The sequence below is a fragment of the Glycine max genome, chromosome 7 (assembly GCF_000004515.6).
Source record: "Glycine max cultivar Williams 82 chromosome 7, Glycine_max_v4.0, whole genome shotgun sequence".
NCBI classification, from domain to species: domain Eukaryota; kingdom Viridiplantae; phylum Streptophyta; class Magnoliopsida; order Fabales; family Fabaceae; genus Glycine; species Glycine max.
The window spans coordinates 31,943,974-32,016,062 of record NC_038243.2 but is presented as its reverse complement, the minus strand read 5'-3'; positions in this window follow the sequence as shown (position 1 = coordinate 32,016,062).

Here is a 72,089-nt window from a genome sequence, read left to right as displayed (position 1 = left end):
GACTGCGTGGCTATTTTGGTACGGGAAAGGAACAGGTTTGGCTACTAAGGGGTGTCCGGGCTTTTGCGAAGCTGCGCTTTTAGTGAAGTATATCACCAAGGGTTTGGGCTTCGCAACACTGCTCCCATCCGTGGACTGCATGCATATATGCTGCTCTTCTTTTCCTTCACTGCCAACTTCCAGTCGACCTTGATCTATCATCCGCTGTAACAATTCCTCCACTCCCAAACACGTTTCCATGTCATGCAGCTCGCCGGAATGCAGCAAACAGGAATCCTCCTTACACCCACTATGGGGAATCACACCTCCCTTTTGTAGGGCCTCAAAGATAAACCTCCTAGGGGTTGCCACATCCTTTAAAGGTTTAGACCTGCGCGGCCTATCGGACTCAACGGCGTTAATTGCTCCCCCTCCATGATTGGCGACCGGGTTGGTTCTCACATTGGGCCGATCCTCTTGGAAGGTCAGCCATCCAGCATCCATCAAATGTTGGACCTTGTATTTAAGGGCCAAGCATTTTTCAACGGAATGTCCTGGGACACCCCCATGGTATTTGCAAGTTGCATTAGGGTCATACCACTTTGGGAAAGGGGGTTGGAGGACCTTTCCGGGAGTTACTACGGCCAAATGGTTGGCGATGAGGGACGGCAAGAGGTCTTCGTACGTCATTGGGAGTGAGGTGAATTCTTGAAATGGCCTCGGAGGGAAGTTCCTTGTCGTGTTGGAATTACCGGCCGGGCGAGTCGTGTTCGGAGTTGGAACTTGGGGAGCTTCCCTCTGGGTGGGTGCCTTAGGCTGCACGGGTGCTGAAGTAGAGGCGTTCCCGGTATGAGCCGAGAAGCTCGGGTGATGTTGTGCGTACTGATGGGTACCATGAGGTGTCTGCGGGGGTTTGACCCACGCGGGCGTTGAAGAGACGGCATGGGCATCTCCTTCCTTCCTTTTTGCCCCTGTTGCCCCGATTCTTTTGGCATTCGCACTCATGGAGGAAACGTAATCGAACTTTCCTCTCTTCAATCCTACCTCGATTCTTTCCCCGGCGAATACTAGGTCCGCAAAGCTGGACGGCATGTAACCTACTAGCTTCTCGTAGTAGAACACTGGCAGAGTGTCTACCATCATGGTGATCATCTCTCTCTCAACCATGGGAGGAGCTACTTGTGCCGCCAAATCTCTCCACCGCTGCGCGTATTCTTTAAAGGTTTCGCCCTCTTTTTTGAACATATTCTGCAGTTGAGTGCGGTCGGGAGCCATATCGGAATTGTACTGATATTGCCTTAGGAAGGCAGTAATCAGATCCTTCCAAGTACGGATACGGGAAGCTTCCAAATTAGTGTACCACACTACCACGGCCCCGGCCAAGCTATCTTGAAAGAAGTGTATTAATAGCTTCTCATCCTTAGAGTGTGCGCCCATCTTGCGATAGTACATCTTGAGATGGTTTTTGGGACAGGTCGTCCCTTTATACTTGTCGAAGTCCGGCACTTTAAATTTCGGGGGGATAACAACATCGGGTACTAAGCAAAGATCCGTCATGTCTGCGAACGGATAGTCCCCAAATCCTTCCACAGCTCTCAATCTTTCCTCGAGGAGATTGAGCTTCCTTCTTTCTTCAGTTGCCGGGGGCGGTCCTTCCATGGACAAAACCATTGGTTGTGTCGTGATGTTGGGTTGAGGCAACGTGCTGGGTGCCGGCCCTTCAGGGATCGGGGGATAGAACTCGACATCCCTTCGAGCATAGTCTTGAGGGTTTTTGTGGGCTTCGTCGGGCTGTTGAGGAGGCTCTCTTTCAAGGATGGGAGAAGCAATATGGCCCGCATCGTCTTGCAAGACGGGTGGTGAGTAGTTGGGCGGCAATCCATAAGGGTAAGCCGCTCGGTTGTATCCTAGGTGAGGGTTGCCATCATGCCCCAGTGTGTCCCTTCCCCGTCCTACTATGTTTGAGGGAGGATGGTGCGCAGTTGCCAAGAGAGTTGGGTCTGCTTCGGCAGCCGAACTGACAGCGGCAGCGGTGGCCACATTTTTCTCCATGAGCTGCCTCATTCCTAACATGGCCTCCATCATGGAAGCCATCTGTTCTTTCAAAGCCGACATGTCGGCTTTCATTTGTTCCTGTGTCTCCTCTTGATCACCCATCGTTCTAGATTTGGATCTGGTGCGATAGGGATGCCTTGTGGCGCGTTTAGTTATGGTGTTTTTCCCTAAAAAACCAAACGTGAGGAGTGGGTAAAGAAAGAAAGAATGCATGCTAGAGATAAGATGCGGGAGTGATTCGATTTGCACAAGCTTTTTGGAGTAGAAACATGGGACCAACTCATTTTATTTCAAAAAGTTTGTATCTAGTCAAGGTCTGAGAGACCATACAAGTTTCCTAGCGATTTCTAATTATGTGGGCCATTAAGTCTATCATATGCTGACAATAACCGAGAAGCCCATGAATCTCTTCGGGGGCGGAGTAGGTGTCCGCCATCGCCTTGGCCTTGGCTAACAAGCGGGGAAGTTCTTGACTCCCGTTCAAGGTAAGAGCAAACCGATCCATCCACATGGTTGCCTCTTGGTGTAAAGAGTCGATCACCCTTCCTCTAGCCTCTTTTTCTGCGTATACTTGGGCATACTCATCTGCGATCCTATGCTCGTGGGTCGTGGCTAGACCTAACTCTTCTTGGTACTTGGCGATGATAGCTAGCATGTTGGTCTCCGTCTCGCATAAACGCTGAGACAAGCTTCTTTTGGACCTTGAACAGGCAACTAACTCCTCTTTCAAAACCATGCTATGTGCTCGCGACTGGTCCCTCTCTTCCCTTCGCAGCTTGAGTTCATTATTGCTACCCCATAGAGCTCCGCAAAATTTATTCCGGCCATACTCTTCCTTGCGAGCCCTCTTGGTCTCTTGTTCAAGGGCTCTCGCGGTAGTTGCATTCTCTTCCCGTAATCCGGCACACTCCTTCCGGATGTGTGTAGCGGCCAACTTGAACTTCTCCTTGGCAAGCTTCGCCTTTCCTAACTCGCTTTTGAGAGCTTGGACCTCTTCGTCCTCTTCCGGTGCTTCAAAACTCTCTTCGCTGACGACTTTTAACTTGGCGAGCCAATCTAAACCTCGTATATGAACTTTCAGCCATTCATGGTACCCACCAATGATGCCATTACGAATGCCCCTAAGTTCTTGATCTTTCCCTAACGGGGTTTCCCATGCCTTATGGATTCTTTGTATAGCCTCGAAATTCTGTGCGCCGAAATCCCTCACAAGGAAAGGAGACATGCTTTCTTCCGTCGGTGCTCCCCTCATGGGGTACCCTAGTTGTCTTATAGCGAGCGCGGGATTGTAGTTAATACAACCCCTCGTTCCTATTAGTGGAATGTTTGGGTATCCTCCACATGAGAAAAGGACTCCTTCTTTTCCTTCCTTCCATCGGGGGAACCAACTGATTGTTCTACCTCCTATCCCGGCCAAAAGCTGGTCCCAATCTATTCTCCTCTTTTCAGTACACGAGCGATGGCTAAGGAGCGGACATGGATGCCTTGTGTCTTGCTGGAACAAGTGCGAAACCAACCAAACACAGAGGGCGGGCAAGCAACAGATGATCCGTGCGCTACTCTTTTCGCACCTTCGGTCAAATGTGTCAAATAAATCTGCCAGAACAGCTACCACCGGACTTTCCTTGCTATGGTGGTATGCAAGGAAAGCGTCGATTGCTGCTAGGTCTACCAAACCATCCACGTTTGGAAAGAGGACGACCCCAAAAATTAGCAAAGCTAACACATCCATAAACGGGACCCAATCTCCTTGATTGGCCATACCCCTCGCCTTGTCTTCTAGGTACCTCCGTGGTAGGCTCGCTATGCCGTTCCGAGTCTGTTTTATGCGGTCCAAACCTCTTGCTGAATCCTTGACCACAGTTGCAATTCTGCTCAAAGAGGGGAGACACCAGGAGGAAAGATATGGTTTTCTTCCCCCGAGAGGACATCCTAGAATTTCCTCAAATTCTTCAATGGTTGGTACTAATTGGAAATCTCTGAACGTGAAGCATCTCAAAGGCTAGTCGTAGTATTGGGTGAGCGATGCAATGGCTTCTATGGATATCTCCGCTATGGTTAACTCTAAGATCTTTCCGTAAATCTTGCGGAAAGCTTGCATTTGGAGAGGTTCCATCAACCGCCCTAATTCCTTGATGCTGGTAGTATCTAGGCTTTTAACCTTGACTTGGTAAAACCTCTTGCCGGTTTGATTTGTCCCCATGCTTACTAAAGTGAGACAAAAAGCTGGTGCAAATCAAAACTCCGATATCTCATGGATGGAATGGATGAATGCATGAAGGAATGCATATGACACAGATGCAACTTAGGAATGCGGGGGCCCGAGGAATTGTCTCCTTCTTAGATACAACGTCTAGGGGTAGCAAAGTGCCCCAACGTATGTATTTAAAACGGTGACCCGGACCCTCCATTGGTTTGTCTATAGAGAGGATCCAGACAGAACCCCTATGCGATACATATGCAAAAGGCGCAACAGCATGACAATATTCACTGAACATAAGCCAAAGGGTATATGATATTTATGCATGGCAGTGTGAAAAATGGCACGCAGCGTGTTTGCTTCGTGCCCCTATTTAAGGGACCTATAAGGGAGAGAACTAACTAGGCTTTTAGCAATAATCCCCAAGGTAGTCATATCTCTCTTGATGGTTTCTAGAGGTACCATCCCCTTCGAAGAACATATTGCAGCAGTAGGGACTACTAGCAACAATAAGTTTTCAAAGAGAAAAGCTCTAGATGAGGGTTCACTGTAATCAAGCAAGTCGGAGACCTAGCATGATCACAGATTCACCTCCACTCCTTATGTTCCCATGAACCCGGGTATAGGGCCCTTTTTCACTCACAGTGTGTGCAAATAGTGTTGGTGTTTGTGTGCATCAAATGAATAAATATTTACTTCATGCATACATTTTAAAACGCACTAAAAGCAACAATGAGTTTATATACACAAGAACATAATGAAGGGAAACCAACAAAGGGGTAAATCACGGTAAAACATTGCACAAGATTAAATGGCCTAACTCTCTAAAAACAGTCCCCAGTGGAGTCGCCAACTGTCGCAACCTACCCTTCGGCGGGAGGGCGACGCGTGACTCGCGGGATGCGTGTTCCACGAAAGGAATACGCGCGGAGTCGCCACCAACGTTTATTTGAGGAAAACGTCGGAAAAACCGGAAAAGACGCGATCTACGAATTTTTAAGTGAAAGGTTCGGGAGTTGTATTTACGCACGGGGAAGGTATTAGCACCCCACACGTCCGTCCCAAGGGACGGCAGCCTTTAATCGAATGTGCAAACATGACTTTGATTTTTTTATGTTCCCTTTTTTATGTCTCTATATCCTTTATACCCTTTTTATATTTTTCTCTTTTTGTGGTCGACAAGGGTGTTTCCCTTTGCTCCTACGTATTCCTCAATTGCGATGAGGAAATCAGACCTACATAGTTCTTTCTTATCAAGTGATTCTTTTTTACTTAAGAGGTGATCATTTTAAGGCGTTGGACCTTGAAAATGATCCATTTTACTTAGTAAGAAATTTAAATGATAAAATTAAAAACCTATTTTTGTGGACGAGCTTGACTAGGCGAGTTGATTTTAGCCTTAGTTTCACCTTAGTTATTAGTCAATTCGATTAAGAATGAGAAATTCCGAAGAGAAAAACGTCCGATTGATGTTCCGCTTTATTTTACTAAAAGATATTTTTTTTATTTATATTATTATTTTACCTCTTTTTTTATTTCCAACGTGGTTACGGCACGACCGAACGATCGGAATTCATTTTAACCGAAGTTAACGGATAATACAATTCAAACGATCGGTGGAAATTTATTTTATTTTTAGTTTAAGCGAGAAATGACTTAAATAAAATGGCTTAAGCACGTCAAGAAGGGGTATAAATAGTAAATGAAACGAGAATAAAAATACACGAAACACAATGTGGACCACCACGGGTACATAGAATGAATCGAAAAGCTTAGTTCGAGGTACTTACCCGTTGAAGATCGAAGAACGATGAAGAACGAATGAAGAACGTCGAAGAACGGTCGAAACCTTCACGAAAACGTTTTGGAAGCGCCTCGGCTTAGATTTTCTTCACGGAAACAATTTTTCCAAGCAAATTCGAAAGAGAGAGAAGTGCCTAAGGGGCTGAACCCTTTTCCTTCTCACTTCCTCCCCTATTTATAGCAAAATAGGGGAGATGCTTGCCGCCCAGCTCGCCCAGGCGAGCAGGGTTGCTTCCTCCAGAAGCAACAGCCTTCTAGAGGAATCTTCTGGAGGGCCCAAGTGGGCCTGGTTGCTATTTGCACCCCCATTTTTACTAAATACACCCCCCTCTGCTTTTTTTTTGGTGATTCTTTTTTCTTAAAGTTACGGAAACTTACGAATTTCGTAACGATACTTGTTTTCTTTCTGTATTGTTATGGAACCTTGCGGATTACATAATCATCCCCTTTTTGACTTACGGAATGTTACGGAACCTCACTAATTATGCAACGATGCTTCCATTTGATTTCCGGGGTGTCACGGAACCTTTACGGATTGTGCATCAATATTTTCTTTTGTTTTTCGGCACATCCCGGAATTTCACAAATTGCCTAATGATGGGTGCCAAGCACCTTACAAGGACCAAACAAAAGTCGCATGTCATTAAGCAAAGGTCCCCGGACGAAATTAGGGTATGACAATGTGTTTATGGATGATTTCACTGTATATGGATCCTCTTTTGATGTTTGTTTGGATAGTCTGGAAAAGGTTTTGAATAGATGCACTGAAACTAACCTTGTTCTAAATTTTGAAAAATGTCATTTTATGGTTGAGCAAGGTATAGTTTTAGGCCGCATTATTTCCAATAAGGGCACTGAAGTAGATCCTGCAAAAATTTATGTTATTTCACAATTGCCTTACCCCTCTTGCGTGTGAGAGGTGCGATCTTTTCTTGGTCATGCAGGATTCTACAGGCGCTTTATAAGAGATTTTAGCAAAGTAGCCCTTCCACTGTCCAACTTGTTGCAAAAGGAGGTGGAGTTTGACTTTAATGATAAATGCAAAGAGGCTTTTGATTACTTCAAAAGAGCACTGACTACCACCCCCATCATTTAGGCACCTGACTGGACAGCCCCTTTTGAGCTTATGTGTGATCCCCAAACGAATTATACTACTACTGAGAAAGAGCTACTAGCCATAGTTTTTGCTCTTGAAAAATTTCGTTCTTATTTGGGATGACCCCTACTTGTGGAAATTGTGCAGTGATCAGGTCATTAGACGATGCATTCCAGATCATGAGACTGACTCAGTCCTACAGTTCTGTCATTCTTTCGCACCGGGAGGTCATCTGGGTGTTCAAAGGACAGCTCGCAAAGTGCTTGACTATGGCTTTTATTGACCCACCATCTTTAAAGATGCGTGGAAGATTTACATCACTTGTGAGCAGTGTCAGAGAGCAGGAAGTGCACTTACATGGCGACAACAAATGCCTCAACAACCTATGCTATTCTGTGAGGTGTTTGATGTCTGGGGCATAGATTTCATGGGCCCTTTTCCTGTCTCTTTTGGTTATGTTTACATTCTCCTTGCATTTGATTATGTTTCAAAATGGGTGGAAGCTAAGCCCAGTAGAACTAATGATGCTAAGGTTGTTGCAAATTTTGTCAGATCTAATCTGTTTTACAGGTTTGGAGTACCTAAAGCAATCGTTAGTGATCAAGGAACCCATTTTTGCAACAAATCAATGCATGCCTTGCTTAAAAAGTATGGGGTTGTACACAGGGTATCCACACCATACCACCCCCAAACCAATGGACAGACATAAATTTCTAACAGGGAGATCAAGAGAATTTTAGAGAAGATTGTGCAACCAAGCAGGAAAGATTGGAGTACCAAGCTTGATGATGCTCTTTGGGCACATCGGACTGCCTACAAAGCACCCATAGGAATGTCTCCTTATCGCGTTGTCTTTGGAAAGGCATGTCATCTTCCAGTGGAGATTGAGCACAAAGCATACTGGGCAGTGAAGACCTACAACTTCTCTATGGATCAAGCTGGTGAGGAAAGAAAGTTGCGACTGAGTGAGTTAGATGAGATCCGCCTAGAAGCGTATGCGAATGCCAAGTTCTACAAAGAAAAGACCAAGAAGTTCCATGATAGCATGATAATTAAGAAGGACTTCATGGTTGGGCGAAAAAGTGTTATTGTATAATTCTAGGCTTGGACTCATGAGTGGTAAGTTGAGGTCTAAGTGGATTGGTCCTTTTGTTGTTACTAATGTTTTTCCTTATGGTACAGTTGAGATCAAAAGTGACTCCACAAACAAGAGCTTCAAGGTCAATGGACACCGACTTAAGCCATTCCTCACAAACCCTTCTTTAGTGGACGTAGTGGTGGAAGAGACTTCCTTACTCCACCCTACTCTTCCTCCACCATGACTTAGGGAGTTTTTCTTTTCCTATCTCCTTCTTTACTTTTATTACATTTGTCCGATTCTATTTGATGGTTTAATTGCTTTTAAGTATGGGGGGAGTGTTCTTTGGTTTTGCTAGTTTTGCTAGTTTTGTTAATTTTGTTAGTTGTGTTAAATTTGTTAATTTTGTTAGTTTTGTTGGGTTTCTAGTTTAATATTTTAGGTCAATTCTATTTGCATGTACAACTTTGCATATTTTTCTTTGATTATTGGATATGTTCAAGTAATGGGTAATTGTTTTGAAAATAAAAGTCACTTGACATTTTGTGATTTGAAGTCCTTGTTTTTCCTCTGCATGTCATGATAGTTTTGAAAGCTCAATATGGAAGTGATAAGTTTACCTTTGTGAGAATTTGAGCCATCATCATAATCATTTGGTGTATTTTGCCCCATTGATTGCTTGCACAATAGCCTTGGCTTGATTCTTGTTGATGCTTCCTAATTTACATGCATATTTGGAAATGATTGAGGCAATTTAGTTCTTATAAGCTTCTAGCCAAATGGACTTACCTTGAATTAATTCCTTTGATAGCCCCTTTGAGCCTATGTTCCCCTTTTCTTTGTTTTGAAGCTCATTACAAGCCTTAAGGGAAAAACCATGATCTCACCTTAACCTTAAGGAATTTTGGAGCTTTGGAATTGTTTTGGGAATAAGTGTGGGGGGTTTTGTTGGATAACATATTTCGTTGGCTATGCTTCATGATGTATTTTGGGCCATACTTGATGTACATTGTATACTGGTTAAATGTTGGACATGCTGAATGATATGCTATTTCTCAAATGCTATAGTTAAAAAAAACAAAAAAGAATTTAGTTGAATCAATTCGAAAAAAAGAAAAAGAAAAGCAATAAAGTTGAGTGAATAAGATCTTAAATGGAAAAAGAATGATGAGACTCTTGGCTCTACTCTTTGCATTTAAATTTTATCTTTAGGTTTTCTTATTTTTTCTTAATATGCACTTATTCCCCATTGCTCCTCTATTCCTTTGGGATTTAGCTACTTATTCCATATTTTTCCCTACCTTGTCCTTGGCCCCATTACAACCTTAAAAGACCTTTCGATCCTCATGTGCTTGTGTTTATGGGTTGATTCTCAATTTTAGAATCTTGCCAAGTTTATGTGGTGTTGGTTTTCATGGGTGCTTCGAGAGTAAACAGTAGCCTAGACACTTGAGAGATAGAGTGTATATCTTGTGAGGCTTAATCACTTTTCATTCTTGAGCTAATTAACTATTTTGCCATGATTGGGTTGCTGGGATGATTTTCACGAATGTCTTGATACTTTGGATCTCTTCATGTTAGATGTTACCCATTCCTTTCATTCCTTGATGTTCATTGAGAAATATGTAAATGTTTTTGTTTGTCTCTCTTTGATATCCTTGGATTTTGTTCTATATTTCATTTTGCCCAGGAGTGCAAAAGGCTAAGTATGGGGGGTTTTGATGTGCCATTATTTTCTCCTATTTCTTAACCCTTTTTGCACCATTTTAATTACTGATTAGTCTTAATTATCAAATTAATTATGCAGTTTTATCATTTGGGCCTATTGCACTAATTTTGTGTTTTTAATTTAATTTTAGGAGAATTATAAGCAATTGGGCTTGAATCCAGAATTGGGCTTGGACTTGAAGAGAGCAGACAATTTTATCAAATCTTATCTTATCTAGATTTTATCTAATCTAGATATTATTTCTTCTAGATCTTATCTTATCTTATTTAGATCTTATCTTATCTCATCTAGATTTTATCTTATCTTATCTTGTCTAGATTTTATTTTATTTATGGGCTTGGACTTAAAACAGATTTGTAAGCTTTGGGGCTAAAAAACCATATAACAGCACCAAGGTTCTAGTTTAGGCTCTCTTCTCTCTCTCCTCTCCTCTCTTTCTTTTTTGTTTTAGTTTTAGAGTGCTACTCTCAATTCGTTTTAGTTTCTTATTCGTTTTGGAGAATAATTCTAGTTTTCTTCGTGTCTACTACAATTTCGTTTTCTATTGATTAATGGAAGGCTAAGTCTCCAGTGTTGTTTTCTCTTGAGGATCAAACACAGCTCTCTTTGAGGTTCTATTATTACTATTAAATTCTGATTTGTTTTTCCTCTTCATCAATTAATCTGTATTTGTTGCTATTAATTCATGCATGCTTAGTGCTTGATTAATTGTCTTTGCGCTTAATTTACGTTCATGCTTAATGATCCTTCATGATTGATTAGTGTATTGTTGCTTAATCACATAATGAATGCCTTATGTTAAATTTCGCTTAGTAATTTGATTTAGGATTGGATTAAGTGGTTGAACTGATAAAGGATAAACTCTCGTAACCTAGGATAAGAGACTTGTTTGTGAATCAAGGGGAAGCAACGTGTTTTAATTCTGATATTTTCTAATTCACATCTATTCGCTGTTTAATTTACAAAAGCTAACACCCCCCCCCCCCAATTTGTTACTATTTTCCTACTATCTGTTATGAACGTTTGGTTGACCATTGTTCATTGGGAGATGACCTAGGATCACTTCCTAGATACTACATTTTTAATGTTTATGTGATTCGGGTACGGCCTCGATCAGAAACCGAAAAAACAAAAGGACATTGAAGTCCTATAACACCAAACAGACGACCTTGAAGTCCTATAAAACATAAAATGGAGGACATTGGAGTCCTATCGAGCATAAATGTAGAGGACATTGACATTGAAGTCTTGTAAAGCGTAAAAATAGAAGACATTGAAGTCTTTGAAAAGCATAAAAGTAGAAGACATTGAAGCCTTTGAAAAGCATATAAGCAAAATACATTGAAGTCTTGTAAAGCATAAAACATAAGACATTGAAGTTTTTGAAAAGCATAAAAGCAAAAGATATTGAAATCTTTGAAAAGCATAAAAGCAGAAGACATTGAAGTCTTGTAAAGCGCAAAAGTAGGAGACATTGAAGTCTTGTAAAGCATAGAACAAAAGACATTGAAGTCTATGGAAACATAAAGACAGAGGACGTTGAGTCCTGTGGAAGATAAAGATAGTGGACATTGAGTCCTATGAAAACATAAAGACACAGAACGCTAAGTCCTATGAAAACATAAAGGCGGGGATGTTTAGTCCTATGGAAACATAAAGATAGAGGATGTTGAGTCCTATGAAAAATAAAGGCGCAAATGTTGAGTCCTATGAAAGCATAAATATAGAGGATGTTGAGTCCTGCGAAAAATAAAGAGAGAGGATGTTGAGTCCTATGAGAGCATAAAGGCGAGGACATTGAGTCCTATGAAAACACAAAGACAAAGGACATTGAGTCATGAAAAATAAAGGTGAGGACGTTGAATTCTATGAAAAATAAAGATGAAGGATGTTGAGTCCTATGGAAACATAAAGGCAGAGGACATTGAGTCCTATGAAACATAAAGGCGAGGACGTTGAGTCCTATGAAAGCATAAAGATGGAGGACGTTGAGTCCTACGAAAAATAAAGGCAGAGGACGTTGAGTCCTATGGAAGCATAAAGGCTAGGACGTTGAGTCCTATGAAAAATAAAGACGGAGGACATTAAGTCCTATGAAAACATAAATACAGAGGACATTAAATCCTATGAAAATTAAAGGCGAGGATGTTGAGTCCTATGAAAGCATAAAGACAGAGGACGTTGAGTCCTGTGAAAGAAGACAGAGGATGTTAAGTTCTGTGAAACTAAAAACAAAGGACGTTGAGTCCTATGAAACATGCCAATAGGTACTAGTACCTAATGGCTCAACCATATAAGAAAGCAAGAGGTTGACTCTTTAAAAGGGTCACTCATTCCAAACTCAAAACATAGGACATTGGATTTTGGGAACTGGTATAAAGAGAAATCTATGCACTTATAGCCCGATATGGAGCATGAGTTTTGGAATGCAGAGGCATGCAACCTTCATCTTGAAATGCAGTAAATGTGGACTTTGTATCTAGCAATGCAAAAGGTTTTGAATCATGAAAAATTGTGCAATGCTCATGACATTTTTTCCTCTTTTTGCGATTTTGATTTTTTTGTGTGTGTCAAGAAACACATATTGTCTGTCTCTTTCTAAAAGGCGTGATAACTCATGCAACCTCATCCTATCTTTTGCAAATCTCTTCGGGGACTCCCTCGAAGTGTATGTTTGTTTGATTTAGTCATTTGACAATTTTGGAGTGACGGCAGTGGAGCCGTTTGATATTTAATCAATCAAAGTTTTTTTTTAAAAAAAACTTTGATTATTCTGCACAACAAGAAAATATAAGGCTTTAGGACCAATCATATGCACCATTGAAGGATGGCAATGGACTGTTACACTTTGGTACATGACCAAGTGAAACTTTCCTGATTTAAGATCATAGAGTGATGCCAAGGGTGTGTCGATCCTGCTAAAACTTGATGACATGGGCTGATCCTGAAAGAATTTATATAACAAAGGCTACCCTTGGATTCGAAAGGAATCCTAAGGAGTTTGCATGAGCGATTAACATCAGGTGTACCCCACTATCACAATTGTCTTTGGGCATCTTCCACGAGCTCCTGGTCGAATAAGTTTGCTTCTCAAATGTGCAAGTGCAAACCTTGAGGCTTCTCCTTTTCTTTTCTTTTTTTAATCAGAAGCATGCAGGTTCTGTTCTAGAATCTAGACTCAAAAGCAAAATTAGTCATTCCTTGATCCACATGGGCGTTATTGGGCTTGTAACATGGTCAGGGGTAAGAAGGCTATGAAAGAAAGGATCAAAGAGGCTTAAAGAGTGTTTAAAGGTTATATTGAGTAAGAACCTCGAGACATCGGGGTACGGTAACCTAGTTTTTGTTATGTTATGTCTTAATGCGGTTTCGGTTAAGTTTAGTCCAACAAGAGGGATCTGAGGACAACACTTGATTAGGATTAGGCTAAACATGCATGAGACATCGGGGTTTAGTAGTCCAGGAGACAACATAGAACACATGAACATTGTTAGGCAGAGAATATCCTTAAATACACCAGTCACCTAGTAGGAAGACCAACATGTTGTCTATCTGTCTTCACACACCACTACACACGTGATTTGCTTTTGAATAGTTTAGTTTGCAAACTTGTCCATACCACACACCAAACTTTCATCCAAAGACACTTATCTACTGAACCAGAACTTACCCAAATAAAACAAGTTCCCCGAGAGTTCAATACTCGGTATTCACTTACCGTTTTATACTACTTGCGCGATCCGGTGCACTTGCCGACCATCGAACAAGTTTATGGTGCCGTTGCCGGGGAATTTCTTTCTATTTGGGAAGCTTAGTTCAGTTCTTTAAGTGTCTATTTCTTATTCTTTTATTACTTGTGAATACTTTTTTTGTTTACAGTTGTTTTCTTCTTGAATTGGATAACCGTTGTTTCTGTCAGTGTTTTGTATGCATAGATCTCCTTCAGGTAATTTAGTTCCTTTGGACTTGGAAACTGAAGCCACATTAAGAAGGAACAGAGTCGAAAGGAGAAGGAAATTGTTGCAAGACAGGATAGTAGCTTCCACTTTAGAAGAAGAAGCTCAATCCACTGACTCTACATCATCTTATTCATCGTCATCAAGGGAATCCACTGCATATTTACCAGAAGCCTCTGTCATGGCTGATGAACATCAACACAGGGTTACCTTGAGGATTATTCTAGTAGTTCAGTGCCATAATTCTTTACATGTATTGCAAGGCCAGAAGTCCTAGCACATAATATAAACTACCCTTATTCTTTGATTCATCTGATACAGTGGAACCTATTTCATGGATTACCAAACGAGGACCCCTATGCACACTTAGCAACATACATATTGATTTGTAACACTATGAAGATTACAGGAGTGCCAGACAATGCCATCTGGTTCAGTTTATTTTTATTTTCTTTGGCAGGAGAAGCCAAGAAATACTTCCCGAATAGGTTGAAGTTGTTGAGAAATTTTTGAAGAAATACTTCCCCGAATCAAAGGTTGAGAAATTTCTGAAGAAATACTTCCCCGAATCAAAGACTGCAGAAGGGAAAGCCAGTATTTCATCATTTCACCAGTTCCCTGATGAGTCCTTAAGTGAAGCATTGGAGAGGTTTCGGGGTTTGTTAAGAAAGACTCCCACACATGGATTCTCTGAGCCAATTCAATTAAAAATGTTTATAGATGGGCTAAGACCGCAAACCAAGCAGTTGTTAGATGCTTCAGCAGGAGGGAAGATAAAGTTGAAAACCCCTGAAACTCCTACCCCGCAAGGGCATTGGATAGAAGACTCCATGTAGATTGGGCCAGAGATCCAAGGGAAGGCCCTAGGGTTCTCATGAGCCTTAGGGTAGATTTTGAGCCCATGGGCTAAGTATGAGCCCGCTTATCTTTGTAAATATTAGAATAGGTTTTTTCCTTCGTTTAGGCCTTGTATTTTGGCCATTCTAGTAGTATAGGGTTTTAGCCTTGTATTTCGAGGCATTTTGAGTAGTCTTTGTAGTAGGGACTGTTTTTTGTATTTTCATGTATTTTGTCATGGGGGTGAGCATAGCTATTATAGGGGGTGTGTAGCTATGTTCTAGCTTCTCATCTCAAGGAGGTGAGCTTAGCTATTAGAGAGGTGTGTGTAGCTAAGCTCTAGCTTCTTTAGGAATCTTTTCAAGGAAGCTTCTCAAGGAGGTGAGCTTAGTTATTAGAGGGGTGTGTGTAGCTAAGCTCTAGCTTCTCAAGGAAGTTTTCTCAAAGAAGCTTCTCAAGGAAGTTTTCTCAAGAAAGCTTCTCAAGGAAGCTACCTAGTCTATAAATAGAAACATGTGTAACACTTGTTGTAACTTTGATGAATGAGAGTCTTGTGAGACACAACTCAAAGTTCAACTTCTATCCCCTTTTCTTCCTTCAATTTCGTGCTCCCCCCTCTCTCTTTCTCTCCCTCTTTCTTTTCCTCCATTGAAGCATCCTCTCCAAGCTTCTTATCCAAGGCTCATCTTGGTGGTAAAGCTCCTTCTTCCATGGCTTATTCCCTAGTGGACGGCGCCTCCTCTCACCTCTTCTCCTTTGTCTTCCGCTGCATCTCCATGGTGTAAAATCACCATTAAAGGACCTCATTGAAGCTCAAAGATCCAGCCTCCATAGAAGCCCCACAAGCAAGCTTCCATAAAAAAGCAAGAGAAAAGAGTAAAGAAATAGCTTCAGATGAGGGAAAAGAAGTGTCATACCCTTTGGTACCTTCCAAGAAAGATAAGGAACGCCACCTGGCGAGATTCCTAGATATTTTCAGGAAACTGGAAATAACTATGCCATTTGGAGAAGCTTTGCAACAAATGGCACTCTACTCAAAGTTTTTAAAAGACATGTTGACAAGGAAGCACAAGTACATTCACCAAGAAAATATAGTTGTGGAGGGTAATTGCAGTGCTGTGATTCAGAAAATTCTTCCACCAAAGCACAAAGACCCTGGGAGTGTGACCATTCCTTGCTCAATAGGTGAAGTCACAGTGGGAAAGGCTCTCATTGACTTGGGAGCCAGTATCAATCTGATGCCACTCTACATGTGCAGAAGACTGGGAGAGTTGGAAATCATGCCCACTAGAATGACTTTACAGTTGGCTAACCGCTCCATTACCAGACCATATGGAGTAATTGAAGATGTTTTGGTCAAAGTAAAACATTTTATGTTCCCAGCAGACTTTGTTGTAATGGATATCTATGAAGATAATGACATTCCCTTAATCTTGGGAAGACCAGTTATGTTAACTGCAAGTTGTGTAGTTGACATGGGAAGAAAGAAACTGGAAATGGGCTTTGAAGATCAAAGAATTGATTTTGATTTATTTGTAGAAGACAAGCCTGTGCAGAACAAAATGTTTGCTTGCAGGTAAGGGAGGTTGAACATGAGGTCCTGAAGGTGAGGGCCAAATTTGATATCACCCATTAAGGTATATATGTCAAGCTAATGACATTAAAAGAGCGCTTCCTGGGAGGAAACCCAGTTCTGATTCCTTTCATTGTGTTTTTCATGCATTGGATAAGTTCGAATTTGCTTTATGATAATTGAAAAGGGGTATATTAGCTTATACTGGGTTATAGATATTGGGGTTTGATTTACATGTTTTATGGAAGTGGACTGAAAATAACTAAAAAACATTTTCATGAAAATAGTCCACTCGCTAAGCGAGGCTAGCCTGCGCTAAGGGCTCAAATCTCTGCATCTCAAGCTGATTGGGCTCGCTAAGCTGGCCATGGGTGAGCTTAGCCCAATTCAATTCGATCTGAATTGGGCTAAGCGAGAGTACACTCGCTAAGCGTATTGTGTTTGTTGGCTAAGCATGATGTACCCGCGCTAAGCCCTATTCCTTGCGGGCAAATTACTAGGTTAGTTGAGCTAAGCGTGATGTACCCGCGCTAAGCCCAATTCCTTGCGACCTGAAATTGCGCTAAGCTAGCAACCACTCGCTAAGCGTATACCCCTTCGGTATGCAGGATGCAGTATATTCGCTAAGCCGACCTTGAGCCCGGCTTAGCGAGAGTTGTAGGTTTCCTTATCTGCACAATTCCCTTAGCGCGCTGCTTTGTGCTAAGCGACGTTAAAAAAAATATAATATAATAATTTGAATTTTAAATGGGCCCCGTATCGGCCTGCCAAGAGAGGAGGCGGAAAGCCAAACGTCACTCTCTCGCTTAGCGAGTTGACTCGCTAAGCGAGTTGGTCGAAAAATGGATAATTAAAGTGTAATCTCTCCCTTCTGAAATTCACGCATTGCATCTTCGAGCTTTAATCTTGCATTGTGCATCCTATCTTCATTGAGCATCTTCAATCCAAGTAAGTTCACAACTTCATTTATGCTTCGTCTTTTGTTAATACCTTAGGATAGAAGACATTAGGTTAGCAATTTGATTTTTAGGTTTAGATTGTAAGTAGAATAAATAAAAATTAGGACTTTGTTCGGAGTTGTAAGTGGTAGATAATGTTGACTGTGTTGCATGTCTGATAAGGGCCTATTAGAGGCCTACTAGAGGAAGTTGAAAGACTTCTTCATCTGCGTTTTTTTTTGGAAAACATGATGAACTCACTAAGCAAGTCTGATGCACTATGCGAGTTCATCAATTAAGCCTTGAACATATGCATTTCCAGAAAAACTCGCTTAGCCTGCATGCCTGCGCTAAGTGAGTTCATCCATGTTGTTGAATGTTCATCTTCTTTAGGAACATCGCGGCTAAGCGGCATCTGTGTGCGCTAAGCCCCTGCACACGTCATTAATGATAAACCTGCGGCTAAGCGAGTGCTATCTCGCTAAGCCCAGGTACCTTAGATAGATATTTTTTGTTGACTGCCTCGCACTAAGCCGCGTCTGTCTCAGCTAATCGCTATTCATTGCGGTAGTCATTGGGCTAAGCGAGTCCCCTTGGGCTAAGTGCTATTCGTTGCGGCATGCATAAGGTTATGCCAGCGCTGCTCGCTAAGCCATTGGTTGAAATAAAAGTGCTCTGAGCTAAGTGAGTGCTTATCTCGCTAAGCCAATTATGCAGAGAAAAATTTTCTATCATGACTGGCTAAGCGCACCCCTATTGCGCTAAGCTAGTGTGTTGTTTTTCCTAAGGCACACTAAGCGAGCTGCGTCTCACTAAGCGCACGTTGCCAATTTCAGTTTTTAATTTTGGTTTTAATTTTGATAACTTCTGGTCAAATAAACTGATGGGTTCTTTTTATTGTAGATGGCATCCAGGAAGAGGAAGAACACTGCTTCTAGGCCCACAGCTCAGTATGATACCAGGTGATTCCAATCTTTGGAAGCTTGGAATAGATACAGTGGCAACATTCTCAGCCGAAATATCCTTCCGGAGAGAAATGTGAAGCTTTATCATATTGAGTTCGACGAGTTCAAGGTGGAGTTGGAGAGGCGTAATCCATACAAATGCCTTGCCAACCTCCAGGATGGAAGCATAGACGTGGCTCTAGTTAAGGAATTCTATGCTAATTTATACACCACAGAGGACCAAGCTCCAAAGCAAGCTAGAGTAAGAGGACACCTGATCAAAATAGATGCAGACAGGCTGAATGAATTTCTTTAGACTCCAGTGGTGTTAGAGGAGGGGGAATCTTTACCCACCTACTCTAGATTTTGCAGGTTGAGGATTGACCACCAGGAGATTGAAGCCAAGCTTTGTATTCCCCGCAAGGGGTTTATTTTTAATGCTGAGGGCCAGCCATGGAAACTTCTCTAAAAAGATCTAATGACACTAGCCTAGACATGGAGTGTCTTCTCATACTCCAACCTAGCTCCCACATCCCACACCCCATATTTGAATATGGATAGAGCTAGGTTGGTCTATGGCTTGGTGACTAACATGGACATGAACATCGGAGCCCTTATCTTAGGCCAGATTTCTTTTATTGCTCCGAGTAACTCCTCTAGGGTCAAATTTCCAGCCTTAATCACGACCCTATGCAGAGCTAGAGGAGTTACCTCTAATAGTCTGACTTATGAGAGCCTGAGCCTGGCCATTAACTTGGCCTACATTAAGAAAAATTGTTAGAATGTGGATGATCTAACAGTTAACTTCAGAGGGGCAAGGAAGGCAAGGGTTCGACCAGCTGATGTTCCATCTACTTCTACTCCCCAGCTCCTTCCACTTCTACTACTCCTACACCAGCTCCTCCAGGCCCATCTGCTTGGGACTCTCAGCCTTTGAGTCCATGCTTCAGAGTCTTCATCAAGGACAAATTTTGTTAATGCAGAACTTGCAGGTTGTAGCTCCTCCAGGATCTATTCTGACAATAGAACAGTTCATGGAGAAGGTATCCTGGCCAGGAACTCTGCCTTCTCTTGAGAGAGAAGGTGGGGGTCCTAGTGCTCAGGTACCTCAGCAGGTACATGATGCATCTTCTGAGGCCACCATCAGCAGGTGAGACATAGGTAAGGCAGGAGGCTGCTACTCCAGAGAGATCACTACAGATTTCACCAGATCCACCCTCTCCAGTGGTGGATCAATCTTCTCTTCAGCAGCCAGCAGACCCTCCTACACCGGAGCATGAGATGCCAGCAGACCCATCTACACCATTACTTGATCTTCCAGAGGACCCTTTGATGTGTCATTATTTTCTCCTATTTCTTAACCCTTTTTGTCACCATTTTAATTACTGATTAGCCTTAATTGTCAAATTAATTATGCAATTTTATCATTTGGGCCTACTTGACTAATTTTGTGTTTTTAATTTAATTTCAGGAGAATTATAAGCAATTGGGCTTGAATCCGGAATTGGGCTTGGACTTGAAGAGAGCAGACAATTTTATTTTATCAAATCTTATCTTATCTAGATTTTATTTCATCTAGATTGAATTTCATCCAATCTTATTTTATCTTGTCCAGATTTTATTTTATTTCGTTTATGGGCTTGGACTTAAAATAGATTTGTAAGCTTTGGGGCTGAGGACCTATATAACAGCACCAGAGTTTTAGTTTAGGGAGTTTTTTCGGAGAGGAGAATAATTCTAGGGTTTTAGAATTCTAGTTTTTACTGTTCATGCGCATTGTTCACATAGAATAAAATTTGTTTTCGGCAATTTCGTTTCTGCTTCAATCTACAATTTCGTTTTCTACTAATTAGTAGAAGGCTAAGTCTCCAGCGTTGTTTTCTCTTGAGGATCAAGCACAACTCTCGTTGAGGTTTTGTTATTACCATTGAATTCTGATCAGTTTTTCCTCTTCACCAATTACTCTGTATTTGTTGCTATTAATCCATGCATGCTTAGTGCTTGATTAATTGTCTCTACGCTTAATTTACGTTCATGCTTAATGATCAATTTCATTAATGATTAATTGGTGTGTGTGTTGCTTAATCACATAATGACAGCCTTATGTTAATTTTCGCTTAGTAATTTAATTTAGGGTTGGATTAAGTGGTTGAACTGATTAAGGATAAATTCTCGTTACCTAGGATAAGAGACTTGCTTGTGAATCAAGAGGAAACAACATGTTTTAATTCTGTTATTTTCTAAATCAAATTTGCTTGATGTTTAATATACAAAAACAAACAACCCCCCCTCCCAATTCGTTACTATTTTATTACTATCTGTTATGAATGTTTGGTTGACCATTGCTCATTGGGAGACGACCTAGGATCACTTCTTAGATACTGCATTTTTAATATTTATTTGATTTAGGTACGACCTCGATCACCCTTCTACACCAGTCCTGGGATTGACTACTACTCCTCCGGCCACTCCTGTGCTACATCTTATAGATGAAGAAGACACTCAGGATGAGGATACTCAGTCACTGGAATTTTAAATTTCTACTTTTGTGTTGATGACAATTATGATTATTATAATTATGCCTTTAGTACACTTTTTGTTGTGATATGGGTTTATCCTTTTGATTGTGGATAGTAGTATGCCAGTCATGATGCATATAGAACAGTTTTACTTAACTCCTTGAAATTGCAGTTTTGGTATAGTTTTGAAATGGTGATTGTGGATTGAATGCATGATTGGAATGAAGCTTTTGTTTTATCATGAGTTTGAGCAAGTGTGTATGCTAGACAAAGAAAGAACAAGAATGTAAGCTTGTGATTAGAAATGTTAGTCAGTAGACAGATTAATTGTGAAAGAAAAGCTTGAACCATAACCCAGTCAGAGTGTGAACTTAATTGTTGAGAGAACGACTAGCATAAAGCAATGATTTTTGTATCAATCTCTGAATATTAGAATGAAATGCATAAATGTGGATTTGATGAAGGCCATTATTGTTTTGAAAGCCACTTGACCAAAAAGCTTACCTGTTTATCAATGATAATATCATTTGCACCCATTTGTGAACTGAATTGTAATTGTCAAATTGAACCTTAAGCTTTGAAATTGTTATCTCCATTTACCTGGCTTAGGTTTTAGGAGAGAACATTGGTGTCGCAACATGCCCTTTTGTGGGCGAGCGAGGCGAGGCTCACGGATGCGCTTTCCAAAGGAGGAAAGATGCGCGGAGTAGCCACCAACGTTTATTTGTGGAAAACGTTGAAAAAACCGAAGGAAACCGGTCATAAAGAATATTCTAAGTTCGAGAGTTGTATTTACGCTTGAGGAAGGTATTAGCACCTCTCACGTTTGTCTCAAAGGACAACAACCTTATTTTTAGAATTGTGTGAAATTGTGTTACCTTAACTTTTATTTCCTTTTTTATTTTTGAGGTCGACAAAAGCGGGGCTTTTGCTCCTACGTACCCTCCATCGAAGAGGAAATCAGACCTACGTAGTTCTTTTTAAGGGTGAATCAAGCGATTCTTTTTACTTGGAAGGTGATCATTTTAAGGCGTTGGACCTTAAAAATGATCCATTTACTTTGTAAGAAAAAACTGAGATATTGAACTTTCAAATCCTTTTTTAGTGATTTTTTGTGGACGAGCTAGACTTTGCGAGTTGATTTTAGCCTTAGTTTCACTTTAGTTATTAGGGAATTCCATTAAGAAAGAGAAATCCCAAAGAGAAACGTCCGATTGATTTTTTTGGTTTATTTTACTAAAAGATTTTTTTTTATTATTATATTATTATTTTACCTCTTTTTGGTTTCCAACGTGGTTACAGCATGACCGAACGGTCGGATTTCATTTTAACAAAAATTAACGGATATTACAAATCAAATGATCGGTGGAAATTTATTTTATTTTTTGATTAGGCGAGAAATGACTTAAATAAATGACTGAAGCACGTCAAAAGGGGGTACGGAAAGTAAATGAAACGAGAATAAAAATACACGAAACAAATGGGGACCACCACGGGTACATAGAATGAATTGAAAAGCTCGATTAGGGGTACTTACCGGTTGAAGATCAAAGAACAATGAAGAACGAATGATGAATGTCGAAGAACGGCTGAAAATCTTCACGTAATCACCCACGGAAACGTTACGAAAGCGCCTCGGCTTGGATTTTCTTCACGGAAACAATTTTCCTCAGCAATTTCAAGTGAATACGAAGTGCCAAGAAGGCTGAACCCTTTTCTTCTTCACTCCTCCCCCTATTTATAGCAAAATAGGGGAGGAGCTTGCCAACCAGCTCGCCCAGGCGAGCCAGGTTGCTTCCTCCAGAAGCAACCGCCTTCTGGAGGAAGAATCTAAAAGGCCCAAGTGGGCCTGGATGCTATTTGCACCCTTTTTTTACTAAATACACCCCCTTTTACTTTTTTTGGTGATTCTTTTTCCGTAACGTTACGAAACTTTACGAATTTCATAACGATACTTATTTCCTTTTCGTAAGGTTACGGAACCTTACGAATCATGTAATTACTCATTTTTAGCTTTTGAAAAAAGTTACGGAAACTCACGGATTGCGTAACAATACTTCCTTTTGATTTCCGTCACGTTACGGAATTTCACGGATTGCGTAACGATGCTTCCTTTTGATTTCCGACACGTCTCGGGACTTCACATATTGTGCAACAAAGGGTGCCAAGTACTTTGAAGTGGTCAATTAAAGGTTGTATGCCATCAAGCAATAGTCCCCGGACGAAATTAGGGTATGACAGTTGCCCCTCTTTACTTACCTTTTATCGGAGATAAGAGGAAAACAAAGATAAAACACTAATTTCGTCCGTCTTCGCCCTTTCCGTGATTAGTCTATGACGACTCCCGTCTCTCCTTCTCCTTTTTTTCTGCACAACACAAGACAAAACACAAACAACAAAAACACCAATAACATAATATACATATATACACATGTTTGGCGAAGGAACCGATCGGGAAAATAACAAAAACCACATTTCACAGTCACCGGAGGCTCCGCACTTGATGGTGGAGGACGCATGAACAGCGCTAGGCCATCAATTCATGGGTCTCCGAATAAAAGTCGAGAATGGATGATAGGCGAACAGCGCTAGGCAATCAATTCGCGGGGCTCCAGACTCGATGGTGGAGGATGCATGAATGACAATCAATTCATGGGGCTCCGAATAAGATTTGAGGGTGGAGGATAGGCGAACAACGCTAGGCAACCAATTCGCGGGGCTCCAGAATCGTTGGTGGAGGATGCATGAATGACAATCAATTCATAGGGCTCCGAATAAGATTTGAGGGTGGAGGATAGGCGAACAGCGCTAGGCAATCAATTCGCGAGGCTCCAGACTCGTTGGTGGAGGATGCATGAATGACAATCAATTCATGGGGCTCTGAATAAGATCTGAGGGTGGAGGATAGGCGAACAGCGCTAGGCAATCAATTCGCGGGGCTCCAGACTCGTTGGTGGAGGATGCACGAATGACAATCAATTCATGGGGCTCCGAATAAGATTTGTTGGCAGGACCGAATGGTCCACCGATTTTTTCCACCTAAAAAGGGAAACATGCATTTTGCAAAGAAAAATAAATCATTCACGAGAGCACCATATCTTAGAGAAACAATATACCCATGCCGAAGGTAATCTTCCTTGTAACCGAAAATGAAGGGTAGGATGTCAACATTTAGCTTTTAAATGAACATTCAGGGGAAACATCGGGTTAGGCTGAAACGGGGAATAAATCACTCATAGTGTATAAAAACTCACACAGGAAAGTGTTTTACCCTAATCCCAAACCATAACTGCACCATGACTTTATTTTGCACACGATTTCCTATCGAACCAAATGATCACACGCACGATCACGGATCAATAGGATTTTCTCGAGGGTAGTGTTTTTGGAGAGGAAACTGGGTGTTTCGGTCTTTTCCTCTTTGTTTAAGTGGGACGGGATATCGCCAGTCGAGAATGACTTTAAATGGCAATCCCAAAGGAAGAACCACCTAAAAATGGGTCTAAAGACCCTCTGTTCTCTTTCTTTCATTGATCGGGAATTACTTTGTTTTCCTTCGATCTCTTCCTTTTTACTTTCTTCCGATCTTTGATCGGGAATCCCTCTTTTCCTTTCTTTTCATTTTTCCTTCTCTTTCTTTTCATTTCTTCCTTTTCTTTCTTTTCATTTCTCCCTCTCCCTTTCTTTCTTTAGGAGATCGGGTTTTAGAATTCGTTATTTGCTCTCCCCTGAGGAGATTCCGCTGTCCTTTGCTTCTGGGGAAAGGATGAGGATTCTTTTTTATAGGCCAAGGTTCAAAGTAGTCTAAGGTTGTGTCTCAACGGGGTCTTTTATCATGGGAGCCCGATCTCGATATCTGGGGCAAAACAAATTCGTGTGTCAGGGTGTCGGTCTCGGGTTGAACTTCCATATCATTTCCACAAGGCACACATAACAATGATGATTTGGAAACAACGTGCAAAATTAGTCATGGCCACAGCTAGGTGGGCACTCAAGCATCCAGTTTATGGCATTGTGATACTACGGTTGGGGATTTACACAAACAACCCCAACGTTTCCAAATTATGTTCTTTCATCAGTTCAATGAATCCATCCATTCTTATCTCGATCATTCAGGAAAATAAACTCTTAGCGTCAATCCCTTGTTTCCAAAAGATATGCTTGCTCTCTACGAATGATTTAGGCTTCCTACGACCATAACATGCCGACCTTCGAGGTCTTTCTTTCTTTTCCTTTTTGTTTCATTTTTTTATGTTCACAAAAAACTATACATCCATTGCTATCTATGAGAAAAACTTTTCTTTGTACACCCACATTCCTATACATGACGAACCTTTTCTGTATACACACACATTAAAACTCTTTCTCTTTACGTCAACACAATCAATATACAAATCCTATTCATGTTCAAAGATTTATTTTTTTCGTTTTTCCCAACACAAACCAATAGTTTATACAAAAGTTTCTTTATATACACTCGTCGCTCACACACACAAGAATTTCTTTTCACACATTATTTACACACACAAAAATCCTTCTATACACATTTTCCTTTTACATATATATAAAAAACCTTTTTCTTTTCTTTATATACATAGACATGACATTTATTCACAAAGCTTCTTTCTTTTTATCATTATTTTTGGTTCATTTTATTTTTAGGACGACGTTCCTAAATGAAAAAACTCTACACGGTTCCAAAATTTCAACAAACACTATTGACAACAACGAAGTAAGCACTAACGTAACAGTTCAAATGACATGTATGCACAAAACAAGAGTCAATCAAAACGAAACAAACGTTAGTCCCTCAGTTATACAAAATAAAATGATATGTGTCATACCCTAATTTCGTCCGGGGACCTTTGCTTGATGACATGCGACCTTTCTTTGGTCCTTGTGAGGTGATTGGCACCCATCATTAGGCAATTTGTGAAATTCCAGGACATGCCGGGAAACCAAAAAATATTGATGCACAATCCGTAAGTTTCCGTGACACACCGGAAATCAAATGGAAGCATCGTTGCATAATTAAGTGAGGTTCCGTAACATTCCGTAAGTCAAAAAGGGGATGATTATGTAATCTGCAAGGTTCTGTAACATTACGGAAAGAAAACAAGTATCGTTACGAAATTCGTAAGTTTCCGTAACTTTACGAAAAAAGAATCACCAAAAAAAAAAAGCAGAGGGGGTGTACTTAGTAAAAATGGGGGTGCAAATAGCACCCAGGCCCACTTGGGCCCTCCAGAATATTCCTCCAGAAGGCTGTTGCTTCTGGAGGAAGCAACCTGGCTCCCCTGGGCGAGCTGGGCGGCAACCACCTCCCCTATTTTGCTATAAATAGGGGAGGAAGTGAAGAAGAAAAGGGTTCAGCCCCTTAGGCACTTCTCTCTCTTTTGAATTTGCTTGGAAAAATTGTTTCCGTGAAGAAAATCTAAGCCGAGGCGCTTCCGAAACGTTTCCGTAACATTTTCCGTGAAGAATTTCGCAAAGGTTTCAACCGTTCTTCGACGTTCTTCATTCGTTCTTCATCGTTCTTCGATCTTCAACGGGTAAGTACCTCGAACCAAGCTTTTCGATTCATTCTATGTACCCATAGTGGTCCACATTGTGTTTCGTTCATTTTTATTCTCGTTTTGTTTACTTTTTATACCCCCTGTTGACGTGCTTAAGTCATTTTACTTAAGTCATTTCTCGCTTAACTTAAAAATAAAATCAATTTCCACCGAACGTTTGAATTGTATTATCCGTTAACTTCGGTTAAAATAAATTCCGACCGTTCGGTCGTGCCGTAACCACGTTGGAAATAAAAAAAGGAGGTAAAAAATAATATAATAATAAAAAAAAATCTTTTAGCAAAATAAAGCGGAAAATCAATCGGACGTTTTCTCTTTGGGATTTCTCATTCTTAATCGAATTGATTAATAACTAAAGTGAAACTAAGGCTAAAATCAACTCGCCTAGTCAAGCTCGTCCATAAAAATAGGCTTTTGAAGTTTGTCATTTCAATTTCTCACTAAGTAAAAAGGATCATTTTTAAGGTCCAACGCCTTAAAATGATCACCACTTAAGTAAAAAAGAATCACTTGATAAGAAAGAACTACGTAGGTCTGATTTTCTCATCCCAAATTAAGGAATACGTAGGAGCAAAGGGAAACACCCTTGTCGACCACAAAAAGAGAAAAATATAAAAAGGGTATAAAGGATATAAGGACATAAAAGGGAACATAAAAATCAAAGTCATGGTTGCACATTCGATTAAAGGCTGTCGTCCCTTGTGACGGACGTGTGGGGTGCTAATACCTTCCCCGTGCGTAAATACAACTCCCGAACCTTTCACTTAAAAGTTCGTAGATCGCGTCTTTTCCGGTTTTTCCGACGTTTTCCTCAAATAAACGTTGGTGGCGACTCCGCGCGTATTCCTTTCGTGGAACACGCATCCCGCGAGTCTCGCGTCGCCCTCCCGCCGAAGGGTAGGTTGCGACAGTTGGCGACTCCACTGGGGACTGTTTTTAGAGAGTTAGGTCATTTAAATCTTGTGCAATGTTTTACCGTGACTTACCCCTTGTTGGTTTCCCTTCATTATGATCTTGTGTATATAAACTCTTTGTTGCTTTTAGTGCGTTTTAAAATGTATGCATGAAGTAAATATTTATTCATTTGATGCACACAAACACCAACACTATTTGCACACATTGTGAGTGAAAAAGGGCCCTATACCCGGGTTCATGGGAACATAAGGAGTGGAGGTGAATCTGTGATCATGCTAGGTCTCCGACTTGCTTGATTACAGTGAACCCTCATCTAGAGCTTTTCTCTTTGAAAACTTATTGTTGCTAGTAGTCCCTACTGCTGCAATATGTTTTTCGAAGGGGATGATACCTCTAGAAACCATCAAGAGAGATATGACTACCTTGGGGGTTATCACTAAAAGCCTAGTTAGCTCTTTCCCTTATAGGTCCCTTAAATAGGGGCACGGAGCAAACACGCTGCGTGCCATTTTTCACACTGCCATGCATAAGTATCATATACCCTCTTGCTTATATTTGTTTGTGAATATTGTCGTACTATGTACATCCCCGTGTTGTGCCTTTCGCATATGCATCATGCGTGGGTTTCGTCTTTGATCCCCTCACTTTAGCAAACCGATGGAGGGTTCGTGTCGCCTTCTTAAAAACATACGTTGGGTGCCACGCTGCCCAGACGTTGTATCTAAGAAGGAGACAATTTCCCGGGCTCCCGTATTCATAAATTGCATATGTGTCATATGCATTTCTTCATGCGTTCATCCATTCCACCCATGATAGATGTTGGAGTTTTGATTCGCACCGATTTTTGTTCACAACGGTAAAACATGGGATCAAGTCAAAAGCCTTCGCTTAAAAAGAGGTTCTATCAAGTCAAAATCAAGAGCTTAGAGGTCACTAGTTTACGAGAGTTGGGGCAATTAATGGGTCAACTTCAACAGCAAGCCTTCCGCAAAGCCTATGGTAAGATTTGGGACCTAGCTAGGGTAGAAGTCTCCATGGAACCGATTGCATCCCTTTCCCAGTATTATGACCAGCCCCTAAGGTGCTTCACATTCGAGGACTTCCAGCTAGTGCCGACTGTGAAAGAGTTTGAAGAAATCCTGGGATGCCTACTGGGAGGAAGGAAGTCATATCTTTTCTTTGGGTTCTATCCCTCCTCGACAAGAGTTGCCAAGGTAGTGAAAATCTCAGCACAAGAGTTGGACCGGGTAAACCAAAACAGGAATGGGGTAGTCGGAGTACCAAGGAAGTGTTTGGAGGAAAGGGCAAAGGCCTTGGAAAATCAAGGCGAATGGGCTTTCTTTTATTGACATCTTGGCGCTTTTGATCTTTGAAGTTGTCCTCTTTCCGAATATGGAAGGGTTAGTGGACCTAGCAGTGATTGACGCTTTCCTCGCCTTCATCATGGCAAGGAAAGCCCGGTCGACGCCATTTTGGCCATGTATGACACATTCGACCGGGGAGGTGAAAAGAGTGGCGCAAGAATTGTTTGTTGTGCACTATGTGTGGCTGGTTTCACACCTTTTTTCTCCAAGAAGGAAGAAAGAATCGGGATTCTATCTTCATACGAAGGATGTCTAAAGGTTCCCTTGATGGAACAAGGGGTTGTATTAATTATAATCCCGTCCTCGCCATAAGACAGCTTGGCTACCTCATGAGAGGAGTGCCATCAGACGAAAGCATCACGCCTTTCATCGCACGGGGTTTCAGTGACCACAACGCGAGGGTACTCCAAGGAGTTCGCAAGGCATGGGATGCAACGTGAAGAAAGGACAGAGAGCTTAGGGGAAGCAGTAATGGGATCATCGGCGGCTATCATAAGTGGCTGAGAGTCCGGACACAAGGATTGGATTGGCTCCCAAATCTAAAGACTGTGAGAGACAATGAGGTTAAAGCTTCGGAAGAAAGTGATGAGGTACAAGCCCTAAAGGCAGAGCTTGAAAGAGCCCGGGTACTCAAAGAGAAGTTCAAGTCCATAGCCATCAAAATCTGAAGAGAGTATGATGAACTAAGGGACGTCAATATGGCCACCGATGAAGCCTTGGAATGAGAAACCAAGAAGGCCCAAAAGGAAGAACACGACCAAAGCAAAGTTTTGAGGGGCTTTATAGGGCAGCAATAGTGAGCTCAAGCTCCGAAGAGGTGAAAGGAATCATCACGGGTCAAAGGCATGATCTTGAAGGACGAGCTAAAGGCTTGCCTTAGGTCGAAAAGAAATTTGTCCCAACAGCTAAGCGAGACTGAAGGGAATATGTGGGCCATCATCGATGAGTGCAAAGAGAAGCTAAATCTAGCGGCGACTCACGAGCAAAGGCTAGAGGATGAGTACGCCAAGATATCAGCAGAAAGGGAAGCAAGGGAAAGGGTAATTGATTCATTGCACCAAGAGGCAACAATGTGGATGGACCGATTTGCTCTTACTTTGAACAGGAGTCAAGAACTTCCCCGATTGCTAGCCAAGGCCAAAGCAATGGCGGACACCTACTCCGCCCCCAAGGAGATCCACGGACTTCTCAGCTATTGTCAGCATATGATAGACTTAATGGACCAATCTGATTAGAAACCGCTAGGAAGTTTGTATTGTCGCTCAGATCTTGACTAGTTATAACTTTTTGAAAAAAATGAGTTTATCCCACGTTTTTACTCCAAAAATCAGTGTGAATCAAGTCACTCCCGCATTTTATCTCTAGCATGCATTGTATGTTGGTCTCGTCCTTTGTCACGGGAAGCCGGAAGGTCCATATCACCTTCTTAACTGTACACATAGGGCACTGCGCCCCCAAATGCAAGTAAGAAGAGATAATTTTTCGGGCTCTCGTGTCCGTAAATGCATTCATATCATGCATCGCATAAACATCTCTTCATGGCATCATAATGAACATATCGTTCCTACATTTGTCTGTTATCATATTACAGCCTCACATTTTGCATGAGTCATGGCATCGTCATGCATATGCGTTCAACAAACTTTTTGATCTGCAAAATTGCATACCATTTGTTTTCCTCTACAAAACAAAAACAAAAAAAAGGGGAAGCGTGAAACTTCACACTACATTCTTAGTTGCATGTGTTAGGCACCATGAGCCAACCATGTTGGGATCATAAACCCATTTCTAAAAAAAAAAAAAAAAAAAAAAACACACACAACAACAAAACAAAATAATTGAACATGGTACCTAATGCATGGTTAACTAGGAAATGGTGTTTCTTCGGGCATCTCAATTTCATAATTACATTTTCTGTGCACGGCTTAAAGTATGCCCGAGTCATTCATCCCTATGAGATGTTGTTGAAGTATTGGCGATCAGAATTGCCATTCATTGGATTATAGGGTTGAACCAAGCTCATGCTTTTACAAAAAGGTTCATCAAGTCAAAGTAACCGTCTTGCAAAATTGGGGTAAAAGATGAATCGAGTCATATCACTGCTTCGTCTACTGCCAAACATATTTAGGATTGTTGATGTCCTTGTTACTTCCTGTTTCACCTTGACAAAGATGTCATGGACCATGTTGAAAATCTAAATTGATTCAACCCCATATCCTGTGTAAAAATTCGCAATACTTCAACTGTACATCATTCACATACATCCATGCTTTTCATTGGTTGCATTGCTCATTGCATTCTTTCCTTGAAAAATAAAATAAAATAAAATAAAATGAACTTAATCATTGTTATCAAAAAAGAAAAGGACACGCTTTACGGCGCCCTTACCGAACTCGTGCTAGAGCTAGAGTAATGGGTGAAGCAGAGGAGGTGCAAGAGAAGATAAAGGCCGACATGGAGGCCATGAAAAAGCAAATGGCCACAATGATGGAGGCCATGATGAGCATGAAGAAGATAATGGAAGCCAATGCGGTTATAGTTGCTGCTACTAGCGCTGTCGCTAAGGTGAACCCGATGCTCCCATCTGGCCTCAAGCAAATGAATCATCCAACCTCAAATATGGTAGGCAAAGATTTGGGAAGTATGGACGACCCCATGATGTGCAAATTCAAAACGAGCACGCCTTCCCATCATATGGCTTGCCTCCCAACTGTACACCACCCAATGTGGCATACACTCTCAATGAAAATCTCAATAACTCCACTCCGATACTCATTGAGAACCAATAACCTCAATCTGATCAGACACATATCTCTCAAACCATGGGGGTGACACATGAAATTCCCCACCACGATCTAGCCGACTTCGAGCCTTGCCTCGGATATGCCACTGAAGGGCAAGCAGTTGGTGGTATACCCCTGCAAAACACTTTGGAGGGCCCTCAGTGTCACCCACAACCACAACCCTCACATTCCACAGCGGTTAAAAACCCTCATGCTATGGCAGAAATGGGAAAGAGGAAAGGCTCAGGGCCATTGAAGGAGGTAAAGATTATGCCTTTCCTAACCTAGAAGAGTTGTTCCTAGTACCCAATATCATCACCCCTCCCAAGTTCAAGGTGCTGGACTTTGACAAGTACAAGGGGACTACTTGCCCCAAGAACCATCCAAAGATGTATTGTCGGAAGATAAGGGCATACGAAAAGATGAGAAATTGCTGATATATTTTTCCTAAGAAAGTTTTACTAGGACAACTGTCACCTGGTATACTAACTTAGGAACCTTCCTGAGTCCATTCTTGGAAGGGCCTAATGGTTGCCTTCGTTAGGCAGTGTTAGTACAATTCTGATATGGCTCCGGATAGGATGCAACTGCAAAAAGTGTGCAAAAAGGGGGCACAAATCTTTCAAAGAATACGCCCAAAAGGTGGAGGGATCTGGCGGCCCAGGTGGTACCCCCAATGATGGAAAGGGAGACGATGATCGTGATGGTAGACACATTATCGATACTCTACTATGAAAAGATGGTGGGCTACGCACCCTCAAAGCTTTGCGGATTTGGTCTTCGCCAGTGAAAGGATCGAAGTGGATCTGAGAAGAGGCAAATTTAATCATCCTGCTTGGACGAATGAGAAAACTGGGGCAAATAAAGATGGTGACGATGAGGGAGAAACCCATGCTGTGACTGCCATTCCTATACGGCCAAGTTTCCCACCAACCCAACAATGTCATTACTCAGCCAATAACAAACCTCCTTACCCACCACCCAGTTATCCACAAAGGCCATCCCTAAATCAACCACAAAGCCTGTCTACCGCACTTCCAATGACGAAGACCACCTTTAGCACAAACCAAAAAACACCAACAAAAAGGAATTTTACAGCAAAAAGCCTGTAGGGTTCACCCCAAATTCCGTTGTCATATGCTGAACTTGATCCCATATCCACTCGATAATTCAATGGTAGCCATAACCCCAACCAAGGTTCCTCAACCTCCATTTTTCTAAGGATACGACTCGAACGCAACGTGTGCTTATCATGGAGGAGCCCCTGGGCATTCCATTGAGCATTGTATGACCCCGAAGCATAAAGTGTGAAGTCTAATTGATACGGGCTGGCTGAAATTTGAGGAGAATCGCGTGTAAATCCTGACATTGACAAGAGATGCCACACATGGGGCAATTTTGAAAGCTGTTGTTAGATGTCTCTAATGACTCATCAGGATTTTCAAGTGCAAGCCATTGGTCAGTTTGGTCAAGCGACCTGTGCTCCTGAGTTTGGACTTCCAAGACCGTTCAATCAGAGATTACTCGTCTTGCACGTTGGTGGGGTTGCCGTAAAACAACGAGTAAAGTTCAAAAAAAATAAGTTCCAAAAGGGTTCAAAAAGAAAAAGGGCATTTGATTGACTGTGTTTTCAAGTAAAAATATAGACGTTCATGTGGCCTCATTTTATCATGCCGGAAAGTTTGTCTTCTTAGAGAAGCGAGTTGTCAAGAATAGGATGTTGGACAAATGGCCTCAGAAAGGGGGGGTTGAATTAAGATGCAAAGACTATTCCCCAATTGAACTATCACTCTTTCTTTTTGGATTAACAATGCACCCTTAACATGAATTACTCAAAAGACAATTCAAAATAAACTTCTTTAAAGCAAAAGATAAGTAGCAATAAATAAAAGAAGTTTAAAGGAAGAGAGGAATGCAAACTTGATTTATACCGGTTCGGCCACTTCCCGTGCCTACGTCCAGTCCTCAAGCAACCCACTTGAGATTTTCCACTCTCTTTGTAAAACTCCTTTTACAAAGTCTGAACCACACAGGGACAACCCTTCCCTTGTGTTCAGGAATCCTCTACAACAAGAGACCCACGATCTCTTAATCCCTTTTCAGAAATAAGAAGAAGAAATCTCTCGTAAAAGAGGTAGATTGTAAAATGAAGATCAATCAAAAATTCCTTATTGAATATGCAAGTGGTTGACCAAGGAATCTTTTTGAGAGGATAAGATGGTTCAGTTCAGAAAAACTCTTAATCTTTTGAGAGGATAAACTTTGTGGGCAATGAAAACTCTCTTTAAATTCGTGCTTCCAAGCCACCTTTGATGCCCATTCATAAACCATTTGAATAGATGTGACTCTTGGAAATTATTTTCCAAAAATCCCCTCTGGTAATCGATTACAAGACTTGTGTAAACGATTACAGGTTTTAAAAATTTGAATTAAAACATTTTCAACTACTGGTAATCGATTACCAGAGAGCAAATCTCAATTTGAAATGATAGAATTCTTTGGTCAAACCTTTTGTTTGTTTCAATTTGGAAACTTCTTCCTAAAGATTCTAAGAGATCAAACTTGATCATATATCTTGATTTTCTTGGATTCTTGTCTTGAATAAAACTTAGAAGCACTTGATCCATCGGCATCATCCAAACATCAAAACATCTTGCTTCTACATAGGAGTCATTTGACTTAAATCCATCAACTGAAAAAATCCTTCAACTATTTCTCGTCCTTGGAAAATTCTTTTTGCAAAAATCAATTGCTTCTTTCATTCTCCCTTGCTACAAGGTTGTGAAAACAAAACAACGATGGATACCTCATAGCCCTACACTGGGGCAATGAAAGGCCCCATGCATAAACCTCAAACGAACCTAGGGGCAGATTAGAAGTTCTCACTCAAAAGGTTCCCAGCTACAAGGTCATGACGAAAGACAACGATTGGAACCTCAAAGCCTTACACTGGGGCAATGAAGGGCACCGTGCATGAGCCTCAAGTGAACATAGGGGCCGATCAAAAGTTCTCACCCATCGATGTTTTTAATAAAAAAGGCGGGGACAAACCCTAGGATTTCAATGGATTGATTAAACATCAAACGACTCCATTGCCGTCACTCTAAAATGGTCAAATGACTAAATCAAACAGAACAACACTCAGAGGGAGTTCCCAGAGAGATTTGCAAAAGATAGGATAAGGTCGCATGAATTATCACCTCTTTCAAAAGGACAGTCAATCTGTGTTTTCCAAAAAAATTAAATCAAAATCAAAATCACAAAACAAGGAAAGAATGACATGAACATTGTACAACTTTCCATTACATTGCATTATTTCATATGAAGTCCGCACTTACCAAATTTCAAGACAAAGGTTGCATGCATCTGCATCCCTAAAAATCATGTTAACTGCATAGGTTTCCTACATCTAATATCCAGTCGTGTGGATTTGGGATGACCGGCCCTCTCGATGAGTCGATCTCTTGCTTTCTCATAAGGGTGGACCCTTGGGTACTTGTACCTATCACCTTTAGAGGACTACATGTCCTCACAATCAGAGGGCTGCACGCCCTCACCTCCAGAGGACTACATGTCCTCGCCTTGAGAGGGCTACACGCCCTCACCGTGGGTACTAGTTACCCTCACCGTTGAGAGGACTACACGTCCTCACCATCAGAGGGCTGCACGCCCTCACCTCCAGAGGACTACATGTCCTCGAGAGGGCTACACGCCCTCACCTTGGGTACTAGTTACCCTCACCGTTGAAAGGACTACACGTCCTCGCCTTGAGAGGACTACACGTCCTCACCATCAGAGGGCTGCACGCCCTCACCTCCAGAGGACTACATGTCCTCGCCTTGAGAGGGCTACACGCCCTCACTGTGGGTACTAGTTACCCTCACCGTTGAGAGGACTACACCTCCTCGCCTTGAGAGGACTACACCTCCTCACCATCAGAGGGCTGCACGCCCTCACCTCCAGAGGACTACATGTCCTCGAGAGGGCTACACGCCCTCACCTTGGGTACTAGTTACCCTCACCGTTGAGAGGACTACACGTCCTCGCCTTGAGAGGACTACACGTCCTCACCATCAGAGGCCTGCACGCCCTCACCTCCAGAGGACTACATGTCCTCGCCTTGAGAGGGCTACACGTCCTCACCTTGGGTACTAGTTACCCTCACCGTCAGAGGGCTGCACGCCCTCACCTTGAGAGGACTACACGTCCTCGCCAACAGAGGGCTGCACGCCTTCACCTTGAGAGGAATACACGTCCTCGCCATCAGAGGGCTGCACGCCCTCACCTCCAGAGGACTACACGTCCTCGCCAACAGAGGGCTGCACGCCCTCACCTTTAGAGGGCTACGTGTCCTCATTTTCAGTGTGCTCCACATCCGCACCTTAAGAGAATTTAAGGTCCTCTGTCCTTAAATTCTTAACCGAGACTTGCACTCCCGGTTAAGGGACCAGTAGTTTCCTTTTAACGGTTCCTGGGCCACCCCCTGATATTGGAGGAGGGCCAACTGTGCGAGCACAACCAGAGAGGGAGGCTATCACGCAGCTACTATGCATACCGGGGCAAGATTTCACCCGGGCCGTTGCAAAGAGACGAGTGTGGATCATGCGCACCAACATAACCACTCTTACACAGATATAAATGACATTGCTACTTAGCAATATTCTGCCCAGCGACCGCAATGCCAATCTCCCCCTGCAAAAGTATCAGTTGGTCTGTGTCGTCCCGACATGGGTAAGTATGCATATAGTTCAACTGATTTCTGATACCATCTATTGTTTGCAGGGATCGCACCCACAAGACACCCAGTGGACCCGGAAAAGTCCAACAGGGCCCTAGGGTTTCCAGCTCTGGTTTCGGGCCTCTATCAGTCCTACAGGGTGCCCGTACCCCCCCCCCCCGGCAAGGTCACGTCATCATAGGTAAGTATGCACATCGCTCAATTGATTTCTGATTTCATCTATTGTTTGCAGGGATTGCGCCTGCAAGACACCCAGTGGACCCGAAGAAGTCCAACAGGGTCTTGGAGTTGTCAAGCTCTAATTACGGGTCTCTGTCAGTTCTACGGAGTACCTGTCACCTCCAGCAAGGGCATCAGGCCCCCTACTAATCGAGCTTTCATCAAGAAGTACTGCGCCCCCAGACGGGCGCAGGGCGAGACACCACAGTAGCATTGGGATGGCCGGTAGCGGGCAATAGACATACCGCCACCACCTCTAGAGTTCACCTCAGCTCATCCATAAAAAGGTTAGAGCGTTGCCTACGACACATGGCCGACCAATAGACGACCAAGTCCAAAGCCAAAGGTAAGCAAAGTACTAGGTCCATGACCGACAAATCATTACGCGTCCAGCTCAAGACGTTAAAGAAGCGCTACTAGGAGGCAACCTAGTACCTTTTAAATTTCTGCCTGCTATTTGATCACTTTTTATAGTAGGACGCACCTAGTTGCTCATGATCCTGGGAATTTAAATAAAACAAGCGCAAGCTCGGAAGGTAGTCATACCTTACAAATATATATATGTATGTTTAGGTAGAAAAATACCTTAGATATGCATGTATGTAAACAAAAAACACTTCACAAAATATATATATGTATGTTTAGGTAGAAAGATACCTTAGATATGCATGTATGTAAACAAAAAATACTTCACAAAATATATATGTATGTTTAGGTAGAAAGATACCTTGGATATGCATGTATATAGCAAAAATACCTTACAAAACATATATATGTATGTTTAGGTAGCAAGATACCTTGGATATGCATGTATATAGCAAAATACCTCATAAAAAAAAAGAGAAGAAAAAAAAAAGATGGAAAAAGAAATAAACAAATGATAAAAAAAAGAAAAAGATGGAAAAAGAAAAATAAGTTGTCTAGCTGAAAAACCGACATGCTTATGAAAAGAGATAACTTCCAACTTTTCTTTGAAAAAAAAATTCACTGATCATAACCAATTTTTGAAAAAAATGTGTGTACACCTGAAGGGTGGACGCTGTGAAAATTTTCCTGGACGCCCAAAATGGACTCGGATGAATGCACAAATGGATAAAAGAACATGTTTTGGAAACATTGGGTTGATTTAGAATAGAGGAAATGAATCCTGAGCCCTAGCATCACATGACCATAAAAATTTGACACTTGAGTGTCCGCATAGGTGCATGCATGACCAGTTTTGCATAAAATTTCCAAATCATCATTTTTGCATTTGTGTCATGGAAATAATGTGGGGCATCCCTTTTATCCTTGAGCCAAACCAAACCCCGACATGTATCATGTCTAGCCATTCTACAAACCTTGAGCCAAAATCCTGACTCACCATAAACCTTGACCCAGGGTGAGAATGTCAATCCTTACCCTCGGAAGCAAAAAAGAAAAGAAGGAAAATTTCCAATCAAAGAGAAAGCAAAAAAAGAAAAGAAAGTAAATTCCCAATCAAAGAGTGGGAGAAAGCAAAAAGAAAAGAAAGAAAATTCCCAATCAAAGAATGGGAGAAAGTAAAAAAAAGAAGAAAAGAAGAAGAAGAAGAAGAAGAAGGAAAGAAAGCTCCTGATCAAGGATCGAAAGAAAAAAGAAGAAATGTGCAGAAAGGTCTTTTGACCAGACAATATCTGTACGATACAGAATTGTCACCAAATGAACAAAAAGAAGGAAAGGAAACCACGACCTAAAATGGTCTTCTCCTTTGATTATCAACCAAAATCCTGTGCGCTAGCGACTTTTTCGCCCCGCACTAAACAAAAACAGAAAAGGAAAAAGCCAACCAAAAATCAAAACCCAAAAACACAAAAGCCAAAAAAACCATCAAAAGAAACCATTCCCAAGAGAAGTCCTATTGATCCATGATCACGCATGTAATTTTTGATTTGATAGGAAATAAATTGCAGAATCAAGTCATGACATATCTATGGTTCGGAATTAGGATGAAACACTTACCTGTGCGAGATTGATACACTTTGAGTGATTTTCTTCTATTTTGTCGAACCCAGTGTTTCCTCTAAATGGTCATTTAGAAACGAAATGCTAACATCCAAAATCTCATTTATGGTTATGGGGGATTTCATCAGCAGACTCTCCTTCCCCAGTAGACGCATTGTTTTTCACTCAAAAAAAGGCATATGCTACTCTAAAATCAGTTGGAATATTTGTCTTTTTGCTAAAGCATGTTTGCATTTTAGTGGAGAAAACACCGAGACTTTCTCAAGTCTCACAAGTTATCCAGAACTACGTAGGTCTGAGTTCCTCATTGGAGGATACGTAGGAGCAAGAGCCTCGCTTTTGTCGACCACACCGCTTTTTGTTACCATGACTCAAGAGCTGGTAACCCGCGGTGACACCTTACGGTTATCCGCACCCTTTGTCATCCAGAGGCGGCAGGCCCGATGACACGCGCAGACAAAATTTGGTCATTCCGCACCCCTTTGCCATTCAGACACAGTCGTGTCCGATGGCGCGTAGAGACAAAAATTGGTCATTCTGTACCCTTGTGTCATCCAGAGGCGGCGGGCCCGATGACACGCGGAGATACCTTACGGTTATCCGCGCCCTTTTGTCATCCAGAGGCGGCGGGCCCGATGACACGCGGAGACACCTTACGGTTATCCGCACCCTTGTGTCATCCAGAGGCGGCGGGCCCGATGACACGCGGAGATACCTTACGGTTATCCACGCCCTTTTATCATCTAGAGGCGGCGGGCCCGATGACACGCGGAGACACCTTACGGTTATCCGCACCCTTGTGTCATCCAGAGGCGGCAGGCCCGATGACACGCGGAGATACCTTACGGTTATCTGCACCCTTTTGTCATCCAGAGGCGGCGGGCCCGATGACACGCAGAGACAAAATTTGGTCATTCTGCACCCTTGTGTCATCCAGAGGCGGCGGGCCCGATGACACGCGGAGATACCTTACGGTTATCCGCACCCTTTTGTCATCCAGAGGCGGCGGGCCCGATGACAAGCAGCGGCCAATGTGGTCATTATGCACCCTTGTGTCATCCAAAGGCGGCGGGCCCGATGACACGCGGAGATACCTTACGGTTATCCGCACCCTTTTGTCATCCAGAGGTGGCGGGCCCGATGACACGCAGAGACAAAATTTGGTCATTCTGCACCCTTGTGTCATCCAGAGGCGGCGGGCCCGATGACACGCAGAGACAAAATTTGGTCATTCTGCACCCTTGTGTCATCCAGAGGCGGCGGGCCCGATGACACGCGGAGATACCTTACGGTTACCCGCACCCTTTTGTCATCCAGAGGCGGCGGGCCCAATGACAAGCAGCGGCCAATGTGATCATTCTGCACCCTTCGTCAATCGCGGCCGACAAGCCTGTTGACATGCGGAGATTTACATCATCTTCCGCACTTACAAGATCTGTCACACTGACTTTTGAGTCATGCTGACGGGCGGAAATACCCGAGTGGTTATCCGTATAAACATTCTTTTGCTATTTGTAAGACAGAACGCTTGATAGCATGCAGAGACTGACATAGTCTTCTGCACCTTTTGTTCCTCCGGGAACAACAAGTCATTTTACATGCGGAAATTTTATGGTCACCCGCGACTCTCGTCAACCGAGAGGAACGAAATTAGTGTCATACCCTAATTTCGTCCGGGGACCTTTGCTTGATGACATGCGACCTTTCTTTGGTCCTTGTGAGGTGCTTGGCACCCATCATTAGGCAATATGTGAAATTCCGGGAACAACAAGTCATTTACATACGGAAATTTTATGGTCACCCGCGACTCTCGTCAACCGAGAGGAACGAAATTAGTGTCATACCCTAATTTCGTCCGGGGACCTATGCTTGATGACATGCGACCTTTCTTTGGTCCTTGTGAGGTGCTTGGCACCCATCATTAGGCAATTTGTGAAATTCCGAGAACAACAAGTCATTTGCATGTGGAGATTTTATGGTCACCCGCGACTCTCGTCAAATCGAGAGGAACAAAATTAGTGTCTTATCTTTACTTTCCTTTTATCTCCAATAAAAGACAAGTAAAGAGGGGCAACTGTCATACCCTAATTTCGTCCGGGGACCTTTGCTTGATGACATGCGACCTTTCTTTGGTCCTTGTGAGGTGCTTGGCACCCATCATTAGGCAATTTGTGAAATTCCAGGACATGCCGGGAAACCAAAAAATATTGATGCACAATCCGTAAGTTTCCGTGACACACCGGAAATCAAATGGAAGCATTGTTGCATAATTAAGTGAGGTTCCATAACATTCCGTAAGTCAAAAAGGGGATGATTATGTAATCCGCAAGGTTCCGTAACATTACGGAAAGAAAACAAGTATCGTTACGAAATTCGTAAGTTTCTGTAACTTTACGAAAAAAGAATCACCAAAAAAAAGCAGAGGGGGTGTACTTAGTAAAAATGGGGGTGCAAATAGCACCCAGGCACTTGGGCCCTCCAAAATATTCCTCCAGAAGGTTGTTGCTTCTGGAGGAAGCAACCTGGCTCGCCTGGGCGAGCTGGGCGGCAACCACCTCCCCTATTTTGCTATAAATAGGGGAGGAAGTGAAGAAGAAAAGGGTTCAGCCCCTTAGGCACTTCTCTCTCTTTCGAATTTGCTTGGAAAAATTGTTTCCGTGAAGAAAATCTAAGCCGAGGCGCTTCCGAAACGTTTCCGTAACGTTTTCCGTGAAGAATTTCGCAAAGGTTTCAACCGTTCTTCGACGAGGTTCGTGTCGTTCTTCATCGTTCTTCGATCTTCAACGGGTAAGTACCTCGAACCAAGCTTTTCGATTCATTCTATGTACCCGTAGTGGTCCACATTGTGTTTCGTGCATTTTTATTCTCGTTTTGTTTACTTTTTATACCCCCTGTTGACGTGCTTAAGTCATTTTACTTAAGTCATTTCTCGCTTAACTTAAAAATAAAATCAATTTCCACCGAACGTTTGAATTGTATTATCCGTTAACTTCGGTTAAAATAAATTCTGACCGTTCGGTCATGCTGTAACCACGTTGGAAATCAAAAAAGGAGGTAAAAAATAATATAATAATAAAAAAAAATCTTTTAGCAAAATAAAGCGGAAAATCAATCGGACATTTTCTCTTTGGGATTTCTCATTCTTAATCGAATTGATTAATAACTAAAGTGAAACTAAGGCTAAAATCAACTCGCCTAGTCAAGCTCGTCCATAAAAATAGGCTTTTGAAGTTTGTCATTTCAATTTCTCACTAAGTAAAAAGGATCATTTTTAAGGTCCAACGCCTTAAAATGATCACCACTTAAGTAAAAAAGAATTACTTGATAAGAAAGAACTACGTAGGTCTGATTTTCTCATCCCAAATTGAGGAATACGTAGGAGCAAAGGGAAACACCCTTGTCGACCACAAAAAGAGAAAAATATAAAAAGGGTATAAAGGATATAAGGACATAAAAGGGAACATAAAAATCAAAGTCATGGTTGCACATTCGATTAAAGGCTGTCGTCCCTTGTGACGGACGTGTGGGGTGCTAATACCTTCCCCGTGCGTAAATACAACTCCCGAACATTTCACTTAAAAGTTCGTAGATCGCGTCTTTTCCGGTTTTTCCGACGTTTTCCTCAAATAAACGTTGGTGGCGACTCCGCGCGTATTCCTTTCGTGGAACACGCATCCCGCGAGTCTCGCGTCGCCCTCCCGCCGAAGGGTAGGTTGCGACAATATGTAATAGATAAAAGAGGAAACATAAAAAGAGAATATGGATCTAGGGATCTCCCGGTCATGTGGCTCCGCTCCCTCCTAAGAAATCGAGTAAATCCATCATCTCCTCGTCCATGCAGGCCTCATCTACATCGCCGGGAGCCTCTGCGGGTGCCTCCCCTGCTTGGGCCTTAGGCCAATCTTCGGGCCATGCGACCTCTGCCCTGAACTGATCCGGAGTAGGGCATGGAAAAGGAGCAAAACCCTGGCCCTGCAGTCTGAGGCTGAGCTGGTAGAGACAGTCATGGGCCTGCACGTGCGCCCTGTGGTTGGCCGCTTGCTGGCGAACCAAATGCCGTAAATACCGCTCCGTGTCAAACGACCCAGCTGGATCAGCCTGATGAGGTGGCAGTGGTGCGTTTGGGGCCTGCGGGTCGCCACCCTGCGCCTGTCTAGGCGTGCAATACTTCTCTATGAAAGCCCGGGTGATCGGCGGTCGAATCACCTTACTAGGTGTGACAGGAACCCCGAACGACTGGCAGAGACCCGTCATCAATGCTGGAAAACCCAGGGCCATGTTAGACTTATCTGGGTCTAGAGGGTGCCTGGTAGGCGGCATACCTGCAAATAAATAAATGGCATCAGCGATCAACTGAGCCACATGAACGCTCATCCGTGTCAGGATGGCATACACCAGCTGACACTTCGGCAAAGGGAGGTCGGAATTATGATCGCTGGGCAGGATGTTGCTAAGCAGCAACGTCATCCATGTCTGGGTCAGGGTAGTCATGTTGGTGCGCATGATCCGCACCCGTCTCCTAGCAGCGGTCCGGGCAAAATCCTGACCTGGTATGCATAGCAGGTGAGCAATGGCCTCCTCGTCAAATCCATCGGCCCGGTTCCTCCTCTGGCCGTATTCGCACTCCTGGCCCTCCTCCAATACTAGCGGGTATCCCAGGAACTGATCGAGGGTGTCTGCATCGAAATGAATCCACTGGCCCCTTACCCATGACCGAAGGTCCCGTACGCCCTCCTCTGTAGGCCAAGCATTGGCGTAAAACTCGAGAACTATATCTGGATCAAACTTGGCCATGGGAGTGACCAGCGTCGTCCAACGTCGGCGAGCTATCTCCTCCTGGAAATCTGTGTACTCGTCGTCCCTGAGCTGGACGCGTCTCTCTTGGTGGAAGGACCATCCCTTGATGGCTTCGAAACGCTACTGGTGCTCAGCGCTCCTGAAACGATGGCTATCGAACTCGGGAACGACACTAGTCCCTGCGGCCGCGGTGTCCTTCCTGGATCTCTTTGAGGGAAGCTTCCTCGGGGCCATTTCCTGTGAAGACAAACAGTTGGAAAGTTAGTCTATAAGAAAATGCTTATTTTAACACAAAAATGACATGCTAATCTTTCCGATTTAGAAAGAACTCATGCACACATTTAATGTAACACATTTATGAACATGCGTATGTGTAAAATATCCTACTATTTATGTCAACATACAAGGACATTCAACACATTCTAGTTACCACACATATATACATCTTTGAAAGGAATACACATTCTCGTGCTCAAGGCATTGTGTCAAAATTACACCTATTCACATCCTAAATATTTTTCTATCACAAACTACCTACACATATTTGAAGTATTTAACATACAAATTTTTGTTGTTTCACTCACATTTATGCATATGCACATTGGAAAGAAAATTACGTCATGTACATACTTGCATTTGAAAAGGGAATTCCATGCCATCATATATTCATTTAGGAAGCGTCCTCAGGCCATTTTTGTTGACATGGGTACATTTTCTAAAAGGCTCCTAATGCTACTTATCCTCAAACACGCATATGTTGAAAGGTGTTTTTCTGCTACTCATTCACACTTTGCAAGGAATTTTATGCCATATATTCACATATATACACACCATTGAAAGGTGTTTTCCATGCTACCTATATTCACACACATATATATATACCATTGAAAGGTATTTTCCATGCTACCTAGATGCAAACTATCCCTCATGGGGCAGCCAAATTCTAGTAAAAACCCTCTCAAACATGTTTAATTTTCATGCCTTTCCACTTCCAAAACCAAAATTAGATTCTTAGCCATAAGTATGTTTCCTTGCATTGAAGCTAAGAGCTTGGGTTCCTAAGCTTAGAATTGCATTTGAGCACCCATTTCGAATCCTCTATGTTGTCCCTTTATATATAAAACAGTCCCACAATCCCAATCTTATAAAACCATATTCATATGTCATAAGGGCATTTCACCGAGCACTTGGTGGGCGCATGTTTAGGCATAAATAGCAAGAGAATGGGGGCAATGTGACATGCCCCATTGCTTCAGAATACAACATAGGCCTACGGCCATCCCCTACAACCCCTCAACTTTAACAAATCAAGCATGAAAACATCCCAAAACTGCCCCACAAATTTGAGCACATTCTCACAATTTAGAGCACCAAAAGATGAACAAAATGCACCAATGGAAAGCTAAAAAACTCAAGGATTAAATACTTACATGTTGGAGTGAATAGGAGTACCAAAAATGAAAGCAAAATGCAACCAAAGGTGGCTTGGGGAAGCAAAAACCATGAGCTCTCTCTTTTTAAATGAGGGGGGGGGGGAGTTTTTGGGTGCAGAAAACGTTTCCCTCCCTTGTTTTTTATCATCTGGTGCAGGGGTTGCTCGCCCAGGCGAGCTAACCTACCAAATTTTTTTCTTTTAGGGAAACATAACCATGGCCCCCCTACAGGTTAGCGTTTGCCTACTCGAACCTACTTAAGTTAGATCAGGCATCAATTATTTATTTTAAACAAACGATAGTAATAATTACTATGAATTTAAAGGATACTGGGCTGCCTTGCAGCGACGTTTTCCGCTTGTCCAGCGCCGGGAAGGGACGACGATCTGTCGGTCGTGACCATATCCTCTATTTGCATCCGTCCCTAAGTACCTGAAAGTAGGAAACAACAATGCGTGGCAAATCGTGACCGGGTCGTCGTCTTACCTTGGCAGATTTCTGCCGTTAACTTTGTCTCGACTTTTGACTGTGGCCTAAGACGATTCTGCCCCTGTTATCACAAAATATGCATGTGCATGCGCATGCATGAATTTTTTCAATGCAATGATCTTCTTAGTGAAAGCTGGTTAGGTTCAGTTTTAATTAAGCATTTGGGGCACCCCATGAACTGAGCGAAAAGGGCTCAGGTTATTACAAACTAACACAAGGTTTAAAACCAAAGTGAGGACTGAATCCTCAACCCATGTTCTCTTCTTTTAAAGAAACGTGACGAGATAATTACAGCGGATGGGAATCCCTGGAGGAAACCAAGAAGAACAAAAAACTCATAAATAAAAGAACATGCAGCGGCTCCCTCAATTGCCCCAGACTTCAAGCGTAATATCGTTTAACGACATCGGAATTCATGGGCGAGGGTAGTTCCTCGCCATCCATGTTGGTGAGTACTAGAGCACCCCCAGAAAAAGCCATTTTCACAACGAAAGGTCCTTCGTAATTCAGGGCCCACTTCCCTCGATTATCCTTAACAGCGTGGGATATCTTTTTCAGCACAAGGTCCCCCTCGTTGAACTTGCGCGGGCGTACCTTCTTGTCGAACGTGTTCTTTATCCTTTGTTGATACAGGCGCCCATGGCTCATGGCCGTCAAACGCTTACCTTCAATAAGGTTGAGTTGGTCGTAGCGTGTTTGAGCCCACTCTGACTCTTCTAGGCCTGATTCCGCTAGTATCTTCCGGGAAGGGACCTCTACCTCAAATGGGAGTACCGCTTCCATCCCATAAACCAAGTAATATGGCGTTGCCCCAGTAGAAGTTCGTACCGAGGTTCTATACCCGTGCATGGCAAAAGACAGCATCTCATGCCAATCTTTGTATGACACCGTCATCTTCTGAATAATCTTCTTAATATTTTTCTTTGCAGCCTCTACAGCCCCATTCATCTTTGGCCAATAAGGGGTGGAATTATGATGCTAGATCTTGAAATCCTCGCACATTTCCTGCATCATTTTGTTGTTCAGATTGGTGCCATTGTCAGTAATGATCTTCCTAGGGAGTCCGTATCGACAAATCAGTTCCCTCTTTATGAATCTGACCACCACACTCCTCGTGACATTGGTATAAGAAGCCGCTTCGACCCATTTGGTGAAGTAATCTATCGCCACATGAATGAAGCGATGACCATTCGAAGCTTTGGGTTTGATGGCCCCAATGACGTCTATCCCCCACATGGAAAAAGGCCAAGGGGCGGACATAACATTCAGAGGATGTGGCGGAACATTGACATTGTCTGCGTATGCTTGACATTTATGACATTTCCTTACATGGGCGCAGCAATTGCTTTCCATAGTGAGCCAGTAATAACCGGCCCTAAGGATCTTGCTGGCCATAGCATGCCCATTGGCATATGTCCCAAATGAACCCCCGTGGTATGTGGTGGAAAGAAATGTCGTCAAAGAATTCGGATAACTTCAAGATGTGAGTTTGATAGAGTATCAACTTCGGATCCCTAGTTTCCCATTCTCCTCTCAACTGGCGTATTACCAAAGCCGAGTCTCCATACACTTTGAGTAGCTTTACATCAAAATCAATGGCCGCTTGAATCCCCAGGGCGCACGCTTCATATTCGGCCATATTGTTGGTACAATCGAAACCTAGCCTGGCCGTGAAAGGAATACACTGATCATCCGGGGATACAAGGACTGCCCCTACTCCATGGCCCAAAGCATTAGATGCCCCATCGAAGCAAACAATCCATTTGTCCATGTCCTCCTGTGTCCGCTTCTCTTCGAACAGGGCCATGATGTCTTCATCCGGGAACTCAGGGTGCATCGGCCGATAATCTTGAAGGGGTTGTTGGGCCAAATAATCTGCCAATGCGCTTCCCTTTATCGCCTTTTGGCTGACGTACACAAGGCACTTCCCTTTATCGTCCCGTGAGGGCCGGTTTCTCAAAGATGTATTTCATGGGATCCATTTTGGAAATAAGCCACGTGGTATGACTGAGCATGTATTGCCTAAGACGATGTGACGCCCATACCAGGGCGCAGCACGTCCTTTCCAGCATTGAGTAATTCATCTCACATGCGGTAAACTTCTTGCTTAGATAGTAAATGGCTTGTTCCTTTTTCCCATAATCATTGTGCTGACCCAACACGCACCCCATAGACTCGTCTAACACAGTCATGTACAGGAAAAGAGGTCTTCCTATTACAGGTGGCATGAGCACCGGGGGGTTTGCGAGGCTCTGTTTGATCTTCTCGAAGGCCTCTTGGCAGTCGCTGTTCCATAGGACTGCCTGGTTCTTATGTAATAGCTTGAAGATGGGCTCACATGTAGGGGTGAGTTGCGAGATAAATCTCGCGATGTAATTCAACCTGCCCAAGAAACCTCGGACCTGCTTCTCCGTGCGTGCCTCTGGCATTTCAAGAATGACCTTCACTTTCTCGGGATCTATCTCTATCCCTTTCTGGCTCACGATAAATCCCAGCAACTTCCCCGATTTTACCCCGAAGGTGCACTTGGTTGGGTTTAGCTTCAGTTGGTATTTCCGCAGCCTTCCAAACAGCTTGCGCAGATTGACGAGGTGTTTGTCCTCAGTCCGAGATTTGGCAATCATGTCATCTACATAGACCTCTATCTCTTTATGCATCATGTCATGGAACAACGCTACCATGGCACGATGATAGGTTGCCCCAGCATTTTTCAGCCTGAAGGCCATCACTTTGTAGCAGAACGTTCCCCATAGGGTGACGAAAGTAGTCTTCTCCACATCTTCGGGTGCCATCTTTATCTGATTATACCCTGAGAAACCATCCATAAACGAGAAAAGGGCGAACTTGGCTGTATTATCTACCAGTATATCAATGTGTGGCAGGGGAAAATTGTCCTTAGGACTGGGTCGATTTAAGTCCCGATAGTCTACGCACATTCGCACCTTGCCGTCCTTTTTTGGGACCGGGACAATGTTGGCCACCCACTCCGGGTATCGAGCTACAGCTAAGAAGCCTGCATCGAACTGCTTTCTCACTTCCTCTTTGATTTTTAAAGACATTTCGGGTCTCATCCTTCGTAGCTTTTGCTTAACCGGGGAAGACCCAGGATTCAATGGCAACTTATGCTGCACAATGTCGGAGTCCAGACCGGGCATGTCTTGGTATGACCATGCAAAGACATCTTGATATTCTTCAAGAAGGGTTATCAAGCCTTGGCGGATAGGTGCGGTCATACCGGTTCCTACTTTTACTTCTTTCTTTCCCTCTCCGGTCCCTAAGTTTACCAGTTCGGTTTCCTCTTGGTGAGGCTTCATTTCGCGTTCTTCCTGAGCGATCAACCTCTCCAACTCTGGTGAAAGGACATCCTCTTCCTCTTCTTCGTTTATCGTTTGGTTTACATCTTGGTCGAAATCGATCGTCAAACCCTCGTTGTTAGGATCCTCAAAGAATCGACCCTCATATCTATACCAATCAAGAAAAAAGAAACAAAAACATGCAAAATGATATGAGAAAAGGTGGAACTGCAAGAACAGATGAAACAAGATCTCTTTGTTTATTTAATAAGGTAGGTTTCACAAAACAAAAGAGAAAGGAATCGGGATGGCATGGTCGCACGAAATTTGGCAGGTCTTGAGGGAACTCCTCTCCTATCGCTTCCACCTCTTCCTCGAACATTATTCCGGCACTGGTGAAACACTGGCTAACATGGTCGGGCCATGCCCTATCCGCCCGAAGTCTTGACGGCGCATTCCTCCTTCCCGGCATCCCGGGTTCATACCCCAACCCATATTTGTATGGGTTTCCCCTAATATCGACCACGTCGGCATTCCTGAGGCCGTCCTTGCCCAGACCAATTCCGGGCTCATAACCGTGCTTGAGCATCACCCGTGCCACCATTATGGCCGCATTAGAGAGAGAAGGTAGCAACGGGCTCGTTTCCACAGAGGCACAACTCACCACCTCGAAGGATTGGAAAGCTGTTTCCAATGATTCTTTTGGTGCTTCTACATATGGTGCGGAGGAGGGGCAGCTCACCAACATATCCTCTTCGCCTGACACTATCACCAAAAGTCCACCAACCGCGAACTTCAATTTCTGGTGAAGCGTCAAAGGGACCACTCCCAGTGCATGAATCCAAGGTCTCCCCAAGAGGCAACTGTAGGCGGGATTTATGTCCATCACTTGAAAAACCACATTGCAAGTGTAAGGGCCTATCTGAATGGGGATGTCGATTTCCCCCATCACTTCCCGCCGACTACCGTCAAAGGCTCGTACCACCATTGAACTTGGTTTTAGACATGACGCACTAAAAGGAAGCTTCTCCAAGGTGGTCTTTGGCATCACATTTAAACTTGAACCATTGTCGATGAGTACCTTAGCGATGACATGGTCCATACATCTGACTGACACATGTAGAGCCTTGTTGTGCCCTCTTCCCTCCATGGGAATCTCTTATTCCGCAAACGCGATATAATTATTGGTGGTTATATGATTAACAATGCCTTCAAAACCCTCGACTGAGATGTCGTGTGCTGTGTGGGCTTCGTTGAGGACCTTCATCAATAGTGCACGATGAGGCTCGGAGTTTATGAGCAGTTCGAGCAAAGAGATCCTTGCCAGAGTTTTATTCAGTTGCTCAACTACTTTAAACTCGCTTTGTTGGATGAGACGATGGAACTCATGAGCCTCTTCCAAAGTCACCGCTTTTCCTTGAAGACCTTCTTTCTTTTCAGCTCCTTTTACCACCGGAGGATTCACTTCTTTTGAGGGGGAGCAAACACCCGGCCACTGCGGGTTACGCCACTAAGGCCGGTGATGTTGGTCACCTTGGCTGACAAGGAGTCAACTTCGGTTGCAACTCTTTCTCCAAAAGCGGGAGGAGTATACTTCCACAGAACAGCCTTATTGCTTTGATATGCAAACGGCATTGGCTTGGGCGCTGTCGGGGGGTACATGGGCCTAGAGCCGGTCCCTTTCCTAGTGAAACATATTATTAGGGCTTTGGGGGTTGGGGGAACCTTCTTTTCTTCCGGCTGCATGCAAATCTGTGGTTCTTCCCTACCTCCTTTAGACACTTTGAGCTGCCCCCAGTCCATGAGCCGTTGAAGCAATTCTTCCACCGCGGGATAGGTTTCCATGTCATGTGACTCCCCGAGATGAAACAAACATTCGTCCCTTTCGTCTCCACCACGAGAGACCATGCATGCCGCTTGCAGTGACTGGTAAATGAACCGTCTAGATGTAGCCACATCTTCTAATCTCTTTGCCCCTGATGGCCCATCCTCTTCGATGGCGTTTACGCTAGCCCCTCCATGACTGGCTAGTGGATTGGTTTTAACGTTGAGGCCCTCCTCTTGGAATGATAGCCAGCCGAAATTTATTAGGTGTTGCACCTTATATTTGAACGATAGGCAGGAGTCAATGTCGTGTCCGGGGGCTCCACTGTGGTATGCACACTTGGCATTCGAGTTGTACCACTTGGGGTATGGTGGCTGGAAGACCTTCCCGAGTATGGCCACCACCAAATGATTTTCCAATAATGAGGGCCACAACTTGGAGTATGCCATGGGAATAGGAGAGAAATCATCTCTCGGGGGGGGGGGGGGGGGGGGGAGGGGGGCGACGTGCATTATTATAGCTCGCGCCAGGAGTTGTATTATTGGTTGGCCGGGGAGTGGCTGGAGCTGTATGTTGGGCAGGCATTCTTTCTGTTGCAGGAGGTCCTTTCACTTGAGTTGGGAGGGAATTCCCGGCTTGGATTGAAAAGTTCGGGGGGTTGTGCTGGTATGAGTTTTGGACATTTTGGGGCGCTTTCATCCATGTTGGGGCGGTGGTGACCGCGTGGGTATCTCCTTCTTTTTTCCTCGCGCCCACCACTGGGGCTCTTCTGTTGTTGTTGGGGGCAACGTTGGAGGCATATTCAAAATTGCCTTTTCTCAGTCCGGACTCGATTCTTTCTCCGGCGAAGACGAGGTCTGCAAAGTTAGCTGGCATGTATCCTATCAGCTTCTCATAGTAGAACGTAGGCAACGTATCTACCATAATTGTGATCATCTCCCTCTCAGTCATGGGCGGGACGACTTGGGCTGCGAGATCTCTCCACCTTTGGGCATATTCTTTAATGGACTCATGTTCTCGCTTGGTCATACTCTGAAGCTGGTTCCGATCAGGAGCCATATCCGTGTTGTATTGGTACTGCCTAATGAAGGCAGTTGCCAAGTCTTTCCATGACCGGATCTGAGAAGCTTCTAGATTGGTATACCATGCCACTGCTGCTCCAGCTAAGCTGTCTTGAAAGAAATGCATCAACAGCTTTTTGTCCGTAGAATATGCCCCTATCCTTCGGAAATACATCCGAAGATGACCTTTTGGACACGTCGTCCCTTTGTATTTATCAAAATCTGGTGCTTTAAACTTGGGAGGGATGACGATGTCAGGTACCAAACACAGATCCACTAAATCCGAGAACGGGTAGTTGCCGAGGACTTCTACCGCTCTCAGCCTCTCTTCAAGTAAATCAATCTTTCCCTTATCTTTTGCAAAGGGAATGGATTCTTTAACGGGTGCGGGTGGAGACGGGACATGGCGGACTATGTTTGGTTGGGGCAATTCATGGGGGGCCGGATCTTTGAGGGGAAGTAGGGGGCCTAGATGGGCCTCTCCTTCATCATCCTCTTGCAGAGGATAGTCGGCATAAGGAGGGAGTTTCCCCTCGAAGGTAAGGGCTTGGCTCAAATCGTCCAGAGCGGTACGGGGAGTGAAGTCCGGAGGCAAACCATAAGGGTAGGCTTGAGGACTATACCTCCGACCGAACACCGTCGTGCTTCTGTCTTGGCCCAAGTTTATTGCGGGCTGTAGCACTGGTTTCGCTTCCCTAGCTGTATTGGAGGCGGCTGTCGTGGCATTATCCTCTATAGTTTTCTGAAGCTTTAGCATGGCCTCCGTGATAGAAGCCATTTGATCTTTTAAGGCCGATAGGTCAGCCTTCATCTGTTCTTGCACTCCCTCTTCGTTATCCATTTTTCTGGATCGAGTGTTATAGGGGTGCCTTTGCGCTTTCTTAGTTATGGTGAGTTCCCTAAAGAAACAAACAATGGTGAGTATGCCACCAAAACATGAATATGCTAATGAATGATCAGAGCACTTGGATCCACCTCAAGACCTTTTTTAGATAACGTGATGAGTTTTAGAACTTCTCTTTTTATAAAAAGGAACAAAGCTTTTATCTAGCCAAGATCATACAAAAGTGTTACAACAGAACCTAACGGTTTCTAATTATATGGGCCATCTATCATGTGTTGACAGTAATTGATTAGCCCGTGAATTTCCTCGGGGGCTGTACACACTTTAGCGATGGCCTTTGCTTTGGCTAGTAGTCACGGGAGGTCTTGACTTCCATTTAAGGTCAAGGCGAACCTATCCATCCACATGGTCGCTTCTTGATGCAATGCATCAATCACCCTCCCTCTTGCTTCCTTCTCGGCATACGCTTGTGCGAAGTCCTCTACTAGTTTTTGTTCGTGGGTCAACGACTGGTTTAACTCTTCCTTGTATTGCCCTATGATAGCTAGCATGCTTTGCTCCGTGGCTTCCAAGTGTTGAGCCAAACTCCTCTTGGATCTAGAGCAAGCAGCTAACTCTTCCTTTAAGATCATGCCATGCACCCGTGACTGGTCCCTTTCCTCTCTCTGGAGCTTGAGCTCATTGTTGCTGCCCCACAAAGCTCCTCGGAATTTATCTCGGCCATGTTCCTCCTTGCGGGCCCTTTTGGTTTCTTGTTCAAGGGCTCTTGCAGTGGCCGCGTTTTCCTCTCATAACTCGGTGCACTCTTTCCGGATGTTTGTAGCGGCTGACTTGAATTTTTCTTTGGCGAGTCTTGCCTTCCCTAGCTCTAATTTTAGAGCTTGGACTTCTTCATCCTCTTCCGGAGCTTCGAAGTTATCCTCATTGATAACTTTCAACTGGGAGAGCCAATCTAACCCTCGCGTATGAACTCTTAGCCATTCATGATAACCACCGATGATGCCATTACGGATGCCCCTAAGTTCTTTATCTTTCCTCAACGGACTTCTCCACGCCTTGTGGACTCTTTGTACAACCTTGAGACTTTGTGCGCCGAAATCTCTCACAAGGAAAGGCGAGAGGCTTTCTTCCGTTGGCGCTCCCCTCATGGGGTACCCTAGCTGTCTTATGGCAAGTGCGGGATTATAATTAATACAGCCCCTCGTCCATATCAACGGAACGTTAGGGTAGTCCCCACTTGAGAAAAGAACTCCCTCCTTTCCTTCCTTCCATTGAGGAAACCAATTGATTGTGTTGCCTCCTATCCCAGCCAAGTGTTGGTCCCAATCAAATCTTCTCTTTTCGACGCATGAGCGATAACTTTGAAGCGGACACGGGTGTCTTATGTCTTGTTGGAACAGGTGCGAAACCAACCACACACAAAGAGCAGGTAAGCAGCAGACGATCCGTGCGCTGTTCTTCTCGCACCTTCGGTCAAATGTATCAAATAAGTCTGCCAAGATAGCCACCACTAGGCTCTCCTTGCTATGCTGATATGCAAGGAAAGCATCAATTGCGGCTAGGTCCACCTAACCGTCCACGTTCAGAAAGAGGACAACCCCAAAGATTAGCAAAGCTAGTATATCCGCAAACGGGACCCACTTTTCTTGACTTGCCATATCCCTTGCCTTGCCTTCCAAGTATTTCCGCGGTAGGCCCACTACGCCGTTCCGAGTTTGCTTCATACGATCCAACTCTCTCGCCGAATCTCCGACCACAGCTGCAATCTTGCTCAAGGAGGGAAGAAACCCAGAGAAAAGATACGGTTTTCTTCCCCCAAGAGGGCATCCTAATATCTCCTTAAATTCTTCAACAATCGGTACCATTTGGAAGTCCCCAAACGTGAAGCATCTCAACGGCTGGTCATAGTATTCGGCGAGGGATACAATAGCTTCCGTAAATACCTCCACTGCGGTCAAATCCAAAATCTTTCCGTACACTTTGCGGAAGGCTTGCCTTTGGAGGGGTCCCATCAACCGTCCCAACTCCTTAAGACTGGTGACATCTAGACCTTTAATCTTGACTTGATAAAATCTTTTTCCGTTTTGATTTGTCCCCATCATTTACCTAAAAAAGGGGTGGATCAAGAATCCGATATGAATGATGCAATGCGCATGCATGAAACGAAAACAAAACAAAGGGGTAATTTACATATACAAGACCAAAAAGATCCATCTTTTTAATACTACGTTTTAGGCATTATGGCGCCTCAACGTATGTATTAAAAAGTGACGTATTACTCTAGAGAAACAAAATATCACTAGCAAAACTATAATTTATGTTCTATTTGTAGAAGAATGCATGAGAACAAATGGCATGGAGCGTGTTCGCTTCATGCCCCTATTTGGGAACCTATAGGATAATATCTAGGGGTCTCTAATAACTACTCCCAACAATTCACAACTCACATGGCTGTTTTCTAGAGGTATCATCACTCAAGATAATATTATTGTGGCGGTATGGAATACCAGCGACAACATATTATAAAGAGAGAAAGCTCTAGACGAGGTTTCACTATTATCAAGCAAGTCGGAGACCTAGCATGATCATAGATTCACCTTCACTCCTTAGATTCCCATGAACCCGGGTATAGGGCCCCTTTATTTACTCAAACCCGTGGGTGCTTAGAATGCAGTGTAAAAAATGTGGAAAAGACAGCAGTTATTACATTTTACACAGTTCAACAAAATGCACACACAAAGTTTCACAATTTCCACAATTCCTTCAAAATAGGCCTAACTCACAAAAAATAGTCCCCAGTGGAGTTGCCAACTGTCGCAACATGCCCTTTTGCGGGCGAGCGAGGCGAGGCTCATGGGTGAGCTTTCCAAAGGAGGAAAGATGCGCGGAGTCGCCACCAATGTTTATTTGTGGAAAACGTCTGAAAAACCGAAGGAAACCGGTCATAAAGAATATTCCAAGTTTGGGAGTTGTATTTATGTTTGAGGAAGGTATTAGCACCTCTCACGTTTGTCTCAAAGGACAACAACCTTATTTTTAGAATTGTGTGAAATTGTGTTACCTTAACTTTTATTTCCTTTTATATTTTTGAGGTCGACAAAAGCGGGGCTTTTGCTCCTACGTACCCTCCATCGAAGAGGAAATCAGACCTATGTAGTTCTTTTTAAGAGTGAATCAAGCGATTCTTTTTACTTGGAAGGTGATCATTTTAAGGCGTTGGACCTTAAAAATGATCCATTTACTTGGTAAGAAAAAAACTGAGATATTGAACTTTCAAATCCTTTTTTAGTGATTTTTTGTGGACGAGCTTGACTTTGCGAGATTATAGTCTTAATTTCACTTTAGTTATTAGTCAATTCAATTAAGATAGAGAAATCCCAAAGGGAAACGTCCGATTGATTTTTTCGCTTTATTTTACTAAAAGGTATTTTTTGATTATTATATTATTATTTTACCTCTTTTTTGATTTCCAACTTGGTTACGGCACGACCGAACGGTCGGATTTCATTTTAACAAAAATTAACGGGTACATAGAATGAATTGAAAAGCTCGATTAGGGGTATTTGCCGGTTGAAGATCGAAGAACAATGAAGAACGAACGATGAATGTCGAAGAACGGTTGAAAATCTTTGCATAATCACCCACGGAAACGTTACGGAATCGTTATGGAAGCGCCTCAGCTTGGATTTTCTTCATGGAAACAATTTTCCTCAGCAATTTCAAGTGAATACGAAGTGCCAAGATGGCTGAACCCTTTTCTTCTTCACTCCTCCCCCTATTTATAGCAAAATAGGGGAGGAGCTTGCCATCCAGCTCGCCCAGGCGAGGCAGGTTGCTTCCTCTAGAAGCAACCGCCTTCTGGAGGAAGAATCTGGAATGCCCAAGTGGGCCTGGTTGCTATTTGCACCCCCTTTTTACTAAATACACCCCCCTTTTACTTTTTTTGGTGATTCTTTTTCCGTAACGTTACGAAACTTTACGAATTTCGTAACGATACTTATTTCCTTTCCGTAAGGTTACGGAACCTTACGGATCATGTAATTGCTCTTTTTTAGCTTTCAAAAAAAGTTACGGAAACTCACGGATTGGGTAACAATACTTCCTTTTGATTTTCGTCACGTTATGGAATTTCACGGATTGCGTAATGATGCTTCCTTTTGATTTCTGGCACGTCTCGGGACTTCACATATTGTGCAACAAAGGGTGCCAAGTACTTTGAAGCGGTCAATTAAAGGTTGTATGCCATCAAGCAATAGTCCCCGGACGAAATTAGGGTATGACAATTGGTTTAAGACAGCTTTGCCCCAAATTTGGGGGAGTTTGTTTGATGGATAAATAAAAAGGTAAGAAACAACAACACACACAGAAAATTAATAAAATGTTTTATGTGTTCAAAAAAAGAGAGAGAAAGAGAGAGAGAGAGAGAGAAATTCAAATAAGTGTGTGATGTGAAAACAAAGTCAAGTGAAAGGCTAGTGAATGGAATAAGTGGATTGAAAAGACAAACTGGGTTAGTCTAGGATCTGTGCTCTCTTAGAACTCAAGCGTTTGCATCTTAGAAAAACCAATATTTTTGTAGCCCAGCCTCACTACAAGCTAATAAAAGTTCTTCTGATTCAATTTGGGCATTTCTAACTTTATGGCATGAGATAAAGTACAAAGATTGGACCTCTTTTTAGTTGTTATTACTAAATAGCTTAAACACTTGTGCATGAGTGATACAGTGGCCGTGAGAATTTGTTTAAGTATCTTTCATGGAAGTCTGTCTCCTGCCAAGCTTCATGTAATTAATATTTTGTGAATCACACACCTTTGTACATAATCACTGCATGTTTTCTCAGTTGGGGACCAGTGAGCTATTCTTTATTTGTTTGAGGACAATCAAAGCTGTAAATTTGGGGGAGTTTTTTAGTCGGTAAATATGACTAACTTTTGTGTAAGAAATTGTTGTAAAATGTATATGACTCCCCCTATTTCTAATTGTTTTTGGTAGTATTGTAATTACTTTTTGATAATTTAGGTAATAGGTACTTTGTATCCCAGTTCTATGTATTTAATGATCATTCAACTTCAATTTCAAATAGGCAAGATTGGTGAAGTGCAAATTTCATGAACTCGCTATGCCACTCATCTTTTGGCTAAGCGCAACAACCGCTAAGTGCCCTATCTAATTGCTAAGCGCATGGACAATTCTGGCAGAAGGATGAGCTGTATAGAGATGCTGAGCGAAAGCCAACTCGCTAAGCGCACCGTCTTCACCTTCATGTTGAGCGAGTGTGACTGGCGCTAAGCCAGAAGTCACTTACATGCGCTAAGTGAGCTCATCTTCCACTAAGCGCATGTCCACTGACAGGATTGCCTATTTAAGCTGAAATCACGATTTCTTAAGGTTTTTTAAGTTTTTTGAGAGTTTTTGGCTGTGGAGAGACTGAGAGAGAGCTGAGCTTGAAGAGGAAGACATCTTGCGGAGCTTTGGATGAGATTTTGAGAGATTGTGAGGTTTCTAGAGGTGGAGGAGACATCCCCACTACTTGTATTTCTTCTATCTTTCATCTTCTCTTCTCATTGTTGTAAAGGAAGCTTCCTTGCTATGGAGAGCTAAACCCTTAGTTGGTTCTTCCTATGGGGTACATGATGTAAACACTTTCATATCTATCTAATGATGTTTTATGTGTTCAGTGTGCTATCAGTACTTAATTCTAGTTTGCCTTTGCCTTGATCACGCACTTGCATGCTTAGTTAGGGTCACTCAACATTGAGAAATGGTTTGATCCTTAGAACCTTATAGGACAGGGCTAGCTTATCGTATTTACATGAGACATCGGGGTACGATAACCTAGTTTTTGTTATGTTATGTCTTAATGCGGTTCTGGTTAAGTTTAGTCCAATAAGAGGGACCTGAGGACAACGCTTGATTAGGATTAGGCTAAACATGCACGAGACATCAGGGTTTAGTAGTCCAGGAGACAACATAGAACACATAAACATTGTTAGGCAGAGAATAGTTTAGTTTGCATACTTGTCCATACCACACACCAACTTTCATCCAAAGACACTAATTTACTGAACCACAGCTTTACCAAGTAAAACAAGTTCCCCAAGAGTTTGATACTCGATATTCACTTACCATTTTATACTACTTGCGCGATTTGGTGCACTTGCCAACCGTCGAACAACTGCCCCAACAAGACTCTCCTAGAAGAAATGCATCAACAACTTTTCATCTTTCACATACGCCCCCATCTTCCTACAATACATTTTCAGGTGATTCTTTGGGCAAGTGGTTCCCTTGTACTTATCAAAATCTGGCACCTTGAACTTTAGAGGAATAACCATGCCAGGTACCAAGCACAACTCTTCCATGTTAGCAAAGGCATAATTTCCTCCCCTTTCAATGGTGCATAGGAACTCCTCCATATGCTTAATCTTTTCCTTCTCAAGTACTGTGGAAGGCCCCTCTCTCCTTACAAAATGCAATGGTTGTGATAACGGGTGACATTGAGATATTCTAAGAGCGCTCAGCACAGGGATGCCAGAAAATGACTGCCCTTCAGTGGTATATCCTCGATAAACCCCAAACCCGACCAGAGTGTTTTCTTGGGGAACTTCATGTGTTTCCCCCATGGGTTGAGAGACATGTGCATGATCAGATTGGGGTTGTTGATTCTCAATGAGTACGGGTGCAAAATTACTGATATTGTCACCAAAAGCATATACAACAATGGGCAGTGTATAATTAGGAGGCAACCCATATGGTGGGAAGGAATGCTTGCTCTGAACCTGAACATGATGAGGCCCACATGCATTTTTCACGGCCTCGCCTCCTTGACCTATTACATCTGAGACTGGACGATTCACTTGATTGAAATTGGTCGGGTGAATTGGGTCCATCTCAGTAGCAATACTTTCATTAATAACTATAGCAATGTTATTGTCATACCCTAATTTCGTCTGGGGACCATCTGTTTGTTGGGATGCGACCCTCGCTTGACCACTTCGAGGTACTTGATACCCATCTTTAGGCAATCCGTGAAGTTCTGTGGCATGCCGAAAGTCAAAAGGAAGCATTGTTGCACAATCCGTGAAGTTCTGTGACATTCCAGAAGTCAAAAAGGGGACGATTGCATAATTCGTAAGGTTTCGTAACATTACAGAAAGAAAACAAGTATCATTACGTAATTCATAAAGTTTAGTAACATTACGAAAAAAGAATCAGCAAAAAAAAGGTAGAGGGGGTGTATTTAGTAAACAGGGGTGTGCAAATAGCAATCAGGCCCACTTGGGCCTTCCAAGATGTTCCAATAGAAGGCGGTGCCTTCTGGTGGAAGCAACCCAACTCGCCTAGGCGAGCTGAACTCGCTTGCGCGAGTTGGGCGGCAACCACCTCCCTCTTTTCCCCTATAAATAGGGGAAGGAGGGCAGAACAAATTCGTTCAACCCTCCTGGTATCTGAGAATCACTTAAAATTAGTGAGAAAAATTATTTCCGTGAAGAAAATCCAAGCCGAGGCGCTTCCGTAACGCTTTCGAGACGTTTCTGTGGGCGATTTCGAGAAGGTTTTCCACAGTTCTTCATCGTTCTTCGGTCTTCAACCAGTAAGTTCCCGAAATCGAACCTTTCAATTCATTCTATGTGCCCTTAGTGGTCCCCACTTGTTTCGGGTGCTTTTATTTTTATTTCATTTACTTTCCATACCCCCTTTTTGACGTGCTTTAGCCATTTATTTAAGTCATTTTCTCACCTAATCAAAAATAAATTAAATTTCCACCGATCATTTGAGTTGCGACATCTTTTAATTTTTGTTAGAATAAAATCCGACTGATCTTTCATGTCGTAACCACGTTTAAAACCAAAAAGAGGCAAAATGATAATATAATAATCAAAAAGTATCTTTTAATAAAATAATAAAAAAAATCAATCGGACGTTTTTCTTTGGGATTTTCTTTCTTAATCGAATTGACTAATAACCAAAGTGAAACTAAGGCTAAAATCAATTCATAAATCAAGCTTTTGTCATCACCTAAAAAACCATTTTTAAGGTCCAACGCCTTGAAATGGTCTTTTCCGCTTTTATTGGTTAAACATGGATTTTTTTTAAAAGAAAGCCTAAAATCAACACATAGCTTTGTCACCTCTTTAAAAAAACCAAGAGATCGTTAATGGTCCAAGGCCTTAATGTTTTCTCTCCTTTCAAAAGAATCGAAAGATCATTTAATGGTCCAACGCCTTAAATGACCTTTCATTCAATCAAAATATATCTTGTAAAAAAGGATAAAAACAATTTAACCAACGTTTAGTTCTCAAAGAACTACGTAGGTCTGATTTCCTTATCACAATTGAGGAATACATAGGAGCAAGGGAAACACCCTTGTCGACCACAAAAAGATAAAAAAAAATATAAAAGGCATAAAAAGACATAAAAAGCATAAAAAGGGAAAAATAAAACAAACAGAAGTCATGTTTGCACACTTGATTAAAGGTTGTCGTCCCTTGTGACGGACACGTGGGGTGCTAATACCTTCCCCGTGCGTAAATACAACTCCCGAACCTTTCACACTTAAAGTTCGTAGACTACGCCTTTTCCGATTTTTCCGACGTTTTCCTCGAATAAACGTTGGTGGCGACTCCGCGCGTTTTCCTTCCTTGGAAGATGCACCCGTGAGTCTCGCGTCGCCCTCCCACCGAAGGGTAGGTTGTGACAGTTATCCTCCATCATCATCCTCATGCTCATCATTGGTTGCATCATCATTGTCATTTGTTCCTTCATGGCCTCCATATCGGTCTTCATTTGTTCCTGTATCGATTTCACTCATTATTCTGGCCTTGGCATGTGTGTGGTAAGGGTGCCATAAAGTGTGATCTTTCTCTTTGGTTACAATGATTACGATTCTAATTTCAAGGAAGGAATGCAATCAACAAAGCAACCATAGTGGAAAGACAAACAAGCATGAATGCATGTGAATGATACGCTGCAAAAGTGTTGCGAATTTTACACAGGACATTAAGTAGAACATAGGGTCAAATCAACTCTAATTTTCATTAAATCTCATTAGAGTCAAAGTGCAATTGGAAATAAAATATGGACACATCAACGGTTCCTAATTTTGTAAGTTATTAGCTCAATCATGTGTTGACAGTAGTCAAAGAAGCTATGTAAATTCGACCCATCTTTTGCCCCAACTTTCGCAAGCTGGTTACTTACATACTTTGACCTTGACTTGATAAAATCCTTTTCTTAAAAGACTACGCCTGGTTCGACCCTATGTTTGCAGGAACAAAAATTTTGATCGCTAATATTTCAACAACCTATCATAGAGGAGATATGATGAATGATTAGGGCATAGTTATGTTATGCATGACAAATGTACTAATCAAACCGACACAAGACACCCATACTTGTTAACAATGCATTGAGTACCATGTTCATGTGATTTCAATCATTTTTGGGAGAAAGGATTATATAACCCCAACATGGTTTGTTTATAGCTATTACCATGGTACCCAACACATGAAACTAAAAATGCGGTGTAAACTTTCACACTTCATTGTGAATTTTGGCGACGAAGAAGGGAATGCAAGGCATGAGCAACTATACGGTAGGATTATGCATAACATGCGAACAATGATAACAGAATGTATGCAATTGGCTGAACAAAAACATGCTAAATGAATATGTATAACAATGCAATGACTTATGTAAATGCAGGAATGATATGTCCATTATGATGCCATGAAGAGATGCATGATGCGATCAAGGAAACCAGACATGGTGAGTTTGCTTCGTGTCCTTAATTCAGGAACCTAATGGAAAGGATTCAAAAGTCCACTATCTAGTGACAACTCCCAAGGGTATTTTCATGTAACCTTACCAGCCTCTAGAGATATCAATCTCTTAGGTAATACACTATGGCGATAGGGACTATCAGCGACAATGCATCACCAAAAGAAGAAAAATTTAGATGAGGCTTCACTGTCATCAAGCGAGTTGGGGACCCAGCATGACCACAGATCGACCTCCACTTCCTATGGCTAACACAGACCCGGGTATAGGGTTCAATGTCTCAAAGTGTGTGCAAAAAGTGTGGGTGTCATGTGTGAACAAAGAAACCCAAGAATTACCCAACCCCACTTACAAAACAACCAGAAAATTCCCTGGCAGATACAAGAAGTTTTACACATGTCGTCTATCCTAGGATTCACTGGCATAATTTATTTCTAACTATAAAGGTAATAGATACAAAGATACACACCAAGAAGTAACAACATAGAAAAGGTTATATACAAACATGAGCGAAACAATGAATAAAGGAAATGAGTTCAAAGCTAAACTGAAAAATGAATGGTAACGGAATGAAACTTTAATGAACACGAGCACAACACATGAATTAAAGAGAAAGGGAAAATAAATAAATAAAAGGCCACGATAAAATTGCACAGGGACGGTGAAAAAAATAAATAAAAACATGTTCGTCTCCTAAGGAGAAAACGAGTGGAAGTAGCCACCAACGTTTATTTAAGGAAAATATTAGAAAAACCAAAAAAAGGTATGCGAATTTTAAAAAGAAGGGTTCAGGAGTTATTTATGCACAGGGAAGATATTAGCACCCCACGCGCCCGTCACAAGGGATGGCAACCTTTAATCGAGTGTGCAAAACCGTGACTTCAAAATTATTTATTTTCCTTTTTTTATTATTATTATTTTTTCAAATCGATAAGGGTGTTGCCCTTGCTCCTACGAATCCCCATGTGCAATGAGAAAATCAGACATGCATAGTTCTTTAATAAGAATGTTTATGTTTTCTTTTTTTCTAAGATTCATTTTAAATGCAAACAAAAAGTCGTTAAGGCATTGGACCTTGAAACGAAGTTTTAATTTTTCTTGAATAAAAGAAAAGAGAACCATTAAGGCGTTGGATCTTGAAACGATCTCAAATGATATTTGACAAAAAGAAGTTTGGTTGTGAATTGATTTTTTTCATTTGGTTTTGTTTATTACTTTCCAATCTCATTGAAAAAAACCAATTTCATGACACTAGTGACTGATTAGAACTAAGCCTTATGAATAAAAATGAAATTACCAATGATAAGTATAGAAGATAAATACACACATAATATCAGAAAGGACCTATAAGGGTACATAGATTACATCAAAATCTTAAGAAAAACTATCCAACTATTGCATAGGGTACAAGGCTAGCAAGAGAAATGATGTAGGAAACGATCCACAGTTCGATTTGGCAGTGCCTCGGCTTTTCTTTTTTTCTTCTTCTCTTTCTCCTTTCTGCATTTTTCCTCCCTTTCTTCAGTTTTTCAACCCCCTTAACCTCTCCCCCTGCATGGCTATTTATAGAAAAAGCCATTTGGTGCAGGGGAAGCTTGCCAAGGCAAGCTGCTTGCTTAGGGTTGAAGCTTTTTCTTGGCCTAGGCGAGCTAGATGTTATCCTGGGCGAGTTTAGGGTCAAAAAACTCTAGGAAATGACCATTTTGTCCCTTCATTGTGGCTTTTGTTTCTGTAATTGACAAACAACCATCAAAACCCTGCACGACCCCTTGGCCTTGCATTGTTACTGGTGCCAAACACCGTAATTCGATTAGCAATGATCAAAACATCATATCCATATGACAAAAACATTATACTTGGATGAAATTAGGGTATGACTGCTGGCAAGGTGGAAGGCATTGCGGCAGAGAGGGACGAGCTTGCCAAGGGGATTGTTGATTTAGAGGCTCAACTAAAGCAGTCGAAGTTCAGGCTAGAAGAGTCTAAGTTGAGGGCCACCAAGGAAAGGAGACTAGTATGGAGCTTGAAGAGGAACTGATATTGTACAAGAAGGAGGCTGTGGGGAAGCATGAAAAAGGGTTTCAAAAGGTCGTCAGGCAGGTCGGGTTCTTTGCCAAGGATCTTGACTTGAGTCTTTCTGATCCTTTCAAGGATGTGAAGGATGGTATTTTGCTTGACGAAAACGAACTTGCTGCAAAGGAGGAGGCTGCTGATGAGGAACAAGAAGCTGAGGAGTATGGCGATGATGCCTAAGTTTAGGATACTTTCTATTTTTTTCTTCTTTTCTTCCTTGTTGGATTTTGGCTGCGTAGGCCTTGTAATTATGACAATTTTTTATTTTTCTTCAATGCACATGCTTTTCCTTCGTTGATGAATTTTGTCTTGTGTGTATGTTATGTATTTCTTGTGTGTTTGTATTTGTCTATGCAATGCTCCATTACTTGTGGTAGTATGATTGGGCCACCATAATGAAGGTGAAATCTTTGACTGCATAGGAAACAAGACCTTGTCAGTGTGGAGGCAAGACTTTGGTGGTCTTGTGAAACATGAAAGTGGATAACATGAAGTCATCTTAGGTTTAATTCCAACCTGATTAAAGGTCTTGTTGCCCATGTGATGGTGTTTCCTTTCACTTTGCAAAGCTTCTTCTCTAATGCTTGTGAGGAGTTAGTGTGATTGGCACTTGGTTGAAGGTCTTGTCAACCAGTCTGATGATAGGTCATCTTGGCCTATGGAGCTTTCTCCCCTGATGATTATGGGGAGTGTGTTTGACTTGCCCCTAGTTAAAGCTTTTGCCAACCAGTCTAGGGGTAGGTCATTTTGACATGTGGAGCCTGGACCTTGGACTAGGGTCGTCATAGTTGCTGTGTGTGAGCAAACCAACAGGGTGACCTTGGGTTTTGTAAAAGTGTGTACCAAGGGTAGACCTTGGGTTTTTGGTATCGAGGGAGAACCTTGGGGTTTTGGTACCAAGGGCAGACCTTGGGTTTTTGATATTCCTGCACAAATAAAAGTTAGGAATAGAAAATACTGTCAAGGGTAGACCTTGTGTACCTTGAGTTCTCGTGGAGATGGAACTTAGCAAAAGAAGGGCTCACCAAGGGTGAACCTTGGGTTTAATGAGCCTTGGACCAGGGATGTGTTTTCCCTGGGTTTTGACAAGCCTATAAAGTTGCGTCGAGGCTTACCAAGGACTAGCCTTGTGTTTTGTAAACCTATGAGACTCACCAAGGTTGGACCTTAGGTTTAATAAGCTTTATGTATGAAGCGCACGTCCCATGCACTTGTATATGTGTCACTTCATGGAGTGGCACATATTAGAGACGTGGTGCGTAAACCTGTAAGACTCACCAAGGGTAGACCTTGAGTTTTGTGAGCCCTTTGGAGGATTGACCAGGGAATTGTCCGACCTGGGTACTGTCGCAACCTACCCTTCGGCAGGAGGGCGATGCGAGGCTCATGGGTGCATCTTCTAAGGAAGGAGAATACGCGGAGTTGCCACCAATGTTTATTCGAGAAAAACGTTAGAAAAAACCAAAAGCGGGTCTATGAACTTTAAGCACAAAGGTTATGGAGTTGATTTTACGCACAGGGAAGGTATTAGCACCCCACGCGTCCATCACACGAGACGGCATCCTTTAATCAAATGTGCAAAATCATGACTTTAATTTATTTTATTTTCCTTTTTTTATGTTTTTTTTATCTTTTGGGGTCGATAAAAGCGGGGCTTCTGCTCCTATGTATCCTCAATTGTGATGAAGAACTCAGAGCTACGTAGTTCTTCGGAAAGCAAGAAAGTTATGCGGGGTGTTGATTTCAGACTTTTAAACGGTTTGTTTTAATGATAAAAGTAAAAAAGACCGTTAAGGTGTTGGACCTTGAAACGATTTCAAATGACCTTTTGGTGGGCAAAAGCTTGATTTGTGATTTGATTTTAGCCTTAGTTTCACTTGGTTATTTCTCAATTCATTTAAAGAGAACTTTCAAAGTAAATGTCCGGTTGAAACTTGCCTTTTCGATGATTAACTGAGGTTACAACATAAACGATTGGTTGAATTTTATTTTAAAGGTGATTAAATGAGATTACAATGCAAACGATCGGTCGGAATTCATTTTAACATTGATTAAGTGAGGTTATGACTTAAACTATCGATCGAAACTTGTTTAAAACAAAGAAAAAGTATACCGAAAGTAGACGAGATGAAGATGAAAACATACAAAGCAAGAATGGACCCCTAAGGGTAAATAGAATGAATTCAAAGCTTCAAAATCGAAAACTAACCGGTTGAAGATCGACGAACGACGAAGAACGAACAAAGAACAACAAAGAACATTCACAAAATTGATCATGGAAACATCATGGAAGCGCCTCGGCCTTGATTTTCTTCTTCTTTCTTCTTTTCCTCACTAATTTTAAGTGAAATCTGAATACCAAGGGTGCTAAACCCTTTCCCCTTAGCCTCCAACATCCATTTATAGAAAAAATAGAGGAGGAGCTTGCCGCCCAGCTCGCCCAGGCTAGCTCAGCTCGCCCAAGTGAGTTGGCGGCTTAAGCTTGAAGTAACATGCTCGCCCAGGCGTGCTCAGCTTGCTTCCTCCAAAAGCTTCCAGATGGGCCTAGATGGGCCCAGGGCTAAAGAACACCCCCTAAATTGATCAGTTCACCCCCATTTTGAGTTTTTTGGCTTATTTCCTTCCGAAACATCGTGAAACCTTACGGATCGTGTGGAAATTGGCTTTAAGCAGCTCAATGTGACCAGCAAAAATCCGCATGTCGACAAAAAATTGTCCCCTGATGAAATTAGGGTATGACAATTGCCCCTCTTTACTTATCTTTTATTGGAGATAAAAGGGAAGTAAAGATAAGACACTAATTTCGTTCGAGCTGAATTTCTACCCGACCGACCATTTGCTCAATCAGCAAAGCCTGTCAAAAGAAATAGCATAAAAGACATCAGGTGCATCAGCAAAAGCCTTGGTGCCTTGAAAATGATAAAAATGGATAACCGTGATGGTCTTCGCATGCTATCGAACTTGCTTGTATCGGGATAGTAGGGGAGACTTCAGTAGCTTTGGTCAATAAACATTGAGTCTCTTGACAAGGGAAGCAGATGACTATGTTTGTCTCTGGATGCCATCAGACTTGATAGTCTACGGATAGCAAAGGGAACTGCAACAATCTCAACAAACAATTAGAAATGGATGACCATCATCGTCCCCGCATACCATCGGACTTGCTTGTCCCTGGATGATAAGGGGACTTTTGATGGTCTCAGAGCAACGAAAGAGAGTGATCATCACTGTCTTTGCATGCCATCGAACTTGAATGTCTCTGGATGACGTAATGGAGACTGCAATAGTCTCAGTTGAAAGACACTGAGGTCTCTGAAAAAGGAAAAGATGACTTTATTTGGTCTCTGCATGTCAACGGGCTCGCTTGCCTCTGGTTGACGAAAGGGGGAGACTAAAGTAGTCTCGGTCGATAGACATTGAGTCTTCGACAAAGGGTGCAGATGACCATATCGGTCTCTACGTGTCATCAGACTTGATTTTCTTTGGATGACGAAAAGGAGAGACTAAAGTAGTCTCGGTCGATAGACACTGAGTCTTCGACAAAGGCTGCAGACTACCATATCGGTCTTTGCATGCTATCAGACTTGATTGTCTCTGGATAGCAAAGGCGGCGGAGGACCACAATTTGTCTCTGCGTGTCAATGGGCTCGATTGCCTCTGGTTGGCGAAGGGGGAGACTTTAGTAGTCTCGGTCGATAGACATTGAGTCTTCGAAAAAAGGGTGCAGACGACCATATCGGTCTCTGCGTGCTATCGGACTTGATTATCTTTGGATAGCAAAGGAGTGACTAAAGTAGTCTCGGTTGATAGACACTGAGTCTTCGAAAAAAGGGTGCAGACGACCATATCGGTCTCTGCGTGCTATCGGACTTGATTATCTTTGGATAGCAAAGGAGTGACTAAAGTAGTCTCGGTTGATAGACACTGAGTCTTCGAGAAAGGGTGCAGACAACCATATCAGTCTCTGCGTGCTATCGGACTCGATTGTCTCTAGATAGCAAAAGCGGAGGATGACCACAATTTGTCTCCGCGTGCCAACGGGCTCGCTTGCCTCTGGTTGGCAAAGGGGGAGACTTTAGTAGTCTCGGTCGATAGACATTGAGTCTTCAACAAAGGGTGCAGACGACCATATCGGTCTCTACATGCTATCAGACGGGATTGTCTCTGGATAACAAAAGAGAGACTAAAGTAGTCTCGGTCGATAGACACCGAGTCTTCAACAAACGGTGTAGACAACCATATCAGTCTCTGCGTGCTATCAGACTTGATTGTCTCTGGACAGCAAAGGCAAGGAATGACCATAATTTCTCTCCATGTGTCAACGGGCTCGCTTGCCTTTGGTTGATGAAGGGGGAGACTTTAGTAGTCTCGGTCGATAGACATTGAGTCTTCGACAAAGGGTGTAGACGACCATAGTGGTCTCTGTGTGTCATCAGACTTGATTGTCTCTGGATGACGAAGGGGGATGCTTTAGTAGTCTCGATCGATAGATATTGAGTCTTTGACAAAGGGTGCAGATGACCATAGTGGTCTCTGCGTGTCATCGGACTTGATTGTCTCTGGATGACGAAGGGGGAGATTTTTGTAGTCTCGGTATTCTTTCACTAAAATGCGAATGCGCTTAGCAAAGAAACAATCTTCTAGCCTATTAGAGCAACATATATTTATGAAGAAAAACAACGTGTCTATTGGGGAAGGATAGCATGCTGATAAAATTTTCTCATAACCACAAATAAGATTTAGGATATTGGTATTTCGTTTCTAAACGATCATTTAGAAGAAACACTGGGTCCAACTGAAAATAGAGGGAAAATACTCAAAGTGTACAAATCTCACACAGGCAAGTGTTTCATCCTAATTTTGAACCATAGATATGTCATGACTTGACTTTGCAAATCATTTCCTATCAAATCAAAGATAACATGTGTAATCATGGATCAATAGGACATTTAGGAAGCTGGAATTTGGTGGGAAATTTGGCTTTGGGTGTTTCAGCCTTTTCTTTTTCTATTTTCTCTTTGGTGTGGCGCAAAAGAAACGCAGGCATAAAGATTTGGTTGGTAATCAAGAAGGTGATTACTTCACGCATCCAAAGTCATGGTTGTTTTTCTTTTCTTTCATGTTGGTGACCATTCTGTACATTATTTAGACATTGTCTGGTCCAACGACCTTTCTGCATATTTTGCTTTTGCTTTCTTCCAATCTTTGATTCGGAATTTTTGTTTTTCTTTTACTTTCCTCCAATCTTTGATTGGGGATTTTCTCTTTTTCTTTTGCTTTTTGAAGCACATTCACAACTTAACAGTAAATGAAACTTTTTTTTTGGGAGATCCTTCCGTTCTTTCTACCGAGGGTAAGGGTAAAAATTCCTATCCTGGGACAAGGTTTATGGTCGAAGGGTTGAGGTTTTGGCTAAAAAGGCTAGCAGAAGGCAAGACATGGCGTATGTCAAGGTATTTTCTTGGCAAGTGGTTCAGGGATAAGGGGATACCCCGTATTATTTCCATGACATGCATATAACAATGATGATTTAGAAAATTATGCAAAATTGATCATGCATGCGCCTATTTGGACACTCAAGCATCAAGTTTTATGGCCATGTAACACTAAGGCTTAGGGTTCATTTTCCCTATTTAAAATCAACCCAGTGTTTCCAAAAGATGCTTCTTTATCAATTTATGCACACATCCGAGTGCATTTAGGCATTCGGGAAAACTTTCACAGCATTCACCCTTCTCGTGTACACACATTTTTTTTCAAAATCCACTTGTGTTCTGACCGGTGAATTTTTTTCAAAGAAAAACTAACGGTTATTTCTTTTCAGAAGCATGTTGGCCTTTCTTTTTCTTTTGGTTAATTTATTAATTATTTTGTTTTTCTTTTTAGCTATTTCTTTCAACCAATTTTCCTTAAGCAAAGAAAAGATTAAAAACAACTTGCAATCCAGGCATGGTTGGTATCTGAGATTACAATTTATCATCAAAAAGGGGCGTTTCAGATAAACCATCGCAAAGTTCATACAACAATATGCTAGACATGATAAAATTACTCACAATGAGTAACAGATAACTGAAAGCAACAACGGCATGTTCAGTTCAATCATAACGGACATAATAACTGGAAGCATATAATGTCAAATCACAACAGAAATAACAAAATAAGCCGAAAGCAATAATGTCAAATCACAACAAGAATAACAAAATAACCAAAAGAAATAATGTCAAATCACAATGGAAATAACAAAATAACCGAAAGCAATAATGTCGAAAGAAGACAAATCACAAGTTTGGCAATTTGGCAGTACATCCCTATCTCCTCACAGGAGGAAGTCTATCAGGTCGGCCATGTCCTCTTCCTCCTGGGCATCATCCCCACCTCCAAAGGTCCCGGCGGGCCTCGCCTTTGTCTGAAAATTGGGCCAATCTTCAGGCCATGCTACTGTAGCCTCAAACTGCTCTAGCGTAGGCCATGTGTAAGGGCTAGAATCCTGGCCCTGCTGGTGTAGAGTGTACTGATAAAAACTCTCATTTAGCCACACCTGACCCCTGTGGTTGGCTGCCTGCTGGCTAGCCACATGTCACATATAGCGTTCCAAACTCTGCAGGTGAGCAAAGGTGGACTCTTGAGGTGGTGGCGGTGCATCTGTTGCCTGCTGCTGGCCTTCCCCAGGCTATAGTGGTGCCTCGCCCTGCGCCTGCCTTGGAGTGCAGTACTTCTTGATGAAGGCTCTGGTAATAGGCGGCCGGATGACCTTCCTGGGGGTGAAGGGCATTCCGTAGAACTGGCAGAGGCCCATGATCAGAGCGGGAAACCCCAGGGCCCGATTGGACTTCTCTGGGTCCACAGGGTGTCTCATGGGTGCAACACCTGCAAACTGATAAATGGCGTCAGAAATTAGCTGAGCCACGTGCACACTCATCTGTGTCAGAATGGCATAAACCAACTGACACTTCGGCAGGGGGAGGTCAGAGTTGTGGTCATTGGGCAGAATGTTGCTAAGTAGCAACGTCATCCATATCTGTGTAAGGGTGGTCATGCTGGTGCGCATGATCCGCACCCATCTTCCTGCAGCGGTCCTGGTGAAATCATGTCCCGGTATACATAATAGCTGGGCAATGGTGTAACGACCTGCCTCGTCGCTACGATATTAACACTCTAATATGCGATAATTTTAATTTTTATAAAAAGAACTCCCTTAATTTACTTATGAAAATAGAAGTAATTTTTTGTCCCAACATACATTCATCCAACAACACGCCATTACTTAAGTGAATATACATAATTAAATAGAAACAGTAACTTGGTACACGTCACACACATAAACGAAAATTAAATTTGTTCATAGATATAATTAAAATCCCAGTTTTACATCTTTAACTCAACAAAATAAAACTTAAAAACCAACTACGGAGGAGTTGATTACAAAACACAACTCTCTCCCAAAATAACTCCAACGTCATCACATCGGCTCGGCGGCTCCTCACCAGAATCTTACTCCCTGCACCCTGCCACTGTCATTCTGCTCCCACGAACAATGTTCGCGATCATCACAGGTATCAACCACACGATACAAAATTGCAAGGGTGAGTTCATTATAAAAAGAACCAATACCAAATCCAAATAACCATAATTAGCAAGGAACATAGGCAAACATGATGAGCATACACAACATTCATTATTCAAAACTCACATTCCAACAATTATTCATCATCCACATCCAACAATTACTCATCATCCATCCATGAATCCAATCAAGACTGCACAGAATGATGCATGCACCTAACTCAACACTCAGATGCAATGTGGTACGTACCAACAACAACCAAATCTCAGGAAATAGCCTAAGCGTGTCCACACGACACTCTCACTTAGGGAACTGTGCTGAGTTCGTCAGGACCACCCGATTGTGCACGTAACAGCCCCCCTCCCATAGGTGATCAGCCTGGGAGCCCAAAGGTGTTCCCTACCAGGTGACAAGCCCCCTCAGCACAAAGTACACATGGCCACAGTTACTCTATTTCCTGTGTCGTATGAGCTATGATCACGGCCAAAAGTAAGTGCCAAAGACCATGGACCAATTAAAGCACCTAAGCATCCCCTCAGAAATGCTTAGATTCTCTAACCGTGCTAGTTACCCACGTCTGGGCCATCCGACAAGATCAATGCACTCTACCCCCATGACATACACTCCATACGACGTATGAACGT